The sequence below is a fragment of the Elgaria multicarinata genome, chromosome 1 (assembly GCF_023053635.1).
Source record: "Elgaria multicarinata webbii isolate HBS135686 ecotype San Diego chromosome 1, rElgMul1.1.pri, whole genome shotgun sequence".
NCBI classification, from domain to species: domain Eukaryota; kingdom Metazoa; phylum Chordata; class Lepidosauria; order Squamata; family Anguidae; genus Elgaria; species Elgaria multicarinata.
Window position 1 is genome coordinate 213135333 of NC_086171.1, and position 62639 is coordinate 213197971.

A 62639-nucleotide genomic window follows, 5' to 3' on the forward strand; every position below is an offset into this window, starting at 1 on the left:
TGTATTTTTTAGGTAGTACATTGTAGTAAAGGCCATAAAGAACCCTTTAACCATATCTGATAGTTGCAGCTTCAAATAGGTGAGGAGGGAAGACTGCTTAGAAAACGAGACAGAGGAGCAAACAGAACGGGTGCGTCCCTTTGGATTGTGAAATTGCACGGATAAAAATGCAAAAGTGTTGGATGTTTTGATTGCAGTAGTGCCTCCCCACCAAAGTAAGGTGTGTGGTTCTGTGTAACTGGTAGCAATGTCAGATATATTCCTAAATAGTTGAAGAGTCTGTTTGACGCTTCCATTTTTAAAAATTGGATCGGAAAAGTGCCCAAGATGTAAATGAGAAAATATATGAATGGCATTATCAACCGAGAATGTTTTCCTCCTATTTCCTATGTGCTCGTGTTTCAACTCACAGTATAAAATCAGTAAAAGAACGCAAGGGAGCAAAATACTGTTTGAATTGCTACAAAATCCAAAAATACTGCAGCCAGAGAAAACAAACTCGCCCAACCTCCCCCAAATGCTTGATGGAAGAAAAAGACTTTATCCTACTTTTCAAAAGTTAAATATGAAACAAATTTAAATTAAGTGTTTAACACCATATGCACATTTAAGTAGCCAGGTTCAGCCCAACTCCCAAGTATACAGAAGCAGCAATTGGGAAAAGATCTAGTTCCTACTTCTGTATTTAGTTCAGGAAAACTCAGCCATTCATATATATGTCTGCCATTCCTTGCTGAACTTTGCAGAGCATGTATTTTGACAATTAAACCCAGACACTTTTTTATTGGAGTTTAAAAAGTACCGTAGGCATCAGCTATTAGACTGGATCTGTGTTGGCCTGGTTGTGAGAAATCTGCTGTCAATTTCCCACTCTGCCAAGCAGTTCACTGAGTGGTCTTAGAGAGTTATTGTCTTGGTCTAAGCCAACCTTCCTCAACCTGGGGCACTCCAGATGTGTTGGACTGCATCTCCCAGAATGCCCCAGTGGCTGGGGCATTCTGGGAGTTGTAGTCCAACACATCTGGAGCGCCCCAGGTTGAGGAAGGCTGCTCTAAGCTATACCATGGTTGCTGTGAGGATAAATAAGAACTCTCAAACACTTTCGACACTGAACTGTGCTGTAGAAATGATAAATAATAATATAAGCTGCCTTGCATCACCGCACCTGAATGGATGGATGCTAGTTCCAATGCAAAACTAGGTCTGGCATGAGGAGATTTATCGCGGAAGTGGACAGAATTGCACGCTAAGGGAAGTCTTAATAGGGTGGTCGTCTTTTGTGCAGCTTGATTCCTTGCATGTTTACTTAAAAGTATTTCCTATTGAGTTCAATGGGGATTACTTTCTAGTATGTGTGAGTAAAATTGCAGCCTTTAGTGCCTATGGTTGGTGTACATTTTATGTGTATGTGGATTTTTTTTAATGCAAGTCTTTTTTGGCAAGTCAGGCGCTCAGATGCATGTTCCTGCAAATATGCCATTTCACAGATGGAAGCTGAGACCAAAAAGCGTAATTTATGGAGTCAGGAGGGTTTTTTTTGGCAGTGCCCTGTAGGGAGGAAAGAGACTGGCACAGATATGGGACAAAATCTGATGTCACTGTGTGGTTCATTGTGCATTAAGACCAAGGACACAGATTGGACTGATTATGGGTTCTTTGTCCTTCAGGCAAAGAACCACTTTGTAGGTATGTAAATCGTACTGTGAAGATTTGCCAGGGGTGTCACAAGAGTATGAATTCATATTTTCAGTGCCAGAAATGGCTTCATAGAATCATAGAATCATAGAATAGCAGAGTTGGAAGGGGCCTACAAGGCCATCGAGTCCAACCCCCTGCACAATGCAGGAATCCACCCTAAAGCATCCCCAACAGATGCTTGTCCAGCTGCTTGTCCAGATTTCTAGAGAACTAACCATGATAAATTTCTTCATCCATGTACAGAGGGGAGAAAGTATCTAAACTTCACTGTCAACAGCACAAAGGATTCAGGGTGTGCTACAGTGGCAAGAAAAAGTTTATGAACCCCTTAGGATTGTCACATATTTCCAACCTAAAATGTTATTAGATCTTATTCTAACCCCATAAGCCTAGTAAATGAACAATAGATAACCTGATTAAACAAATGACACACAAACATGATGTTTTTTCGACATTTATTTATCCAAAACTGATTCAACATTCAATATTTCATAGAATCATAGAGTTGGAAGGGGCCTAACAAGGCCATCGAGTCCAACCCCCTGCTCAATGCAGGAATCAATGTACATGGGGTTCCCTGGTAGTCACCCTTCCAGAAACTGACGAGGCCTAGACCTGCTTAGCTTTATCAAGTTTGCAGCATCCCATGCCATCACACCAAATGTCCAGGTGAACCTTTAGGTTTAGTACCTGGCAGTACTCCCTTGAGCAGCAATGACTTCAAGTAAGCATGTCCTGAAATTGTTGGTTAGTGTCTCATATTGGTTTGGGGGAATTTTGGCCCATTCCTCCTTACAGAACTACTTCAACTCAGTGACATTTGAGGGCTTTCTTGCATGAACAGCTGGCTTCAGGTCCTGCCACAACATTTCAATGGGGTTTAGGTCTGGACTTTGACTAGGACATTCTTAAACATGGAATTTCTTCTTCTGCAGCCATTCTTTTTATTTATTTATTTATTATTTATTTATTTCTTGCATTTCTATACCGCCCAATAGCCGGAGCTCTCTGGGCGGTTCACAAAAATTAAAAGCATTCAAAGTATAAAACAACAGTATAAAACCATAATATAAAACGCAATATAAAAGCTCAACCAGATAAAAACAGCAGCAATGCAAAATTACAAATTTAAAACACCAAATTAAAATTTATTTATAGACTATTTGACAGTCTTTTAGAATTTAAAAAAGCAATAAAGACTGATCTATTCTGGCAGGCCTATCCAGAGAAATTTTAGAATGTTTTAAGGATGTTTTAAAGATGTTTTAATCATGTATGGTATGTTTTAATCTGTTTTAATGTGTATGGGCGGTTCACAAAATTAAGACAATTCAAAACAACACAACAGTATAAAACTATAATATAAAATACAATATAAAAGCACAACCAAGATAAAAACAGCAGCAATGCAAAAATACAAATTTAAAATACAAATTTAAAACAGCAAGGTTAAAATTAATTTATAGACTGTTAATATACTGGGAGAATAAAAAGGTCTTCACCTGGCGTCTAAAGGCATATAATGTAGGAGCCAAGCAAACCTCCTTAGGGAGCTCATTCCACAGCCTTTTGTAGATCTGCTTGTATGTTTAGGATCATTGACTTGTTGCATGATCCACTTTCGGTTCAGCTTTAGCTCACGGATGGATGGCCTGACATTCTCCTCTAGAATCTTCTGATACACTGCAGAATTCATGGTTGTATCAGTGTTGGCAAGCTGTCCAAGTCCTGAGATAGCAAAGGTGGTCCAAACCACCACATTCCCACCACCATGCCTGATGGCTGGGATGAGGTTCTTCTGTTCAAATTCAGTGTTTCTTTTTCACCAAAAATATTTTTTCTCATTGAGCCCCAAAAGTTCTGCCTTTGACTCATCTGTCCAGAGAACAGTGTTCTAGAAGTCTTGTCGATCTTCTATGTGATCTTCAGTGAACTTCAGTCAAGCGGCGATGTTCTTTTTGTTCAGGCGGCAGTGATTTCCTCCTGGCTATCATCCCATGAACACCATTCTTGTTCAGTCTTTTTCAGATCATTGAGTCCTGAACATTAGTAAGGGCAAAACTGGCCTGCAGATCCTTGGATGTTACTTTGGGGTTCTTTTTGACTTCTTGGATGATGTGCCGGTTTGTTCTTGGAGAGATTTGGGTAGGACATTCACATCTGGGTAGAATAACTGTGGTTTTGAACTTTCTCCATTTGTAGACTATCTGTCTGACAGTGGTGCCTCAAATCCTTAGAAATGTTTTCTAGACTGATGAGCAATAACTGCTTTTTTGAAGTCCTCAGAGATGTCTTCTGATCATGACACAACGTGTTTCTATACCACCGTACGGTGAAGACCAATCTCACAAAATTTCAGATCCTTTTATAGGGTGGGGCCTCCCAAACACACCTGCAAAGATCTACCTAATTAATTAAACACCTGATTCTGATTATTCTCTTTGAGCTGACGCAACTTTTGCACATACCCTGACTCTTAAGGACTCGTTGTTTGCCTAATTTATACATCGTTTTATTTCACAAGACATGGAATTTATTAACATCAACCCTATTGGATATTAAAAAAAGGATTGGTTTTGATTCATGAAGGCTATCTTGGTAAAACTGTGGAATTTACATAATTATTGTTAGGGTTCACAAACTTTGTCTCACCACTGTAATTAGTGCAAAAGAGGGTTTTATTTTGATTTGTTCACTGCTTAACTGACACACCAGAAAAGGACTTGGGACTCTCCAGCAGTAAAATACTAGGCATAGCAACTTTTCCTTTCTTACAACTCTTTCAAACCTATTAATATGTCACCAAGTCCATCTGGAAAATTGGGAACTTTTCATTGATCCCATTATGACAATATTTAAGGAATATCTTCATGCCCCAGATGTCGTGTTTCTCAGAAAACTCCTGCTTTTGATGGGAGGCAAATGATGAGGCCTGCTAGGTAATCCACAAAGCTTTTATTAAGCAACAAACTTCTCTTCTACCTGAATAGAGTCTAACCTCTTGGAAACGTCCCCCTAGGCAAAACTATGCAAACTAAGCAAGACCATTGTCTGCTCAAGAAGAATAGGAAGCCACTTCCCAAACGCCCGTAACTTCAGAGAGCCTGGTGCGGAGGCAGGTTCTGGCGCAATCTCACAGACTTTCTCACGCCTTCCTTCCGCCCTGTGCGTTTGAGCTTCCGGCAGACCCTAGCATCAGCTAGCTTGTCGGGACACTCTTCTCCGGAAGAAGGCTCACTTCTCACCGGGTGCGTAGGATTTGGCCTTGAGGAAATAAGCTCTGGAGGGGGCTGACTCCCAGCTGGGGAATCGCCCGTGAGAGCTTCCTCCCCCACTGGTACAGGCTGGCTGGTGTCTGGTGCTGCGTCTTCTAGTTCTGAATCTGATTCTGATTGATTACCTGAAACATTGTCTCCCAAAACAGGGGCAGTAGGGTTAGACACGACACCAGAGGAGGCTGTGTTGTCGATTGAGACAGTCCTCAACAATACACCAAAGGCATGGAAAGCGAACCTCTTGTCTCTAGTAATACAACCTAGCACAGAATGCATTCCAGGACTTCACACCTGAAGATTTGCCTCTTGCCCGTTCCAGTGGAGTTCTTTTATTCAATGTCATGGTACCTGAGTAATGTAGGCTTGCTGTTGTGCTGGCTAGCAGAGAATGATCCTATCTGTATGCAAGGCTGTTGTCCTGGTTATTGTTGTTATTTATCTTGTGGCATGTTTAGTAAACAGAGCAATGCAGTGTAATGCTGTTCTCTCCCATAACAACTTTGTCGTAATTCCAATTTTTAAGATGGGAAACTAAGTCGGCGGGACAATGACTTGCCTAGTAAGTCCACACCTAAACTGGCATTTCAGCCTACATCAAACAGAGTTCAATTTATATTGGTCACAGATCAACAATGGCTCTGCTCGGTCACCATTGGGGAAAACGCTGGCCTGGTATCTCTCCCTCTCTGTTTCATACTGTTCTTTTTTTAAGTTCTCTTGGATCCACAATGATTCCAGTCTTTGTGGTTTCTGGCCAGGTCCCAGTTGTGCCTTTTTAGACATCCGGATAATGGGTTTAATGCGCCACCATGGTGCCATTTGGGGCCATCAATGTTGACGTTGACATAATCTTGTGTTTCTTCTCTGTGTTTTGCAGCCACTACTCCTTTAGTGGCAAGAGTTTTTATGCGAACTGCTACTCTTTGGAGTTCAGAAATGGGACAGGCAAGGCTGCTCCACATTGATCAGCCTGGGGTCACCGGGGCAGAAAAAGAAGCAGGCTCAATGAAATCATTTAAGAAAGGGAGTAGACACCGAGATCTAGAGTGCCACTCGGCAGTGCAACAAGTTGGATGGGTGAGATACAGCCATTCAGCAGGGCAGGGGCAGGTGAATACATAGCCAGCTGACCCGATCAAGGCACAGACCAAAATTGGCTGGAAGTCAGGTGGAACTGTGCACCTTCCCCAGCAGGCATCTGGTCCTCCGACTGGGAGTACCAGGGCATTAATGGAAAGCTATGTATCCAAAGAAAGGGGCCACTGCCATGCCACACAGAAATGTCTCTTGTATAAGAAGCAAGACAGAATTGTTAGAGACATCAGACAGGGTTGTGAAGGGGTGTGCTTTGGGTTACGAAAGAAGAACTGGGCTTGAATGCCCTTGCTAACGAATCGTTTCTAACTAACAGCTGCCCTAGACGAGCACCTGTTTATAATGCAGAATCATTTCATCCATACTATAGTGATGATACATTTTAAAATGTTTAAATAAAAGGAAATTTTAAGGGAAAATAAGATTTTATGTGGAAGAAGTGGGTACAGTCGTCGGTGTCCTGGTGGTCTAGTAGGACCTGTGAAAATGACTGCAAGGTGTTCGTGATGTTTTGCTTGCTGTGGTGCTGGGTGTTTGCTTGGTGTGCAATTCTGACTTGCTGTAAATTCTGGTTTTGGTACTATGGTTATGAAGGCTGATCGTGATTTATAATGCTGACGACAACCGAAAATGTCATAGTCATGAGCACAGACTTGAAAGCGGCATTCACTCTGGGAGTTAGCTACTTGGGTTCAGAAGCATTTTGTTTTGGGCATGGGTTGAGACAAAATGTCCAACACTTAGTTCTCACTGAGGTGGTAAAACTATGAGTTGTACTACTACAGGCTGCCAGTGGGGGCTCACATGTTTGAGTGCTCCTCTATGTAAAACCAGTCTTTGCACGTGGAAAACTACAATTTCAATCAGAGAGTTGGGTTATATCTACCGAACATCTACATTGGTGAGAAAAAGTTTATGAACCCCTTAGGATTGTCACATATTTCCAACCTAAAATGTTATTAGGTCGGTACGACAATGAAATTAGAGCAGTACGTCAATGGAATCAGTTACCTAGGGAGGTGGTGGGCTCTCCCACACTAGAAGCATTCAAGAGGCAGCTGGACAACCATCTGTCAGGGATGCTTTAGGGTGGATTCCTGCATTGAGCAGGGGGTTGGACTGGATGGCCTTATAGGCCCCTTCCAACTCTGCGATTCTATGCTTCTATGCTTCTATTACCTTAATCTAACCTCATAATCCTGGATAGAGAATGATAACCTGATGAAACAAATGACACACAAGCATGATGCTTTTTCAACATTTATCTATCCACAACTGATTCAGCATTCAATATCCATGTGAACCTTTAGATTCAGGACCTGGTGGCACCCCCTTGAGCAGCAATGGCTTGAAGTAACCATTTCCCGAAACTGTTGGTCAGTCCCTTACATCGGTTTTAAGGAATTTTGGCCCATTCTTCCTTACAGAACTTCTTCAGCTCCGTGACATTTGAGGGTTTCTTTGCATGAACAGCTCGCTTCAATTTCTGCCACAACATTTTGATAAGGTTTAGGTCCCGACTTTGACTAGGCCATTCTAAAACACGGAATTGCTTCTTCTGCAGCCATTCTTTTGTAGATCTGCTTGTATGTTTAGGATCATTGTCTTGTTGCATGACCCACTTTCGGTTCGGCTTCAATTCACGGTTGGATAGCATGACATTCTTCTCTAGAATCTTCTGATATACTACAGAATTCATGGTTGTGTCAGTGTAGGCAAGCTGTCCAAGTCCTGAGGCAATAACTACTTTTCTGAGGTCCTCAGAGATGTCTTTTGATTCCGGCATGACATGTTTGCACACAACCGTATGGTGAAGACCAAACTCACAAAGTTTCTGATCCTTTTATATGGTGTCCCCTAACTCACCTCCCCAAATCTACGTAAGTACTTAAACATCTGATTCTAATTATTCTCTTTAATTGAGCTGATTTCTCATTTAATTGGTTACTATCAACTAGGCTGTGCACGGACCCCCCGATCTGCTTCGCACCCAATCCACAAATTCCAGATCGGGTCCACTCCATCCTGCATCGATCCGCCTATGGTCCGCTCCACTGCGGAGCTCCGGATCCAATTGGAGCTCCGCAGTGGCGGTGGCAGCAGGCCCCCTCCCTCCTCCCCCCTTACCTGCATCCGTCGTAGTCCAGCGGCTACTTCAACTGAGCCCGAGGTCTCAAACAGGAAGACCAGGCAGCCACGGCCTGGTCTTCCGGTTTGAGTCCTCGGGCTTAGGTGAAGCTGCTGCCGGAACACGACAGACTCAGGTAAGACCCTTCCACCCTGCCCCCTTACCCGGCTCCGCTGCCATCACCGCAAGGACTGCGGTGGCGGCACTGGCGCTAGGTAAGGCCCCCCTCCCTCCTTACCTGCGTCTGTCACGTTCCAGCAGCGGTTTCACCTGAGGCCAAGGCTCAAAGCGGAAGGGCAGGCCGCGGTTGCGGCCTGGTCTTCCGGTTTGAGTCCTCGGGCTCAGGTGAAGCCACTGCCAGAACGCGACGGACTTAGGCAAAACCCTTCCCCTCTGCCCCCTTACCCGGCTCTGCCGCCGTCGCCACACAGGCTGCAGCAGTGCCAGGTAAACCCCCACTTACCTTGCTTTCGGAGCTCCGGATTGAGGCGAAGGATCCTCTTGGTCTCAATCCTCTTTGCCTCGATCCGCAGCCCTCCCCGACCCGCTTCGTCTTCACCTTTGTCGGAGGCAAATCAAGCCGCCTCGCTATCGCTTCTACGCTCCGAAGCGAAGCAGAGCACAGCCCTACTATCAACCCTGTTGGATAATTAGGAAAGGACTGGTTTTGATTCTTGGTAAAACTATGGCATTTGCATAATTCTTATCAGGGTTCACAAACTTTTTCTGATGACTGTAGTATTTTATATACAGGGATGTGTGCGTGTGTGTGTACAGCAGTATTCACTATGTGAGCCCCCACCAAGAACCTCAATTGGTATAGCTCTCAGCTACGTCTTGGTGAGAACAAGGCCATCTCTATAAGCCGAAAGAGCAAATACCAGTGCACTGCAGTCTTGTTTCTTACTCAAGCAGCTGGGGGCTTTCACATAGAAAGAAAGCCAGAGATTTGGGGGCACAACATACATCAAAACAAACAAAAAGCAGGGGAATTAAATAGTAGCTTGGGTAGGAGCTGGAAAAATCTGTTCAAAGGACGTTGAGAGGAAAAGGGTAACTGAAAAAAATTCCTCAAGGGGCTGACATTTTGAAAGGTCCACATCACATGTCCTCTGTTATGGCACTGAAGTCTAGGTGATCCAGTCTGTTTCTTAGTAACAGTATACAAGTTACCTAGGGAGGTTGTGGGCTCTCCCACACTAGAGGCCTTCAAGAAGCAGCTGGACAACCATCTGTCAGGGATGCTTTAGGGCGGATTCCTGCATTGAGCAGGGGGTTGGACTCGATGGCCTTGTAGGCCCCTTCCAACTCTGCTATTCTATGATTCTATGATTCTAAGGTACTGGTGAGCTTTCATTAGACAGCAGTATCCTCTTCTCTGCATTTTTTCCCCTTCAACTTCCTGACCCTACAATCCCCCAGCCTAACATCTTCTGTGGCTGTTTCACCTTAACTTTTTTGGGGGGGGTGTCTTTAGAATTCTTACAGCATTCCTAATCTACCTAGTAAATGATGCTTCACTGGTCTTGATTTTCTTGTGTAGGCTCAAAGAATATTTTGCCTTCTGAAGACCATTAATATATGTAATCACTGGAAGGCTTCGAGCACCAATCCTATATATGTCCATGCAAAAGGAAGTCCCATTAAGTTCAAGAGGGCTTACTTCCAAGGTATAGGATTGTAGCCTCAGGGCTGATTCAGATGTGTGTGCATCTTCTACACAATGACTAGCCCATTGTGAACTGGCCTCATCGAAAAGCATTGTTTTAGGTGACATGGACGTTCTGAGGTTTGGGATCCGAGATAGCCTATAAAAGTCATTGTGCCATGTTTCAATCAAGCAATGAACATGCCCCAGTCTTTAGCTAATGAAATCTACCTATGGCAGTCATTTAGATATGAAGAATTTCTTTCATCTATTTCCTTCATCTTAACTCATAGAATCATAGAATAGTAGAGTTGGAAGGGGCCTAAAAGGCCATCGAGCCCAACCCCCTGCTCAATGCAGGAATCCACCCTAAAGCATCCCTGACAGATGGTTGTCCAGCTGCCTCTTGAAGGCCTCTAGTGTGGGAGAGCCCACAACCTCCCTAGGTAACTGGTTCCATTGTCGTACTGCTCTAACAGTCAGGAAGTTTTTCCTGATGTCCAGCTGGAATCTGGCTTCCTTTAACTTGAGACCGTTATTCCGTGTCCTGCACTCTGGGAGGATCGAGGAGAGATCCTGGCCCTCCTCTGTGTGACAACCTTTGAAGTATTTGAAGAGTGCTATCATGTCTCCCCTCAATCTTCTCTTCTCCAGGCTAAACATGCCCAGTTCTTTCAGTCTCTCTTCATAGGGCTTTGTTTCCAGACACTTGAGCCCGTTATTCCGTGTCCTGCACTCTTTCAGTGCTGTGAAATATAGCAGGTGTGTCCAAGGATAGGTTAGTTGAGGTTATGCTGATGTTATAAAGAAAACCAGCATGTTATCAGGTGGATATTTGCACCAGTCATTATCATAATGATGTAATAAGCAGATGTATTATTATTATTATTATTATTATTTATTTATTTATTTATTTATTTATATAGCACCATCAATGTACATGGTGCTGTACAGAGTAAAACAGTAAATAGCAAGGCCCTGCCGCATAGGCTTACAATCTAATAAAATCATAGTAAAACAATAAGGAGGGGAAGAGAATGCCAACAGGCACAGGGTAGGGTAAGCAGGCACAGGGTAGGGTAAAACTAACAGTATAAAGTCCGCACAACATCAAGTTTTAAAAGCTTTAGGAAAAAGAAAAGTTTTTAGTTGAGCTTTAAAAGCTGCGATTGAACTTGTAGTTCTCAAATGTTCTGGAAGAGCGTTCCAGGCATAAGGGGCAGCAGAAGAAAATGGACGAAGCCGAGCAAGGGAAGTAGAGGCCCTTGGGCAGGCGAGAAACATGGCATCAGAGGAGTGAAGAGCACGAGCGGGGCAATAGTGAGATGAGAGAGGAGAGCTGTACAATTGAATGCATCAGGGAGGCCAAGGAATAAGTGTGCCCAGTATCAACATGTGTGTCAAAAGAAATGTTTTTTTTTAATATCACTGAATAGATTTTGAATTACGGTATATGCTTAAAAGGGCCTCTTACTGATGGTGCAAACACATCTGAAGAGGTGGCATAAATAAAATGAGCAAGCACCTGTTTGACGACAAAGAATTCTTACCTCTGCTACACAGATCCACAATTAAATTGGCTTCCATTTGCTTCCTAGGACTACTAAGGGTGAAGTGGTTTGTCTTAGAACAGGGACGTTTGCCTTTTCATCCGTTTTCTTTCTGTCTTAATGCTTTTTTTGCTGTCACTCCCATGTATCCCTGTTTGTTGCTAATATTCTACACTAAAAGCAAACTCAATTCTCTGAGCACCATTTCTTATGTAGCCAAAATAGCACCACCCACACGCAACAGGGATGTATCAGCAAGCTCAAAGGAACCCCAAAGTTTGCAGAAGTACAAAAAATATTTCATGGAGGGGGGGAGACGACTAAGGGCAAACCCCCAAAACAGACTATTGAGGATTGAACGCATTCAGCCGCTACAAAATGCAGACTTACTGCTGGGAGTGGGGGCAATGGAAAGCCGGGGCCCGTCCGCACTGCAACGACGTTTTGCAGGTCTCACTCGCAGTATTTCCAATTTTCTGGAAACAGAACTGGAATTTTTTCTCGTACAGCCCTGCCTAGATACAGTTCTACATCTTAACACAATATCTGGCGTGCTGCTGATGTGCGTGCTACTTTGGGAGATTATGAGCTGAATTACCTGTCACAGCAACCAAAATTAATGTGGGGGGGGCATCAGCAGTTTCTCTAGTTTATTTTAGGTACAAGAAAACAACAGAAACAACAATGCTTAGGAACTGGGAATACATTTTCAAAGTCTGGTTGCCACATTTCCATATGCAAACTGGGTGAGCCTGCCCCGTGGGAGAGAATAAATTGTGCAGTTAGGCATAAAAGTCTTTATTATGAGCAATTCCAAGAAAAAGGGCTACCGCAGTCTGTGTCATGTTCCAAGCACCAAATCTCCCACTTATTTTAAGAGAGCAACCGATCTGCCTTGTATATATATATAAAAGCAAACAAAAAAGAACTTCTCAAGCAGCAAGTTCTATGATCTGATAGTCTTTGTCCATTCAGTTTGGAAAATTTCATTTCAAGCATCATTTTGTTGCTGTATCAGCAAGCTTGAGGGAGGAGTGGTGGGCCCCAATTGTCACCTCTTAGGGCAAAGTGGCTGTTACCCGAGACAAGGCCGACTCCATTCCACAAGCCTACATTATTTATTTATTTATTTATTTTTTACATTTTTATACCGCCCAATAGCCGAAGCTCTCTGGGCGGTTCACAAAAATTAAAACCACAAAAAACATCCAACAGGTTAAAAACACAATTTTGAAATACAGTATAAAAAGCGCAACCAGGATAAAACCACACAGCAAAGTTGATTATAAGATTAAAATTCAGAGTTAAAACAGTAAAATTTAAATTTAAGTTAAAATTAAGTGTTAAAATACTGGGAGAATAAAAAGGTCTTCAGCTGGCGACGAAAGCAGTACAGTGTAGGCTCCAGGCGGACCTCTCTGGGGAGCTCGTTCCACAACCGGGGTGCCACAGTGGAGAAAGCCCTGCTCCTAGTAGCCACCTGCCTCACTTCCTTTGGCAGGGGCTCACGGAGAAGGGCCCCTGTAGATGATCTTAAGGTCCGGGCAGGCACATATGGGAGGAGGCGTTCCTTCAAATAACCTGGCCCCAAACCGTTTAGGTCTTTAAATGTCAATACCAGCACTTTGAATTGGGCCCTGACCTGGACTGGCAGCCAATGAAGTTGTAAAAGGTCTGGCGTAATGTGATCTCACTGGCCAGTCCCTGTTAGTAAATGGGCTGCCCTGTTTTGTACCAGCTGACGTTTCCGGACCATTTTCAAAGGCAGCCCCACGTATAACGCATTGCAGTAATCCAAGCGAGAGGTTATCAGAGCATGGATCACTGTAGCTAGGCTATCTCTGTCCAGATAAGGGCGTAGTTGGTATATCAACCTAAGCTGATAAAAGGTGCTCTTTGCCACTGAGTTCACCTGTGCCTCAAGTGACAGTTCTGGATCCAAGAGCACCCCCAAACTACGGACCCGATCCTTTAGGGAGAGTGCAACCCCGTCCAGGACATTACTGTTCTAAGGATCTTCCACTTCATGTGGTTGTGTGTCTATATGCATTCAAGTAAGCACATATAGTCAGCAAGTACTGCATCAGTAAGCGCGTGTAGCAAAAATCCACACACGCACAGACAAAAATCCTTGAAGAAGCAAGGAATGGCTGTTTATGGTGCTATTGATATTATTGTACATCAGATTTCATATTAAAGTCCACGAATGAACTACACCGTTGTGATCTAGTCTCTCTTGAACCATGTCAAACACAAGCACTGGTGAACATTTTGGCTTCTACCATCTGTAAGCTTACGTAGAGTGCAGTGAAAAGAGATTAGTGGCCACTGGATGCTAAAAATGAATATATACAAAGAAAGAAGGCAAGAATGCTGACAATCTTATTCTTACAGATATGCAGCCTTCGGTTACTAAGGCTACAATACTTGAAAGTATGTCCTATTAAAACCAAAGGGGGCAAAGAACAAATTTTTATTAGGATTGAGCTGCAAGTCTTGCAGCTTCTTCATATGTAATATGGAGGTACTTTCTTTCATGGTGGGTGTTTTAAGTGTTCCTGTATGAGAAGCACTATATAAGAGTTTTATTATTACTATAACCGTGGCCTCCTCCATGCGCAAATGGGGGCTCAGTTTACAGAAAGGCTTTCAAATATATGTGCAGCTGCCCAAACCTATGTGGTGTTTCAGTTCCCCTCGGGACTGCCCTCCTTCCCATTCTGGTTGAATTTTGTTGGCCTTGCACAAGATTCACTTGTTAGGATGCAGTGTGTGAAGTCTTAGTCCTTTCCAGACAGACAGAAGAAGGTGTCATGGTGTCATGAATGGACTTTTCACACTCTTAAGAGAGCCTTATCTGATTCCTTTAAATCTACCACTTGCATTTCATTGTCAACTTGAGGTTGTTGTTGTGCAAAAGAAGTGATTAATGAGGTAAAAAGAAATAAACTTGGTATGAAACCACAGCTCTCCATTTTTATTAATTCATCTAATAATATTGATCTTCTACTGCAGTGCTATGCCTGGGAAGTCCACAAAAGACCAGTCAAGTGCTTGAAAGATCTGGAGAAAGGGTGGGAGACGTTTTCCCTACTGGTGGAGCCCCTCTTCTTTATTATAAGGGTTCCCCAAAAAGAATTACAGTAGGCTGCCACCAATCAGGCTGAACCTCCTGACTCGCCCTAGTCCATCCCGTTAATGTAGACAATACATTGGTAGATGGACCAATGGTCTGACTTGTTAGAAGGCAGCTTCCTACGATTTCAGAACTGAGATTAGTCTAAATCCCTGAATCTACATGTTTGGACACCTTTCATACATACATGGTGGGGAGTAGATGGGCAGAACATAGATCTTTGGGGTTGCTGCCTGAGCATGACCAGTTGCCCACCGTATATTCCTTCAGTTATCTCACACCAAGCCTAAATCCACTTGAGTTGCTGCTTGTAACTTCTGTGCTGGCAAGATGCACAATATGGCAGGTGCATCAGATCATATAAGGAGCCACATTCACCCACTGTTGCTGGGCCCACCACGAGGCGTTGGCCATCTTTTTGAACATACAAAGATCTCTTGGCCAACTTGGTAAGCTGCAAGTGGACAGACATTGCAGCTTCCAGACTTTGAGCATTTGTGACTAAAGGAACTAGCAACCTCCTTAGATCTCACAAAGTCAACCTGAGCCACCTGCTAGTGCACATTCAAGTAACTTCTACCGATGCTCAACTAGCCATTAATAGAGCCGTGGACATCCCTTTTATTCCTTGAAAAAAATGCCTGCACCTGTAATCTCCATCACAGTGTATGGGGTGGGCCTGCCAGGCTTGATGACCACAAAGGGGAGAAAATCCTCTACTTTTGTCTTGCCCTGTTCCTTCAGTTGTCTTTGGATTAGAACGGGAGGTAGTTAATTAGGCACCCTTACTGCTACTCCACCCCAAGGGAAACTATACGCTACAGCTCACCCCATGGGAAAATCCTCCCTAGTTTTATTACAGACCAGATACTCCATTCTCTGTCTGGGCCACTTGGGAGACTTTGAAGAGATGCATCACTGTTGAGAAAAACTGCTTCCTGCCCGACATGCCAGTTTTATGCTCTGTACTTCCTATATTCCAGCAACTGCTGTGTTTCTCAGGACTGTTCAAGCCACCAGAGTCCCTTTCTCATGACTTCCATTTGCTCTACCAGCTTGGTTTGAACCCCTGCTGTTCCATTGCCTTCGGTGAGGCCTTCCCAGTGGGCAACAGTGAAACTAAAGGGTAAAAAAGATAGATATATCTGCAAGACTCTTGGACTGTGGCCTTTTAGCATGGGTATTCAGTAAAAAGGGACCTAGTTTGCAACACACACAAAGGCCGTATTCACACATGACAACCCACCTTGTGAAAAAGCTACCCAGGGTGGGTTACTTTTGGAACCCATGAGTTGTTCTCCTTCTTCCCTCTTAATCCCAGGAACGTGCGCCTGTCAGATATGGAATCAGTTCCCTAGGGAGGTTGTGGGCTCTCCCACACTAGAGGCCTTCAAGAGGCAGCTGGACAAGCATCTGTCAGGGATGCTTTAGGGTGGATTCCTGCATTGAGCAGGGGGTTGGACTCGATGGCCTTGTAGGCACCTTCCAACTCTGCTAGTCTATGATTCTATGTGCTTTGCCTTGGTAATACCCTTGTATGTTTCAGTTGTCAAAGAGAAGGAAGTGCAGTATGAAACATACAACAAAATTGACAAGTCTGCATATAGACTAATTTGTGCACCATTTGACAGTGACAGGTTGGGAAAAGGGGACAAGATGGCCCACTTTGCAAGGTGATCCTTAGGGTTCTAAAGTGTTGAATTGACAGTTGTGGGTACCCTGCTTCTATTGTACGCTTCCCCGAGTCTCCACCAAGTCCTTTTAAAAGAGATCTAGCCTTCCCTCCCCCCAACTTTTCATGGATCCCATTCGCAGTAACTACTGAAACTTTTTCATACTGCATTTAGTTCCCTTTGACAGCTGAATCACACAAGGATATTGTCAATGGAAGGCTACACGTATCTGGCAGCTAAAAGTGCACTCTTGTGCAACTGCGAAAAACCAACAAAAAGTAAAATGTCACAAAGTAACTCTCTTGTGAGCAGTACTGACTCCATTTTGAGGCAGCCAAAAAAGTCCAGGCGTCTTCATCCCCCACCTCCAGCAGAAGGCAAAAACACAGGATGGGACTGAGATTAATCACACAAGGCTAGGTCAAGAAATCATTGATAGACTTCTTCAAATGCATTCCTGAAACAAAGGCGGGGGTAAACTTGAGCAGAATATGAATGCTGAATAGCAGGAGTGATTTTATTTAATTTATAGCCTGCCTTTTTTCCTCCAAGGAACCCAAGGTGGTGTACATAATCCTCCTCCTCTCCATGTTATCCTCACAACAACAACCCTGTGAGGTGGGTTGGGCTGAGAGTCTGTGACTAATCCAAAGTCACCCAGTGGGTTTCCATGGCAGAGAACCCGGATCTCCTGACCCCCAGTCCAACACCTTAGCCACTACACCACTCTGGTAATATATCTGGTCATGCACATGCTAATATGTTCCCATTGTTAAATTCCAGCCTGGACACATGTCTTTAAAGCAGTCATTATTATGTAAAGACATCTTTTGTTAAAATAAAGTACAGCCATCATCCCCAAACCACCTCTTCTGTTATGTCTTTCTCCCATGGCAAATAGCATCACTTCCAGTGCTTATGAGCAGTGATGTCACTGCTTTTCTCTAGATTGTGTAAAAACGGTCAGATTTTGGGGAAGTTCTCTCTCTTTTACCAGAAGCACAGTGCCATACTGCTGAATTGTCTAAGGCCACAGCTAGACCTAAGGTTTATCCTGGGATCAGCCAGGGTTCGCCCCTGCCTGAGCACTGGATCCCCTGTGTGTCACCTAGATGAACAGGTGTGACCCCTGGACGATCCAGGGATAAACCTTAGGTCTAGCTGTGGCCTTAGACAATTCAGCAGTATGGCACTGTGCTTCTGGTAAAAGAGAGAGAGAGCTTCCCCAAAATCTGACCGTTTTTACACAATCTAGAGAAAAGCAGTGACATCACTGCTCATAAGCACTGGAAGTGATGCTATTTGCCATGGGAGACCTAAGACTCCTGCTTGCCAGAACAAGCTGCCTTGGAGAGTGCTTTGCCTCCCCTATCTAAGGCTCCCTGTATTCTTTTCCTTTTCACCTGAGACCAAGAGTTGCAACGCTCACCAGTTCATGTCTCCAGGAAAGGGCTTCAGCCCAGGGAAAGGTATATTGCTTTTAGAGGTTCCCTATACTCTTTCCACTGCTGTGTGTGTATGCTCTAAGTCTCAGAAAGTCTATTTTTCAGTCTTGAAACTACTTCTAAGCCTCCACTTGCTCAGTTAATTCCCCCAAAACAAGCTTGTGCATTTGTATCTGTTTGAACCTCAATAAATGTGCCATTGTGGTGCTATCTTATTCAATGGTGTAGGTTTCTTTGAGTAAGAATCACCTTACTTATCCACAGACGCTCTATTGCCAATGTCTAAAGATACACGGGTCTAATGAGAGCACATCACGTAACAAAAAATAAATTAAGAACACATTTGCTTATATTAATAAAGAGGTTGATTAATAAGTACAATCCCTCGAAAGACATTGTTGGAAGGGCTGTCAATGGTGCTGGAGGCTTGAAATGGCAAGGATGGTCACAATTAGGAAAAAAGGCAGGGGGGGGGGTTTGCCACTCTTGCCACGTGGCTCTGTACCTGGTCGTTGCAACCTGCAATGGTTTGGCTTTGCAGAGTTTGGCCAACATGCCAACCTATCATAGGTAAAACCCCTAGAACAGCCTTCCTCAACCTGGGGCGCTCCAGATGTGTTGGACTGCATGTGTTGGACTTTTCAGTGGTGGCCCCCCGACTGTGGAATGATCTCCCCGATGAGGCTCGCCTGGCGCCAACATTGTTATCTTTTCGGCGCCAGGTCAAGACTTTTCTCTTCTCCCAGGCATTTTTAACAGCATTTTAACAGCATTTAACAACGTTAAGTTTGTTTTTAATGGACCCCACAATTGTTGTTTTTAAATGGATACTGTTGTTTTTATACTGTTTTTATGTGTGTGTGTGTGTTTTTAAATTGTATACTTTTAATGTTTACTATTTTTAAATGTTGTAAACCGCCCAGAGAGCTTCGGCTGTGGGGTGGTATATAAATGTAATTAAATAAATAAATAAATAAATAAATCTCCCAGAATGCCCCAGCCTGGCTGGGGCATTCTGGAAGTTGTAGTCCAACGAAGGCTGCCCTAGAACAAGCCATGGTTTTCAAGAGTGGCTTGTTGGCCAAAAATAAGGCACCCTGAGGGACGCAGTCTGAGTTCATATGACACAACAATCCACCATGGCTTGTTATCCACAATGGGCTGGCATGTCATGTAAAGCAATGAACAACTAAGTGCTTCCATGGTCTATTTTATTTCCAAAGCCAATTTTTAAAATGTTGGGTAGTGCTGCTATGGGGCTGTACTTGAGGAATTCATTGTTCATCTGCATCCCATTATTAGGATAACATACACCAAGGCCTACTTTAGAGATCTCCATCTGGAGGAAAAAGGGATGTTACTGGCACTTCACTGATGAAGTGGCCAATAAGCTTTTTATTCCACCGTGCTTTTAGTTCCTATCTTCTTTGTTTTAATGCGCTGGTTTTTAATTCCACTGATATTTTAAGTCATAAACCACCTTGGCTGCCCTTTTCTTCATGCTGATGTCGTGAATACTCCAACCAGGAAACTTGCATTAAAATACCCTATGGAAGACATGACATTGGGTGAGATTGGCTATAATAGAGAGCTTCAGCTATTGGGTGGTATAAAGCTGTAAGAATTAAATAATGAGCAAACAATTTCCAGTCCTGTTGCTCTGCCACAGTTCTTGGCATTTCCCCAAAAACATCCACTTTAGTTTGAAGGTTTCATACAAGCCCTCTACCTATGTATTTCAGTTCTGGGCTGTAATCTTGCTCTCTGGATATGTGATCAATCTCCTGGATTACTGTTAAGATTTTCTGTGGGTATTAAAAGGAGCCATCCTAGACTGCACTATAGATGCAAACGTCATCAGTATATTCCACTGGACATCCTCGGTTCAGAATAGTTAACAAAGCCACACTGGATAGAAAACAACAACAGAATGATGAACAATAATGGAATATTCCACATTTTGAGGGAAAGGAGACACACAAATAGAATTATCACATCTACACAATGAATGACACATCTGATGTCTCACTTTCTTAACTTCAACTTTTAACAAATTAGATGTTTATTTGCAATGAAGTCAATGCCACTGATTCTTGTTAGCCTGGCTTCATCCTCAGAACCTTTGCATAGGCCCTCCACATTATTTGCGAAATTCTTTGTTTCGCACGAGATTAAGTTTTGTTTCTCATACATATTCCTTCTCACACCTCAAGAGCATAAATGCACAGTCTTTTCACAGCTCCTTTTCTTGGAACAAATACCACAGTATGATGACAGGGATCTCTTTTCACAAGAAGATGCAAGTGACTGACTGAAAGATGGTGGTGATCTGTTAACAACTGGAACCTCAGGATTTGAAGACTTGTCGGTTTAAGGTGTGAAGTCATCTGAGAAAGGATTTGTGCAATGAACAGTTTGTTGGCGTTCACTTAAAGTATGTAGAGCTTCTGGCAAATACACTACACTTTGATTTCATCTGAGACTTTTTGTTTTTTTAATGAAACGTGAGTCACCTTGACAGCCTCATATTGATGCAGAAGATAAGACACACGTTTAATAAAACAAAACAAAAATGCCACAATAAAATATGACAGCCTTTAAGATCCTGTTTTTCTGGAAATGTTGCAGCGCTCTCCAGTTAAGGCTGGTGATAAGCAAAATATGAAGGTTCTTTGGTGGGGGGTTTTAAACACATTTTATCAGGGTGTTTGTTTTTTTTCTATTTTGTGTATTGGTATGGAAGTTCCCTATTCTTGAGAAGATGCAAAGGGAAAACCAACCAACCAACCAACCAACCCTGAAATACGCAGCAAAAAGAAAATGTTAATAATGGGTGGTATGCATTGTTTTATATTGTATTGTTTGGATGTTTTAAAATAATAATAATAATAAGTGGTATATAAACAGCACTAATAAATGCATTAATTTTGGCGGAGGGGGGGGTAGCGTCTGCCAGCAGCAACTCCAGAACGAGACTTCATCGGGCGCGCTCCCGAGAGAAGGCGCGCGTGCTCGGGCTAACGCGTGCGAAGCCTGCTTCGCGAGCTCTCGGGCACGCGCGCACGCAGAGCGAGACAAACTCGGGTGCAGTTCCGATGGCGGCCACCGCCGCCGCGCAGGCGCGCTGGGCTCCCGGCGCGACTTATTTCACAAGGCCGCGTTAAAAACACCACCACCACTACCACGAGCCGTTGAGAGCGGCGGCCTGCTCGGCCCTCCCCTGTCAAATAAGTCCCGGCTAGGTTAGCTGCCATAGAGCACAGCTGTGGAGGCGGCGGCGTGCGCCTGCGCAGCAGACAACTGAGGCGGCGCGCGCTCCGGAGCCCAAGCTTCCCTCATAGCCAGCCAAGTAGTCCGACCTTTCCCCCTTCCCCTCACCCCCCTCCCTCCCTTCCCCTCAGCGGCTCCCCACCGCCCCTCCCCCGCCGTCGCTGGAACCTGAGCCCGGGCGTCGGACGGCAGCGGCTGAGGTAAGAGAGCGCCGGAGCCCCGCCGCCGTCGCCGCCTCCGCCTCCGCGGGGCCTCCGCACGCACCCTCCGTCCGGCCAGTCAGCCGGCGGGTCCCTGCGGAGCGTCAGGACGTTACGGCGGAGAGACGGCGGCGACGGCGCGACGGCAGCCGCGTTGCGCTGCGCTGCGTCGTCTTTTGCCCCCTCCCTCGCGCTGGCTTTGCGCCTCCGCCCCTCCCCCCGCAGTTCCCCTCACGATGTCAGGAGCGCTGCCGAGGCGCGTCCACGCTCGCACGCGCGCGCGCGCCACAGAAAGAGAGAGAGAGAGAGAGAACACACGCTGACTCACTCAATCTCTCTCTCTCTCTCTTCCACGGGCACGCGCCCCCTCCTCCCCCTCCGGCGCGCCCCCGTCTCCCTCTGCCCGCCAGAATGCCGCCTCAGCCTGGCAAGGTCCTGTGCCAGTTCCAATAAAAGCCTTTATATAGGGTGGCCCTATGAAAAGGAGGACAAGGCTCCTGCATCTTTATATATCTTTATATAGGGTGGCACTATGAAAAGGAGGACAAGGCTCCTGCATCTTTATATATCTTTATATAGGGTGGCCCTATGAAAAGGAGGACAAGGCTCCTGCATCTTTATATATCTCTATATAGGGTGGCCCTATGAAAAGGAGGACAAGGCTCCTGCATCTTTATATATCTTTATATAGGGTGGCCTATGAAAAGGAGGACAAGGCTCCTGCATCTTTATATATCTTTATATAGGGTGGCCCTATGAAAAGGAGGACAAGGCTCCTGCATCTTTATATATCTTTATATAGGGTGGCACTATGAAAAGGAGGACAAGGCTCCTGCATCTTTATATATCTTTATATAGGGTGGCCCTATGAAAAGGAGGACAAGGCTCCTGCATCTTTATATATCTTTATATAGGGTGGCACTATGAAAAGGAGGACAAGGCTCCTGCATCTTTATATATGTTTATATATCTTTATCTTTATATAGGGTGGCCCTATGAAAAGGAGGACAAGGCTCCTGCATCTTTATATTTCTTTATATAGCTTTATATAGGGTGGCCCTATGAAAAGGAGGACAAGGCTCCTGCATCTTTATATATCTTTATCTTTATATAGGGTGGCCCTATGAAAAGGAGGACAAGGCTCCTGCAGCTTTAACCGTTGATCTCTCCCCACGGCCTGAGTTCAATCCCAGTGGAAGCCGGTTCTCAGGCAGACGACTCAGGTCGTCTCAGCCTTCCTTCTGTCCTTCCAAGGTCGGTAAAATGAGTACCCAGCTTAGCTGGGGGGAAAGGGAGCTGCGACTGGGGAAGGCAATGGCAAACCACCCCGCTACAAAGTCTGCCAAGGAAACGTCAGCGAAAGCAGGCGTCCCTCTAGGAGTCAGCAGTGACTCTAGCGCTGGCACGAGAGGTTCCTTTCCTTTCCTATTTTATTTATTTATTTATTTATTTATTTATAACACTTATATGCTGCCCCCATAGCTAGAGCTCTCTGGGCGGTTTACAGAAATTCTAAAATTAAGATTAAAAACGTGTATACAAAAACGAGTATATCATTAGTATGCTGCAGCACCTGGTGAAATTCCCTCTTCGTCACGACAGTTAAAGCTGCAGGAGACCTGCCCTCTTTTGTATCTGGTCACTCGATGGCCTTGTAGGCCCCTTCCAACTCTGCTATTCTGTGATTCTATGAATTTTCCCTTTCAATACAACTTAAAGATACAGGAGCCCTGTCCTCCTTTTCATAGGGTCATCCTACCATATTCTCCTCCTGCACACATGCAAACCCCCCGCCCCGTTTTTCTTTATATTTCATTTGAATTGAGCAAGACTTAGCACAAAATGAGTCCCCTTGCAGAAGACGACTGCATGCCCGGCTGAAGGAGAACCTTTCAAGGTTATATATAAAAGCGTGTATTCTCTCTCTATTCACACACACACACACGCATGCATGGACATGCCTTACCCCCACCCCCAGCTTTTCCTTTATGGTTATGGTGATTATAAGAGGGCAATGTCCCCTGCCCCGAGGTGCATACACTCTCCGGGTTGCCCCCAACAGAGGAAAAGGATGCTTTGAGATGCTTTGAGTTTGTTTTTAAATCCTGGGCTGGATCTACACTATTTTGCTTTAAAGCGCTTTATAACAGTTTTATAGCGCTTTAAAGCAGTTAAAGCGCTTTGTAACTGTTATAAAGCGCTTTAAAGCAGTAGTGTAGATCCGGCCCTAGATGTAATAATAATAATAATGCAAAGCCATTTAGAACCATCATTTATAGAATCATAGAATAGTAGAGTTGAAAGGAGCCTATAAGGCCATCAAGTCCAACCCCTTGCTCAATGCAGGAATCCACCTTAAAGCATTCCTGGCAGATGGCTGTCCAGCTGCCTCTTGAAGGCCTCTAGTGTGGGAGAGCCCACAACCTCTCTAGGCCATTGGTTCCATTGCCGTACTGCTCTAACAGTCAGGAAATTTTTCCTGATGTCCAGGCTTCCTGTAACTTGAGCCCATTATCCCGTGTCCTGCATTCTGGGATGATCGAGAAGAGATCCTGGCCCTCCTTTGTGTGACAACCTTTCAAGTATTTGAAGAGTGCAATCATGTCTCCCCCTCAATCTTATCTTCTCCAGGCTAAACATGCCCAGTTCTTTCAGTCTCTCCTCTCACAGGGTTTTGTTTCCAGACTCCTTAATCTTCCTCATTGCCCTCCTCTGAACACCCTCCAGCAAACCTCAAAAGACTGGGCAAACAGGAAGATTTTTTTCCAGTGCTGCTGCTTCCTTTGCTCTGCTGACAGGTTTCTAGCATTTCTAGCAAGCATTCTAGGACGTGCAGCAGGAAGTATGGAGATGTGACTTTTTTTTTTGAAAATTCCAGACTATTCAGGCTCCTAAAATGTGACACTTGTTGCTAGTAGAAACCATAGTGTAGTGGTAAAGTACGTGCATGCGTAAAGACTGAGTTTCAATCCTTGGAATCTCCAGATTTCTAATTATCATGGCCTCAGAGAGCCATTTTAAATCGAAGTAGGCAATACTGGGCTATGTAGTCTGCTGGTCTGAGTCTCATGGTAAGGCAGGAGCCTGCTTCCTAAATATTTGATGTTTCCCCTTAGGCACTGGAGATATTTTTAGTTGCTTAGAAATTCTTTCTTATAGAGGTATCATTTCAGTCAACTTCCAACCTGTCTTGTACAGTCAAAGACTCTACACCAGGTACTTCATCAGCTGTGGGTGGCATGGAGGCTGTGTGCTGCTGCTTCATTTATGCACTTGAGTCTGGCGGTCTATGTGCACTGATGCACACTGAATATCCTGGAACAATGCTATGCCGTGATGGAGCATCGTTCCAGGTCATCTGGGGTATTAAAAATGGTGGAATGTCAGTCTTTGCCCCACTGATTCTGACTCAAAATTTGCTCTCAATGACTCTGGGAACACAAAAGAAAAGAGGCAGTTTCCTCACAACCCCCTTTCATCACTGAACACCCCCTCCCCAGTTCCTGCTAAGCCTTCACACAGTCAAAATTACTGGTGCTGGGCTGAACTTACAAGAAAGTTTCACTCATGAGAAAGCCAGTGTTTTTCTCCAGGTTGTTGATGGACTACTTTAAACTTCTGTCCAAGAGCATGTTCCATTTCCACCCCAACTGCATTCATTTGTTTAGGACTCTTGGAGGGAAAGAAGAGTGTAGTCATAGAATCATAGAATAGCAGAGTTGGAAGGGGCCTACAAGGCCATCGAGCCCAACCCCCTGCTCAATGCAGGAATCCACCCTAAAGTATCCCTGACAGATGGTTGTCCAGCTGCCTCTTGAAGGCCTCTAGTGTGGGAGAGCCCACAACCTCCCTAGGGAAGTGATTCCATTGTCGTACTGCTCTAACAGTCAGGAAGTTTTTCCTGATGTCCAGCTGGAATCTGGCTTCCTTTAACTTGAGCCCATTATTCCGTGTCCTGCACTCTGGGAGGATCGAGAAGAGATCCTGGCCCTCCTCTGTGTGACAACCTTTTAAGTATTGGAAGAGTGCTATCATGTCTCCCCTCCATCTTCTCTTCTCCAGGCTAAACATGCCCAGTTCTTTCAGTCTCTCTTCATAGGGCTTTGTTTCCAGACCCCTGATCATCCTGAAGATGCTACATGTATTATTATTATTTTTAAATGACTCCTTAAGATGCTGCAGCTTGTGCTAGCTGGAGTCGATGGCCTCTGCAGTATGTATGGGTTGCTTTGAGCAAAGCTTACACTTCACTGGGAACCTTAATGCATTCCCTTAACCATTTTGTGGTTAAGCAGCATGGTTTAGTGTGTTGTCTGAACCAGGCCACTGTGTCTTGCAGAGAACTTTGCTGTTCCCCCATCAAATGCCCAAGGAGTCCTCTGTTTAGGATCCAGGTTACCCGCATTTAAGTCTTCTAAGTTGTGGGTTGTAACAGATGCAGCCCATGTGTGCTTGTTCTAAGAGGCTGCCCTCCTCTTTAGCACCTTTTGCTTTTGAAATTCTGGCTCAGGAGATCTGGAACAGGGAGCTCTTTTTTGATTTTCTATTTCAGAATCCTATGCTTAAGTCTTGGTGGTGCTTGTGGTGAGAAGATTCTAGCGCATGCTCTGTTGCAGTTTGTGGTGTGTTTCTACTGTGACTAATCAACCCTATAAAACTGGTGAATCTTCTAACATTTTTCCACAATGTTGCACTGCTTTTTCTTTTCTTTATTTCCTCCCCCTGAATACTTACAACATGAAAACTCATCTGCAGTACTGAATAGTACAGTTATTCAACAAAGGGGTGCTAAATTCACAGGGCTACATATAAGTTATCTGAGGCATCTACTTACAAACCTTTCTCAAATATGATCTTATAGTCTGCAAATGGCTCCTCAGATGTCACTCCATGTCATGAGTTTCACTACTGTCTCTTAGGAAAGGAAAAGAACCTCTCATGCAAGCACTGAGTCATTACTGACCCTTGGAGGGACGCCAGCTTTCGCTGACGTTTTCTTGGCAGGCCTTATAGCGGGATGGTTTGCCATTGCCTTCCCCGGCCATTATTACCTTTCCCCCAGCTAACTGAGTACTCATTTTACCGACCTCGGGAGAGTGGAAGGCTGAGTCGACCCGAGCCGGCTGCCTGAAACCAGCTTCCGCTCGGATCGAACTCAGGCCGTGGGGAGAGTTTCAGCTGCAGTATCTTATTTGAAATGTATATTACTTTTTCAAATTCAGTTCAAAATTTCCTACCAACTAAATGGACATCTTTTTGCAACAACACTGCATCTGCTGCCTGGCTTTCGAGTGGGGAGAGTTATTCATAGTTTTCATGGGGCATAGGGAATTCCTTGATAGATATAAAATTAGCAGTACACCAATCAGTTTCAACAAAACAATGCAAAATAACAGCAAGTGGTAACTCCTTCAATCTGTGCTTCCTCAATAGGACGAAAGTTCCGGAAGGGGCCTTTCCCACATCATCGGTGCTTGCTGCACTCATCTTTCTGAGGATGGCGACCCCGGATGTGAGTGTTCACATGGAGGAGGTGGTGGTGGTAACGACTCCGGACAATGTGGTCGATGGCAGCGGCATGGAGGAGGTGAAAACCGTGCTCGTCACCACCAATCTGTCCCAGCATGGGTAAGCAGAAAGGATATCATGATCCTAGGATGGATAACTTTATGGTTGCAAGTGATTCTGGTGTACAGCCTCTGTTCATTTCACCATAGTTTGGATTGAGAGAACCCGATTCAGAACCCAAAAGTTCATTTAAAAAAAATACCCAGACAAGTTTCTATTAGAATAAACAGAACTGGCTGCACCTGCTTTATCACAGACTGAGGCCACAGTCCAACAACTCCCAGTGTTCCCCAGTCAGAATAGCTCAATTTTTCTGTCTAAACTTGCATAGGATTGCAGCCTAAGTTGCTTCTAATTAGAAGATACAGTTTGAGCAGTCTGTGTGCCTCTAATGTTAAAAATGGAGGCAAATTGAACCCTAGCCATTTCCGGCAAACTGAATTTATCTGAATGCAGTAGGAAGGAAAGCTCTAAGGTCAGAAGTATGTGTTTGAGCCAAGCTAGGGTTGATGACAACCATATCCAAATCTGGAAGTGGAGTAGTATGGTATGTGTTCTCCAACTCATCACACCCTGGGAATGTGAAGTGGAGGAGGTCAAATGTTCTACTTTTGTAGCCAGGATCCTAGTCCTTATGACTAAGCGTAGTCACTCCAGAGATTCCATACTGGCTGCCAATCATAGGGTTGTTGATGAATTCTTTGGGTTTTCCTCTTGTTTGAAGAGGGCTCTGAAGCCACGGTAGTTTACTGGGCTGAGCACTAAATTCGAGTTCGCTGTTCAAACTTCAGAGTCCCCAACAGCGTAGCAGTCATGATAATTTAACTCGTATTTCTTAGTACAATTCCTTCTACACTGTTCCATTGATTGGGATAGAAGCAGTCTCCCCAGTGATCAGTAAAAAACAGTTTTAGGAACAGAAGCAAGCCACCTGCTTCACTGGTTCTTGCTTCCATCTACTCTCTTGTCTGCTTGAATAATCCTCTTGGGAAGAAATTTCGCAGAGCGACCTCCTTGCAAAATCTTAGCAGTGCTGCCACCCACGGGTTTTGTCATGGAAACAGCCCATACAAGCAGCTTTTTTTACTTTGGACTAGGTGGATCTGGCTGAATAATTGCACTCACTTTTAAACTTCCTATGCTAGGGGAAGCTGCTGTTGCTGTTGTTTTTAGTTAAAGAAAAGGGGAGAGGGAGAGAAAAGCAATATCATAAAGATGGAGGCGTTCTGGACTTGACTTGTACCCTGGATATGTTACTACCGTATTTCTTCAATTCTAAGACACACTTTTTTCCCCATATAAACATCTCTAAAAACGGGGTGCGTCTTAGAATTGCGGGTGTGTCTTAGGTTTTTTTTTCTGTTGGTGGTACTGAAATTAGTGTGCGTCTTACAATCGATGGCGTCTTACAATCGAAGAAATACGGTATGTCTGTGTAGTATCTTTCAAATGTTCTGTTACCTGTGAAACAGTTTGGTGACCTCAGCAAACAGAGCTAGTTAGAGGCACATGCAGGCCTATCCACTGTATATCTGTTGTTAGCAGATGCTGATGGGGAAATGGAGCTACTGTGCTAATATAAGGCTCAGCAGTTTATGAAGCCAGCCAATTAAAGAAAACAGCTGCTTACCTTAACTATGGTGACCATATGAAAAGGAGGACAGGGCTCCGGTATCTTTAACAGTTGTATTGAAAAGGGAATTTCAGCAGGTGTCATTTGTAGGCATGTAGCACCTGGTGAAATTCTCTCTTCATTACACAGTTAAAGCTGTAGGTGCCCTGCCCTCTTTTAAATCTGGTCACTCTAGAATAGCTCCTGCACCTTTAACTGTTGTGATGAAGAGCAAATTTCACCAGGTTTTCTATATATGCAAATGAGACCTGCTGAAATTCCCTTTTCTATGCAACTGTTAAAGATACAGGAGCCCTGTCTTCCTTTTCATATGGTCACCCTACCTTAACAATTGCTCTTTTAAAGAGGTGGGTCGCTCATGAGAAGGAAGCCCTATAGTGCTAGTGTCTGGTTTTAAAAAAAGAATGTTCATAGAATCATAGAATAGTAGAGTTGGAAGGGGCCTATAAGGCCATCAAGTCCAACTTCCTGCTCAATGCAGGAATCCACCCAAAAGCATACCTGTCAGATGGTTGTCCAGCTGCCTCTTGAAGGCCTCTAGTGTGGGAGAGCCCACCACCTCCCTAGGTCACTGATTCCATTGTCGTACTGCTCTAACAGTCAGGAAGTTTTTCCTGATGTCCAGATGGAATCTGGCTTCCTGTAACTTGAGCCTATTATTCCGTGTCCTGCACTCTGGGAGGATCGAGAAGAGATCCTGGCCCTCCTCTGTGTGACAACCTTTTAAGTATTTGAAGAGTGCTCTCATGTCTCCCCCTCAATCTTCTCTTCTCCAGGCTAAACATGCCCAGTCCTTTCAGTCTCTCTTCATAGGGCTTTGTTTCCAGACCCCTGATCATCCTGGTTGCCCTCCTCTGAACACTCTCCAGCTTGTCTGCGTCCTTCTTGAATTGTGGAGAATGTTATGTAGGGTGACCATATGAAAAGGAAGACAGGGCTTCTGTATCTTTAACAGATGTAGAGAAAAGGGATTTTCAGCAGGTGTCATCTGTATGCATACGGCATCTGGTGCCCTCTTCATCGCAATATTTAAAGCTGCAGGTGCCCTCCTTTCTTTTGTATCTGGTCAAGAGGGCAAGACTCCTGTAGCTTTAACTGTTATGATGAAGACAAATTTTCACCAGGTACTACATGCATTCAAATGACACTTGCTGAGATACAGGAGCCCTGTCCTCCTTTTCATATGGTCACCCTATGTTATGCAAAATTCATTGAATGCTTGCATATGAAACTGCCTTGTTATAAGATGTGCATTCAAATGTGGATGCCATCTATCCACATTACATTGCTTTCAATGGGGTGCATCTCTGAAAGCACCTCATCATCCACATTCTGGCACAATTAGTCTCGTCTAAGTGTCTTTTTTAAAGTAGGATTAGAGCTGGAGTATGAATCGAATAGTCCATTCCCTGCTGTCTAGTTTGACCTCAGATTTAAGAGCGTCACAATAGATTTCAATCCATATTACAACTAGCAAGAACTTCCAGTGTGACTTTACATCTGCTGAAAACCCAGGCGCTATGGCCCTTTCCCTGGGACCCCTTAGCTTTCTGCTGCAACCTCTTCCCATATCTTGATAATGTGACCATAACATACAGTTCCTTCCTAGAATCGTGCAATAAAGGAATGGACAATTTCGAGGCAAAATTCTCTGGCCAGCTTCCCTGCCAAGTCCAGGTTTTGTTTAGTTTTTTTCCTGTGTGTTTTCCCTTGAATATAGTAGAGGCAACTTTATAACCCACTCCTCAAGAATCTTCTTTTTGTTTTGCTCTGACAGGCTTAACATGGATACCTCTCTGGAAATTGTCATTCTGAACGAAGACAGCTAACAGAGGGAAACAGCCTTGCTTCCTATGAACTTTCTGGGAAGCTGTAATGTAAAGTCAAGGAACTGTAGATTTTTTATGCTAAAAAGCATGTGCACTAATTTGCACAAATTATTAATTATTTTATTCTGGAGCTATACCTTGGTTTGGTAGGGTATCGTTGTATTTGAGATAAAGCAATATGGAAATAAAGCCCTATGAGGAGAGACGGAAAGAACTGGGCATGTTAGGCCTCATCTAGAGTATTGTGTCCAGTTCTGGGCTCCACAATTCAAGAAGGACGCAGACAAGCTGGAGCATGTTCAGAGGAGGGCAACCAGGATGATCAGGGGTCTGGAAACAAAGCCCTATGAGGAGAGACTGAAAGAACTGGGCATGTTTAGCCTGGAGAAGAGAAGATGGAGGGGAGACATGAGAGCACTCTTCAAATACTGAAAAGGTTGTCACACAGAGGAGGATCTTTTCTCGATTGTCCCACACCGCAGGACACGGAATAATGGGCTCAAGTTAAAGGAAGCCAGATTCCAGCTGGACAGCAGGAAAAACTTCCTGACTGTTAGAGCAGTACGAAAATGGAACCCATGACCTAGGGAGGTCATGGGCTCTCCCACCCTAGAGGCATTCAAGAGGCAGCTGGACAGCCATCTGTCAGGTATGCTTTGAGGTGGATTCCTGGACTTGATGGCCTTATAGGCCCCTTCCAACTCTACTGTTCTATGATCTCCAAGGCAAGTCATCCCCTCTCCCACAGTTGGGAAAACTAGGTTGGGATTAAACATTGGTTTGCAGGTCATTTTTGGTGTCATGTGGAGAGACTGAGAGGTACTAAATGAAGACACATTATTCCTCCACTTGAAACACAGTAAGCTCTGACCAGATGTCTCTAGATTATAGAGCTCTATGCAGGCTTTTGCCTGCAACGTGGATAGGACTGTGGATTGGATGTGATGCGTGCATGCGTGTCCTGCCTTGTAATGTCCTCATATGCTTGACTGTTTAAAGAACTTTGCATGTTAAGCACAAAAATCTGACAAGGGGCTTGTAAGCATGTTCGGGTGAATGCATTTTCGAAGCTCCTGTGATTTGGATCTCTGGCATAATTACTGTGCCAAACATGATTCTAATCCTCATTTCAGATCTTCACGCTGAACATGTGAAGATGTTTAATGCAACTGGGCACAAAGGGACATTTGGTGGCAGAGTCTGTATACTTGCTCACATTCCATCCCCAGTTTAGTCCTACCCAAGTTGCAGATGAACACTGCACTGGTCTTAGAGGTTTAGCAGAAACAAACCATACATTTCCCAGAAAAAATCAGAACAGCAAGGACAAAAGGTCAGATTCTCAGGCTGCCAATTCTGCATTGCTGATCTCGGTAGCTCTCCTCTCCTTCGTAAATATTGTTGGGACCATGTGTCCGTCAGCAGTCTTCATTATTAAAATTGCTTAGGGCGCGATCCTATGCATGTTTAGACAGAAAACATGTCCTACAACTTCCAGCTTTGCCCAGCCAGTATGGCCAGCTGGGGAATGCTAACATTTGTAGAACATTTTTCTATCTCAAAGTGCATAGGATTGCGCCCTTAGCTGAGCAACTTTTGGCTTTTCCAGTGGAGAACTTTCTGCATTTCGGTGTATTTTAGTACAAAGAGCCGAGGAGTAAGTTCTCAGATCAAGATTTATTTATTTATTTATTTATTTATTACATTTTTATACCGCCCAATAGCCGAAGCACTCTGGGCAGTTCACAAAAATTTAAACCATGAGGAGCATAAAAACGACCAACAACTGAAAATTTGAAAAATAATGAAAAATTGTTCATTATTATAAAATGAACAGCTTCCCTATTTTTTATTTTTTTTGATAAACTGGTCATCTTCATCTCTCTCACTAGCAGTGACCTAAATGAAGACACCCTGGAGACAGAAAATGCAGCTGCTGCAGCTGCTGCTGCTTTTACAGCCTCTGCTCATCTGAAAGAAGCCCTTTTAGGTAAGTGCGGAGAATGACATGGGCTGGGTCTCTCCTTCGAATCACAGTCACTTGCATCAACAAGTTGCACTGTGTGGGTCAGGCACAAAGCACTCTGCTGAATTTACAGCTCTGCTACCAACTCCTGGAATCAGCATTCTACAAAGTTGGGTTTACTGTAAGTAATTGCCAAGAGAAAGTGGAGTTCAGTAGCTCAAGATACAAGACAACAGGAAGGGATTTATCAAGGAGGTAATAATAATTGCCATCCACCAACCTTTGTCCTGTGGTCCTACGCATGCCCTGCTGAAACTTTAAGGGTAGAACCCTCCCAAGGTGGTGTGCAAGATAAAAACCATACAGAACAGGTACATTAAAAACAGTGATTACCAATCAATCAATAACAATAGATACTGCCATTAAAAGCCAGCGGTCCAAAACACTACAGAAAGTCCACGGAAAACAGGTGATTCTTTAGAGTTTTCCTGAAAACCTGCAATGAATAGGAGACTTTACTGTGGGGCTTACTTAGGAGAAGCTCGCAAAAGATCATGCTCGTTATTGTAACCTGTCCCATACAGACTACTTATGATGCAGACAATCAGATTGTCCACTGGCAACATGTTTCCAGCTTTAAGGCAAGGAGAAGGTCAATTACATCCTTAAATTGTTCTATGATTCTAGAACATCTCTATCAGTTATGCCACAATAATATTAGCAGAAGAAGACAAGGATCTTTGATTTGTCATCTGCCTCAGTATATCAGTACCTCTGTTCTATGCGTTGTTGAAGACAAAATCGTTTTTAATCCAGAAACTGGCTCCTTGCAAAATCATAGAATCATAGAAATCAAAGACTTTGCTATTGTATTTCCACTACACTTGACTTTAACATCTCACTACTCCCAAGGGGGAAAAGAATCAACCAATGGATATTTAACAGATTCTTGAACCAGTTTCATAGAATCATAGAATAGCAGAGTTGGAAGAGGCCTACGAGACCATCGAGTCAAACCCCCTGCTCAATGCAGGAATCCACCCTAAAGCATACTTGACAAGATGGTTGTCCAGCTGCCTCTTGAAGGCCTCTAATGTGGGAGAGCCCACCACCTCCCTAGGTAACTGATTCCATTGTTGTACTGCTCTAACAGTCAGGAAGTTTTTCCTGATGTCCAGATGGAATCTGGCTTTCTTTAACTTGAGCCCATTATTCTGTGTCGTGCACTCTGGGAGGATCGAGAAGAGATCCTGGCCCTCCTCTGTGTGACGACCTTTTAAGTATTTGAAGAGTGCTATCATGTCTCCCCTCAATCTTCTCTTCTCCAGGCTGAACATGCCCCGTTGTTTCAGTCTCTCTTCATAGGGCTTTGTTTCCAGACCCCTGATCACATGGTTCTTGGGGCAGAAAGCCAAAGCGATGGCTAGTTTTCATCTGGCCTAGGCAGTTTTTGTCACTTCCCTTCCTGTGAGTCTGAGCCAAAATGGAATTTGAGGTTTCTCAGTTAGCAAAGAAGAATGAGGCCTGCCGCTTGGAAAACTGCCTCCTAGAAACTGCAAGAAGCACTGCTTTGGGGGAGAGAAGCCGATTCCCTGCAGCTGGGTACATGTATAACCGGTGGAAATTCTCTCTTTATATTTGCATGAGAAGCCAATATATATTCTTCCTGGTGAGAAGTGAGAGGGACGATGGAACTATATGCATCAATGTGGGAGGAAAAAGTCGGCACAGGTATAGAAAGAGAAACAAATGGTGAAGATAACTAGTCAGGGGACTCCCATTGTTACCCCCATGCTTGCAAAGCTATAAAACAGATAAAAGTAATTTGTAGCAGAGAACAGGGAGGCCCCTTTGGGGAAAAGCCAATATGTGCTTTAAATTCAGGCATTGGTATACTGTGTGCCGCCCTTCCTTAAATTAGATATTGCATTATTGAAGTTTCTAATTTCTCCTTATAATGCTATTGCCTCTCGGAGAGGCGGGTAAGAAATAAATTACTCTTCAAATACTTAAAAGGTTGTCACACAGAGGAGGGCCAGGATCTCTTCTCGATCCTCCCAGAGTGCAGGACACGGAATAACGGGCTCAAGTTGAAGGAAGCCAGATTCCAGCTGGATGTCAGGAAAAACTTCCTGACTGTTAGAGCAGTACGACAATGGAACCAGTTACCTAGGGAGGTTGTGGGCTCTCCCACACTAGAGGCCTTCAAGAGGCAGCTGGACAGCCATCTGTCAGGGGTGCTTTAGGGTGGATTCCTGCATTGAGCAGAGGTTGGACTCGATGGCCTTGTAGGCCCCTTCCAACTCTGCTAGTCTATGATTCTATGATGATTATTGTTGTTGTTGTTGTCGTCGTCTACCACATTTGGTGAAATTTAGGCCTCAGTGCAGGTGCTTTTGCGTCTGTTACTCTGCAAAGCATCATATACACTGATAAATAGTGCAATAATATTATTGCTTGTGTTCTATGGAAGCAGCTAATGAGCTGGTAGCTCAGTGTTAAAGATTGGCTGGTATAGCTTTCTGGCCTGGCTGCAGGCTTTCGTTTCTGATCTGAGCCTTTTAAAAATTGCATTCCAAAATGTCTTCATTTGACAATCTGTAGTCCATGGTTCTAACCTTTTTTTTTTTTTAATCACTTCTGATTCCTCTCCCTGAAGTGAAGATGGCTGAAGGAGATGACTGTGTGGAAGCTGAGATTGTTTATCCCATCACGTGTGGTGATAGCAAAGCCAACCTAATATGGCGGAAGTTCGTTTGCCCTGGCATCAATGTGAAATGTGTCCAGGTGAGATGGCTGCAGAATCATAGAAAATAAAATGTTTTGTATTCAGGGCTGCACCTCTTCAGCCACCCCAGTTTCTTGGAATCTGATATTCAACACATTCCTGAAATTCTCATGCATTCATTTCACTGTAAAAGACACATTTATTAGCTATCATGCTTGCTCAACAGCAGGCTGGAGGCATCTCTTCCCAAAACTCTCTGTCCCTCTTTTGGCTTTTGATTCAGGTTCTCCCTCCATGTACAACTCAGCCAACACACACCTGCTTGTCTTTTACCAAAAAATAGTCATTCCTGCAAGAAGTAGCAATATAAAGAACGCAGACCGAAGAACTGTGATTTACATAAGATCTCCCTTCTTTAATCACATGATGCATTATCTGTAAAAGCACCTGATATATAAATAAAAATACCCAGGTCCCAGCCTGCAAGGTTTACCTAGCACAAGCAACTTGTATTCGCAACACAGTGGTCCATTCCCACTCTCTGTCTACTGGACCGTTGGGCTGTCTGTTTCTCCAGCTATTGAGGTGAGAGTTTTGTCAGACGGTGCCTTGTTTCAAGCTTCTGTTCTGACTTGTAAGGTGCATAACATGACTAGTGGGGGTGAGCAGTAAGGGAGGCCTTGTTGTGACCACTGCTCACCCCACACTGAGGACATCTGTGGAGCTATCACTGATGCAGAAAGAGGGCAGAGGGAATTACTTTCTCTGTCTGCTCTTTTCCTTTTGGATCTTAGACAGGACCATGAAGCTGGGCAGGCTGGAAGCAGCTTAGGCCATTGCCTCTGCATCCTCTAAGCTTCCCTCATGATTGCAACCTGGTCAGTGACAGAGATGTCCTAGAGCAAGGAGAGGGTGGTGAGGATGACCTCAAACCCTTTCCAGCTCCGTAGTTATTCAGATGTTGTGGCGAGGGGTTGGATGGAGCACTGCAGGAGGGGGGAGGCAAGAGGACATATTCTCTTCCCTCCTCTCTCTCTCCCCACCCATCTGAGGTCATGCAAACCCTCCTCTCCGTAGTGTGAGTGAACCTCCCACCACCACCACCACCAGCATCATGACATTGGCAATATCAAGCGCAAGACTCTTTCCCTTTGCCTCCTCCATTCCATGAGAAGCAGCAGAGCCTGCAGGGGCCAAGACCTGGAAGCCATGACGTTGCCTCTTTCAGAATGGAAGTTCTGCTCTACTGCTGGGGCTGATCATGCTGTTCCTTTTAATCCCACATCCTGTCTCTCTCCCTTGCAGTATGACAACCACTTGATTAGCCCCAAGGAATTTGTCCATCTGGCTGGCAAGTCCACCTTGAAGGACTGGAAGAGGGCAATCCGGATGAATGGGATCATGCTAAGGTTAGACTGTACTAAAACATGAACGGACTGTTATCCGTTTTCAGGGTGCTAAGTTTCTATAACCGCTGTATATGGGCATTCACATTCACTCTCCGTGTTTTGTGCTCTATATAATACCTCCAGTATTGGAGACAGTATGCTTCTCAATACCTGTGGATGGGGAACGTGGGCCGGAAAGTGCTATTGTAATCACGTCCTGCTGGTGGACTTCCCATAAGCATCTGGTTGGCTACTCTTGGAACAGAAAGCTGGTCTTGATAGACCTTTGGTCTGATCCAGCACAGAACTCCTTATGTCCTTATGTCCTTAGGAAGATCATGGATTCAGGCAAACTGGATTTCTACGAGCACACAAAAGTTTGTTCCAATACCTGCCGAAGCACTAAAATTGACCTGACTGGAGCCAGAGTGCCTCTAACCAGCCAGACTTCAACAGAATACATCCCTCTCACCCCTGCCTCTGCAGATGGTATGTGAACTGCGTTGTGCAGCTTTCAGGAGTTAGCCCTACTTTTTTCAGGTGCTATAATACTGGCATATTATTGTTGAGAGCTTTTATTTTAACTGCTTTTGACACAATGCCCTCCAGATGTGTTGGACTGCAACTCCTATCATTCCCAGGCTGAGAATGATGGGAGTTGCTGTCAGGCACATCTGGAAGACACCAGTTTGGGGAAGGCTGAAGTAGACTATTCTAGACAGACCAATGGAAATTGCAGGTTATCTTTCAGTTCTGTTTTGAACCCATTGAGATATTTTGCTTCCTTAACTGTTTGATTTCTTCAACTGAAATTGACGCCTTTAACTGGAAACCCTTTTGTATCCCATGTTGCAGCTGCCTGCCACATTCATGGTGCTCTGAGAGAATTGGCAGGTACGATTTCTTCTAACCTGTCTGCACCATTCTGATAACCCCAAAAGACAGTGCTGGGTGTCTACTCTGGGAAATTCTGCATTCTGCTCTTAGTCTCAAAGAGGATTTCTTCTGGAACCTGTGTTTCAGAAATGCTCTGCCTTGGTTCCTATTGTCCCAAGTATAGCATGAGCATATTCTGTGCACTCCAGAAGCAGGTTCACAAGGAGTTCCTTGGATCCTGTTCCTGCCCTTCAACTCTTGCTGTGTGTAAAAGATTAACATAATGGATTTGAGTTAAATTTGTGTTCTCCTTGAGCTTTCATTTCTGCTGACGTTTTGTCTCTCCTATCAGCAATTCATCCCAATCTTCAAATTCCATTTTGGCTGAGACTCACAGGAAGGGAAGTGAGAAAACTACCAAGGCTAGATGAAAACTAGCCATTGCGGTGGCTTTTTGCCCTAAGAACCATGTGGATTTTGCAAGGAGCCAGTTTCTGAATTAAAAATGATTTTGTCTCCAACAACGCATAGAACAGAGGGACTGAAATACTTTGACAAATCAAAGATCCTTGTCTTCCTCTGCTAATATTATTGTGGCTGGATTCTGTGGCAGAACACCAGGATTTAGACTCCTCTTTAATTCGGCTTCCTTTCAAAACCAGCCACTGGCTACCAGCTAAATAATTTAGATAGTTTCATTTAAGGCCTCTCTGCTGAATTATTTATCATTTTTGACAGATGAGAATTTAAATGCAGCCAGGAAGACCTGAAGTCTTCCTGGCTTTGGTTCGCACCATATTTTTAGCCAAAATATAGCGTTTAAAAAGACATTTTAATTGCTTACAGTGAGTCCAGTTTCCAAGCCTAGGGAGAGCGTCTCTGGTTCCAATCTCCACTCAGCCACGAAACTCACTGAGTGATCTGATGCCAGTTATGATGTCTCAGTCTCACATGCATCTTGAAGTTGTTGGGATGGTGAAACGGAATAGCCCCCCTAACAGAACAATACTTTGTTATTCCAAGATCATATAAATAAGCTGCAAATATAATGCTAAGATTTTGAAGTTCGTTATTGCCTCGTGTGGCGCAGAGCGGTAAAGCAGCAGTTTCTGTAGCTGAAACTCTCCCCACGGCCTGAGTTTATTTTATTTATTTATTTATTTATTTAGAGTTTTTTTATCCCGCACCTCAGCCAAAAGGCTCTCGGAGCAGCTTACAATATATCAATAAAAAAGACAGTCCCTACCCTCAGGCTTACATTCCGAAAAAAGACATGACACACAAGGAAAAGTGTATGGGGAGGGAAGAGGGAGAAAATAAAAAGACATTAAGGAGACTGCTTAGGCTGGTGGGAAGGCCCTGCTCCGTCCCCTCATCTCCCAATGGAGGGGCAAACCAACAGCTCCTTCTTCCCCACAAGGTGAAGATGGCAGTTAGCCCTGGGGAGGGGGGGTCCAACTGAAGCAGGCTCTGATGGTGCCTGCCTGCTCCAGTCTGGTTTCAGGCAGCCGGCTCGGGTCGACTCAGCCTTCCATCCTCCCGAGGTCGGTAAAATGAGTACCCAGTTAGCTGGGGGAAAGGTAATAATGGCTGGGGAAGGCAACGGCAAACCACCCTGCTATAAGGCCTGCCAAGAAAACGTCAGCTCCCTCCAAGAGTCAGTAATGACTCAGTGCTTGCACGAGAGGTTCCTTTCCTTTCCTTTCCTTTCCTTTCCTATTGAAACCAGCGTTAGTTTTAGAAATGTTGTGAGAAGTGAGGACAGGCTTCTGGCATTTATCTGGAGAGAACGACAGATATGTAGAAAACCGAGAACATCTAAATAAAAAGAGCATGCCGTAAAAGTGTCGCTATAGCTTTTGTTGGCAAAAATGGTGATTTTTGTTTGCTTTTAATCGCAGTGAACGGGTCTCCTGCCACTATCACCATAGAAACATGTGAGGACTCCACCGATTGGACCACCACTATTGGAGGTGATACTTGGACAGAGTGCCTGTGGGTCTGCCCTCAGCCCACCACGTAGCCTATGTCTCCAATTCTATTCCGTATTGGCTGCCTAAACCTGAAGGGCTTGTGAGAAAAAAAGATGCATGTATGTTGCAAGCTGCTTGGCACTGTGGTCTTTGTGTGCATGGCCAGGGCCCCGTTGTAGAGCACGTGTCTGGAAACCTGGAGAGCCTCTGCTAGTCAGGTTAGCCCAGAGGTGGGGAACCTCAGGCCCAGGGGCCAAATCTGGACCTCCTGAGATAGCCCCAGATAGCCACGCCCCTTCCTCTGGCCACACCCCCTTTCTCCCAACCACTGAGTGTTCCCGGCTTTTGTGCAGCTCCCCCTCAAGCTGAAAGAGGTTCAACACCCCTCGTTTAGATAATACTGAACTAGATGGAACAATTTCCTGATTCCAGTGCTCTTGACAACCACTGTTTTTCACCCCCCCCTTTCGGAATGTTGGTTGTAACATACATAGCAAAACCAATCTGTTTTTATCGGTCCGGTTCTTGTGATGAGGAAAGCTGTGTAGCATGAAAGCTTGCATTTTCTTGCCTTAATAGAAGTTGGTTTAATAAAATTTACTTCTTTACCCTTTTTTTAAAATTAGTGTTGAGGTTTTTTTTGTTAATTGTTTTAACTTTTGTATGTTTAAGTTCAGTTGTAAGTCACGTCCAGACCTTTTTTGTGTGAAAGGCATCTAAGAAATTTAATTACTTCTAATAATATACTAGCTTGACTTGTGGAGAGCATCTGCATGCCAGTACTTTATTTTTCAGTATCATAAATTTCTTTATACACTCACAGGTGGCCTCTGCAGTTTTCCAGGCACACAGGAAAGCCAGGTGCAAGGTTGACTGAGGGTCTATTGGAATCCCCAGCTGCTCCACCACGCTCCACCCTGTTCATTCCCAGCTGCTGCCCCCGCCATGCTTGTCAATCTGCACAAACTCCCTGCGTGTAGAAGTCAGGAAGAACGTTTCTGGTTTAACCTTCTCCTTGACATCTAAGGATTTGAGGGAGAAATTCGAACATTGATACTCCCATCTTTTAAGGTGCTACCAGATGGAGTGCTCCTAGCACTACTTATGAGAAAGCACTGTGCAGCTAGTCCATCTTTAATAGATTTTGTGATGTGGAAAAGATGGGTGGGGGAGATGGAAGAAGTGGTGTTGAAAACAAAGTGGGGGGAGATTACGACTAGAAGACAACATTTGGACACCTTGGATAATTCCATGGACGAAGCAGGGCAGCTGGACCATATAAGCCTCGTCTGAAAGCACCCAATTTAATCTGAATAGGTATAGTCCAAAAACAGTTACACTACACAAACAGCAGGTCACGTGGTAGAACTGTGAGGCTGCCCTTTGGCAAATATACGCCCCTGTATCTAGAGTGGTCGTCTAGGGTATCTCAGGCAGGGAGTCAACTTACCGTATTTCTTCAATTCTAAGGTGCACTTTTCTCCCCCATATAAACATCTCTAAAAACGGGGTGCGTCTTAGAATCGCGGGTGTGTCTTAGGGTGTGTTTTTTCTGTCGGTGGTACTGAAATTAGTGTGTGTCTTACAATCGATGACGTCTTACAATCGAAGAAATACGGTAATTCCACCTGCATTCTTACAGAATTTTTAGGGTTCTCTCATTTCCCTATAGATGATACGTTTACATTTTGGCGAAGTCTGAAGGAAGCAGGCTTGTTGGAGGAAGTGATCCAGGAGTTCCATGTGGAGTTCATGGAGACCATGAAGGGCCTGCAGCAAAGGAGCCAGGATCCCCCGCTGCAGCTCGGCGGTAAGAACTGGATGGCACAGTGACCATCTTCACCATCGAATGGCTCCGTATCTTCCTTTTTAAAAGAGAAAATGGCTCAGTTGAGCCAACACGTTAGTCAACGCAGTGTGAAAACTTCACTCAACGGTTGAGGTTTAAGGGGGGACTTCCCCACTCAGCATGTTCTAACTCCACCATCCATCATGACGTTTGATTGACAGTTCCTCTCTATTCGGCCCTGGTTAGGCCTCATCTAGAGTATTGCGTCCAGTTCTGGGCTCCACAATTCAAGAAGGACGCAGACAAGCTGGAGCGTGTCCAGAGGAGGGCAACCAGGAGGATCAGGGGTCTGGAAACAAAGCCCTATGAAGAGAGACTGAAAGAACTGGGCATGTTTAGCCTGGAGAAGAGAAGATTGAGGGGAAACATGATAGCACTCTTCAAATACTTAAAAGGTTGTCACACAGAGGAGGGCCAGGATCTCTTCTCGATCCTTCCAGAGTGCAGGACACGGAATAACGGGAAGCCAGATTCCAGCTGGACATCAGGAAAAACTTCCTGACTGTTAGAGCAGTACGACAATGGAATCAGTTACCTATGGAGGTTGTGGGCTCTCCCACACTAGAGGCCTTCAAGAGGCAACTAGACAACCATCTGTCAGGGATGCTTTAGGGTGGATTCCTGCAATGAGCAGGGGGTTGGACTCGATGGCCTTGTAGGCCCCTTCCAACTCTGCTATTCTATGATTCTATGATATGGTGGAGTTTTCCCGCCACACAACACATTTTTCAACAGTGGAGTTCTAAAACCACCATTGATAAACGTGTTGTCCAAACTGAGCCAAATAGTTAATAGTGATTATATTTCACTTGCATTGCTAGTGCATCTTCTAAAAATAAAAAGGAATAAAAGCCAGTGCTGGTAATGTTTGGAAGCAAAACTAGCAACATTTTTTGTGATCAGGCTACGCTGAATTTGCTGTGCACTTTCTGACTTTTAATAATATAGTATCAGGAAGCTGATGAATGAGGACACTGCCCATAGTGATTGTGGCTTTGTGTATTCTCTGCATCTGTAACTCGTGGCTTGTGCAGGATTTAGGATCCTGGTATTTTTAGTTTTCACTTAAAAATAAATAGAGCTTCTAGTCCTCATGGGTCCAAAACACTCCTATCCTCCATCCATGCCCTTTCATCTGTTTGCCTTCTTACTTGTCATCTAGCCATTTCCCCAAACAATTCCAAATTCTTTCATAACATGGTTCTGGGATGCAACAATGATGTAATTATGCAGATTTAGTTAGTGCAACTTATTCTGAGTCCAGAATCGGACAATTCCTTTTCTTTGATAATATGTTCCTGCTGACTGTGGAAGAAATAGCTTAAAATGACAAATGCATCATCTGAAATTATTTATATCATGCTTTCAGTGCACATGGGACTTTACAAAATATCAAAAATAAACCAGGTCTGTGCTCCCAAAGAGCTTACAGTCTTAAGAGGAAATTCAGTTACACTTAACTCAGGTTGCAATCCTATGCTGACTTACCTGGGAATTAACCCCACTGGCTACAGTGGTACATACTTCTGTATAGGATCGCAGCCTCAGTCTTCATTTGAGCTAAAGGTGGGGAATTGGTGTGTGGGGTGTGTTAAGTAATGATAAATAAAAAATCCAGCATTGTGAACTACATCTTCCCTCCTTCCCCTGCCACTAGTAAGAGAAGTGATTAAGAAAAGAAAAGAAAAAGTTGTGATTTCTCCAATGTCAACAATTCAGATTCCACCCGTTCCATTTTTTTTTTAGATGCTGTTTTGCTCAACAATACAGTTCAGACGTTTGGCATGCTGGACCTGGTGAAGAAAGTGTTGGCCAGCCACAAGTGCCAAATGGACCGTTCCAGAGAGCAATATACACGAGACTTAGCAGGTACCGCGCCTTTAGTCCTATTGTCACAGAGGTGTCAAACTTCTTTCGGTCTAAGAAGCGAATCCAATTTCAAAGAAGCTCTCAGGGGGCGCATTCCAGAAATACCAGAATATTTAAGTTTACAGTTCTTATTCACAGTAAATATTTTATTTATTTATTAAAACATTTGTATCCCGCTCTATTATCACTAGGATCTCAGGGCGGCGTACAGATAAAATCAGAACAACATAAACATAAATAATTTACACAGCTAAAAATGAATTAAATCATTAACAAATTAAAACTGGTCAACATTTTTAAAAAGCAATAAAACAATTAAAACTAGGTGTAACCATGGAGAATTTAGCCCTCGAAGGCTTTGATAAAAAGGCGTGTTTTAACTTGGCGCCGAAATGAAGCCAGTGCCGGTGCCAGTCTGGCCTCCAAGGGGAGGGCATTCCACAACCAGGGTGCCAGAAAGAAATAAGGGTCAGGAGAGCCATTTCCATTTTTTAGAATGGGGAAAAAACTGCAAAAGCTGGAAAGCCACCAAACAATTGGGGAGGGGCATCTGGGGAATTCTGGAGGCCTGGATTTAGCCCTCAGGCCTGAGGTTCAGCACCCCTGAATGTCAGTCCCCCTTCATAAGTGACTCTCTAGTCATTTTCAGGGAGTGTTTCTCAGCTGATCAGTTGATAGTACAGTGGGCCTGTTCAGACAACACGCTAAGTCATGGTTAGGCTGCTAACCCTCTTGCAGCAAGTGGTTAGTTAGGGTGACCCTATGAAAAGGAGGACAGGGCTTCTGTATCTTTAACAGTTGTAGAGAAAAGGGATTTTCAGCAGGTGTCATCTGTATGCATACAGATGACACCTGGTGAAATTCTGGTGAAATTCCCTCTTCCTCGCAATAGTTAAAGCTGCAGGAGCCCTCCTTTCTTTTTTATCTGGTCAAGAGGGCAGGACTCCTGCAGCTTTAACTGTTATGACGAAGACAAAATTTTCACCAGCTGCTACATGCATTCAAATGACACTTGCTGAAATTCCCTTTTCTCTACAACTTTAAAGATACAGGAGCCCCGTCCTCCTTTTCATAGGGTCACCCTAGGTTAGTGAGCATGTTTAAACTGTGGTTATGTTGCCACCCTGGTTAGGAATGGTTCACATGGCACGCTGAGCTATAACGTTTCGCTCAAAATGCTTAACCGTTATGGTTTAGCGTGTCTTCTGAACAGGGCCAGTGTGTAGTTGTTGCTCATTTAATGGCTCTGCAGATAGAGGGGCATTTCTTCTCTGTAGCTGCATGTTCTATTTAAATGTTTAATTCCCCCCCCCCACAACAAAACTACTTTGTACACTGTATTTTGAATGGCTATGCAGTTTAAGAGGAAGTGGCCAACGCCCTCACCCCTCTGGCTAATTTGAACCTACTGTTGGCTTATCTACCCCATTGTAACCCTTGTTTTTTTTTAAATTTTTATTTACATTATCACAAAAAAAACATAACATACTACATAATATTGAAATGTTGAATACATAATATCTTATCTAAATAACATAATCAAACATAACATAGAAGTGCACCCCCCCACCTCGGGATCTCATTCCTGATTCCAGAATCTCATACTTTCTTCTGCTGGTGGTTTCCCACTTCCCTTAGAAAACACAAATATTAGGAACTGTTTCCAGATTCCTTCAAAATCATTCGTTTTTGCTATACCTCTTCTCACATTAATATTACATGTCAATTTATCATTAATAGCAATATCCCATACTTCTTTATACCATTCTTCAATAGAATATTCCCCTTGAATCTTCCAGTTCCTAGCTACAATCAATCTTGCTGCAGTCAGCAAATTCATCATCAATTCCTTGATTTCCTTTTTACATTTTAAATCTTCAAATAGTGACAGTAATGCAACTTTTGGTGTTCGTTCTATCTTCAATTCCACAATTTCTTCAATCTCCAAAAACACCATCTTCCACAATTTTTGTACATAGTTGCATTCCCACCACATATGTAAATACGTTCCTTTTCCCCCACATCCTCTCCAACAGTTTGCTGATTGCTGATTATTTATCTTATTCAATCTAACCGGAGTTAGGTACCACCTCCATATAATTTTAAAATAATTCTCTTTTATTCTTACTGACATATTTCTCAACGCTCTTTGTTTCCATAGTCCCTCCCAGCCCTGTTGTCCTATTTGTACATTCAAATCTGTCTCCCAAACCATTTTACCTTACTTTAAAAAAAAAAATACATTGTAACCCTTGTAACGCCCACTTCCTCCTTTCTTTCAGCTCTGGAGCAACAGTGTGACGAGCACCGGAAGAGAGCAAAGGAGCTAAAGCACAAATCCCAGCATCTCAACAACGTGCTGATGACCTTGACCCCGGTCTCCATCCCGTCCCCTCTGAAACGGCCCAGGCTGACCAGAGCCACGTCGGGGCCTCCTGCCATCACCTCCCAACTCCTGACTCAGTCGGCACAGTTCACCCTCGCTCCGGGGATGCCCGTCACACAACTGGCCAACCTGCCTATTGGCAAAGTGGTCTCTGCTCTCCCAGCATCGACTCTCGGGAAGTCCACAATGCAAGCTGCTTCTGCCGGCAACCCAGCCTCCCCGCTGCTGGGTGGCTACACCGTCCTGGCATCGGCGGGTTCCACTTTTCCTAATGCTCTTGAAATACACCCGGACGCCTCCAACCTCACAGTGCTGAGCACTGCGGCCATACAGGATGGCAGCACCGTGGTGAAAGTGGTGAGCCCTTTCCAGCTGCTCACCCTCCCGGGACTGGGCACTGCCATCCAGAATGTAACGCAGCTGTCTCCCAGTGGGAGCACCATCATGACTGTGCCATCCAGCATGGTTGAGGGTGCCACAGCGACTGAAGAACATACTACCATTGAGGTAACGACAGTAGCAGAAGAGCCCGAGCAGAAGTGAAGCACTGACTTTGGCCCGCTTTCCGGGGTGTGCGCTGGGCATATGCAGCCATCCCTCTGATGAGAAGAAGAGGGCAGTGGGAAAAGAGAAAGGCAGACAGGTTGGCTAATGGGAGAATAGTGAGGCTGGAGAGGGGAGAGAGGCAGAGAGAGCAAAGGGAGAACGTCATCGAAAAGGCAGGGGAAAGTTCACTATTCCACAGGAACCATTAAAAGCTACAATCTTTCTATCCTTGGCTTGTTCCCTATCTCTAGCCGCCTCCACTAGCACAAAGAGTGTGTAGAGAGATGGAGGCAGGCAAAACAAGTTGCCAGGAATAAAATAATAATAAAAAGAACAAGGAAAAGCAAACGATGAGACAGCAAGCTGGGTGTAGCTCTAGAGATTACTGGGCAAGCAGCCAGAGGGGCATTTTCTGGGTTCAGGCTTGGCTCGTTGCTCAGTGTACATGGTGTGTCATGTGCGTGGTCGGTGGCTTCCCTGCCACGTAGGAAAGCAGGTGCGAAGAGCGGCCACGCTCTGGCAGCTGGGCCTAGATGGAACGCATAGGAAGGGTGGCAGAGGCTCATTGGCGTAATGCACATGGGAGAAGCCTAGGGAAGTCCTCTGACTGGGCGGGGGGGTGGGGTGTGCTTGGAAGAGGGACTGAGTCTCACTCAGTTCCAAATGCAGTAGTGAGCAGACATGATCTGTTCATATTGTGAACTGTGGCATCAACTCGTGGTGAACTGATGACCTGAGCCTCGGGGGGAGCTGGAAGTGAAGGGTTTTTATGCAGGGCTGTCAGAAACACGTTTGGAGAAATGCCCATCACTTCTGATGATTAAGGTCCTCTTTTTTTACTTCATTCACACACACACACACACACACACACACACACACCCCTACCTACCTACCTACCTACCTTCTAGCCCTTCCCATTCTGCTAAATGTTGAATGCCTGAGCTTCTCCCATGTTTACTAAGGGCCGCTTCTAACTCCGGCTGTGCTACCATCTGCTGTAGCCAGTGGGCCTTATTGGCTGTGCACCAGCACCTCAGGCTTCCGTATCATGTTTGAAAAGGATGTTTTGCTGTAACGTTAAAAGGGAGAGAGAATATCTTTGGATTGTTCAACTGGCTTGAAGGACTTGATAACTGATTATTTAAAAACAAACAGAAGAGGTGCTTGTGAGAGGGCAAGCAACTGCTGTCAGCGGCTGCAAGGTCTCCGAAATCTGCAGCGTGTGTTTCTCAATAGCAGCGAAAGCAGGTCTCTTGAATAACCTATTAAAATATTTTTTGAAAGCATGCCTCATGGCTCAGTGGGTGTCTTTCTCTTGCGCTTGCAGCTGGGATTCTTCTAGACAGACGGATCCTCGTGCTACCAGTCAAAGGGTGCTGTGCAGCTGTCCTGTCTTGACCTCATTAACAGATTCTTTTTTTTCCCTGCTAAGCAAAAAGACAGAAGAAGTGGTGGGAAAATGTGGGAGGGTTACAAATCGAACACGGTGTCATCCAGACCCCATGGAAAATTCCGTAAATGAGGCAAAGGGATTGTGCAATAAAAGCCTCATCTGGAAGTAAGCCTTACTCATTTCACTGGAGCCCCAGGTAAAAGGGTTTGAAATTAAGCTTCCAAGGTTTTTTGGTCACGTCTAAATATTTGGACCCTGTGTGTTGGAGAGTAGTTCCGTGGTAGAGCGCAGGCTTTGTATACGGAAGGGCTCAGATTTATTCCCTGGTATTTCCAGGGGGTTGTCTGTATGGCTGTTTACACCGCTATAAATGAGCACTTTAGAATTTTTGGACAGATGATGCAGCCGCAAATGCGAAGCCATCCAGCGTGTTCAGAGGAGGGCGACCAGGATGATCAGGGGTCTGGAAACAAAGCACTATTATTATTTATTATTATTATTATTATTTATTTATATAGCACCATCAATGTACATGGTGCTGTACAGAGTAAAACAGTAAATAGCAAGACCCTGCCGCATAGGCTTACAATCTAATAAAATCATAGTAAAACAATAAGGAGGGGAAGAGAATGCAAACAGGTACAGGGTAGGGTAAGCAGGCACAGGGTAGGGTAAAACTAACAGTAGAAAGTAACAGTAGAAGTCTGCATAACATCAAGTTTTAAAAGCTTTAGGAAAAAGAAAAGTTTTTAGTTGAGCTTTAAAAGCTGCGGTTGAACTTGTAGTTCTCAAATGTTCTGGAAGAGCGTTCCAGGCGTAAGGGGCAGCAGACGAAAATGGACGAAGCCGAGCAAGGGAAGTAGAGGCCCTTGGGCAGGCGAGAAACATGGCATCAGAGGAGCGAAGAGCACGAGCGGGGCAATAGTGTGAGATGAGAGAGGAGAGATAGGAAGGAGCTAGACCGTGAAAAGCTTTGAAGGTTAACAGGAGAAGTTTATATTGGATTCTGAAGTGAATTGGAAGCCAATGAAGAGATTTCAGAAGCGGAGTAACATGGTCGGAGCGGCGAGCCAAGAAGATGATCTTTGCGGCAGAGTGGTGAACAGAAACCAACGGACTGATGTGAGAAGAAGGAAGGCCAGAGAGAAGAAGGTTGCAGTAGTCCAACCGTGAAATAACCAGTGCATGAACAAGCGTCTTGGCAGAAGACGCTTGTTCATGCACTATATATGAAATATATAGTGAAAAGAGACTGAAAGAACTGGACATGTTTAGCCTGGAGAAGAGAAGATTGAGGGGAGACATGAGAGCACTCTTCAAATACTTGAAAGGTTGTCACACAGAGGAGGGCCAGGATCTCTTCTCGATCCTCCCAGAGTTCAGGACACGGAATAACGGGCTCAAGTTAAAGGAAGCCAGATTCCAGCTGGACATCAGGAAAAACTTCCTGACTATTAGAGCAGTATGACAATGGAATCAGTTGCCTAGGGAGGTTGTGGGCTCTCCCACACTAGAGGCCTTCAAGAGGCAGCTGGACAACCCTCTGTCAGGGATGCTTTAGGGTGGATTCCTGCATTGAGCAGGGGGTTGGACTCTTTGGCCTTGTAGACCCCTTCCAACTCTGCTATTCTATGATTCTATGAAACCCTGGAAAATCCTCTCCAAAAAGGCTGGACATTTACTGGAGCTGTAAAAAAGCCAAAACAACAACAACAAAAAACCCTATAAAAACGGGGGGGGAGGAAGGAGAGGAACAGTGCCGTTTCTCCCCCCTTTTTTATTTTATGCTCTAAATCTGCGGAGCTCCGCAGAAACAAATATAAATTTGGGAGGATCAGGCAACTCCCAATCTGTTTGGGAGCACCGGACAACCCCATATCTGAATATGCGGAGCTCCGCAGATTGGGCTGTTTAAATTAAAAGAAAAAAAGGGGAAGAGACGGCCCCATTCCTTTCCTCCCCCCCCCCCCCGTTTCTTTTTTTTAAAAAACTTTTCAGAGGCGCCGGGCAGGAAAATTCGCACTTGCCTTCATTCCTGTGCAGATGCTGGAGGAGAAAGGCAAACGCGGGTGCAAGGCACCTCCTGATGCCAAAGTGCCTACGTATAGACAGGGGGGGGGGAGTAGGGCTGGAAAAATGGGTCTGAAATCCTGGAGCGCTGCTGCCCACCAGTGTTGACAGTACTGGGATTAGAAAGACCAGCGCTCTGACTCAGCAGAAGGCAGCTTCGTGTGTTGTTCATCAGTGTTCAGCTGCTTCTTTTTCCCAAGGCCTTAGTTATAGTAACCCTATTCATATATTCAGATTGGGATTGTGCTTCATTAGCACGGTGGAAGAGCATTCTGGCCCCCAAAAGCAAATATGACTCTGGAGGAAAATCACGAAACCCAGGCCTTCGGACAATCAGGCGTTCACATGGAGGACCCAATCCTTGCATAGGTTAGGGTGACCCTATGGAAAGAAGGACAGGGCTCCTGTATCTTTAACATTTGTATTGAAAAAGAAATTTCAGCAGGTGTCATTTGTATATATAGGGAACCTGGTGAAATTTCCTCTTCATCACAACAGTGAAAGCTGCAGGCGCTCTGCCCTCTTTTAAATCTGGTCTTTAGTATAGCTCCTGCAGCTTTAACTGTTGTGATGAAGAGGGAATTTCACCAGATGCTGTATGTATACAGATGAGACCTGCTGAAATTCCCTTTTCTATGCAGCTGTTAAAGATACAGGAGCCCTGTCCTCCTTTTCATAGGGTCACCCTAACCTATGCAAGGATTGGGTCCTCCATGTGAATGTCTGATTGTCCGAAGGCCTGGGTTTCGTGATTTTCCTCTAGAGTCATATTTGCTTTTGGGGGCCAGAATGCTCTTCCACCGTGCTAATGAAGCACAATAATATTATTGCATTTGTAGCTTGTTTCATGCTGGATGTACATACATCTAGCATTACAACAGACTCCCACACTAGAGGCATTCAAGAGGCAGCTGGACAACCATCTGTCAGGGATGCTTTAGGGTGGATTCCTGCAATGAGCAGGGGATTGGACTGGATGGCCTTGTAGGCCCCTTCCAACTCTGCTATTCTATGATTCTATGAGGGTTGTGCTAGACTTCCCACAAAATTATGCCCCAAAGCTGCATGGTTTGGTACTTCTACTGTATCTGAGGCTACATGTGTTTAAAGTGAATGTTGGTCCTTTACAGAAAGCTGCTTTTGAAATTTCTAGCTTTGCAACTACATGTAAAGTAGGCATGAAATGAAAATGTTTTCCTTTTTGCAACCACTAGTTGTAGCTAGAGAGAAGCACTTCGAAGATTGCTGGCCAAAAGAACTGAGATTAGAGTCAGAATATGTTGAGGGGAAAAGTTCTGGGCAATGCCACTATTACGACCCACTTACAATGCTTCAAAGCAGTGACCCAGCTTCTGAGTTCCACAGAATGCATGCCCCCTTGAATGTCACTTTTTTTTCCTTTTAGAAGCAAGGCAGGACAATAAAATCCAACTACTAGGTAGCTCTTCCCAACCTGGCTTCTATTGTTTCTTCCTACCTACTGTGCCCAGTTGTGTGAACAGCTTCATTGTCATGTTGAGAGCAGGTCCACAGCTCAGTGGCTGCGCAGGAAAGGACCTGGATGAGGAACAGCCACCAGCGCTGCTTCAAGGAAATCATCGAATCATAGAATAGTAGAGTTGGAGGGACCTACAAGGCCATCGAGTCCAACCCCCGCTCAATGCAGGAATCTACCTTAAAGCATCCCTGACAGATGCTTGTCCAGCTGCCTCTTGAAGGCCTCTAGTGTGGGAGAGCCCGCAACCTCCCTAGGTAATTGGTTCCATTGTCATACTGCTCTAACAGTCAGGAAGTTTTTCCTGATGTCCAGCCGGGATCTGGCTTCCTTTAACTTGAGCCCGTTATTCCATGTCCTGCACTCTGGCAGGAACGAGAAGCGATCCTGGCCTTCCTCCCTGTGACAACTTTTCAAGTATTTGAAGAGTGCTCTCATGTCTCCCCTTCCTCTTCTCTTCTCCAGGCTAAACCTGCCCAGTTCTTTCAGTCTCTCCTCACAGGGCTTTGTTTCCAGACACCTAAACATCCTCATTGCCTTCCTCTGAATGCCGTCCAGCAAACCTCAAAAGACTGGGCAAACAGGAAGATTTTTTTCCGGTGGTGCTACTTCCTTTGCTCTGCCAACAGTTGTTTCTCTGCAGGCATTCAAGTATTTGAAGAGTGCTATCATGTCTCCCCTCAATCTTCTCTTCTCCTGGCTAAATATGTCCCATTCTTTCAGTCTCTCTTGACAGGGCTTTGTTTCCAGACCCCTGATCAACTTCCTGCCCTCCGCCCCACTGAGTGCAAGGAAACTGTACACTTTTAAAGTGCCCCACATCACTCTGGATATTTTGAGAGTTTTGGGGTGGGTGGGGGAGTGCCTTAACGAAACAGAAACGAAGGACTCACCCTGATTTGTCTGTAGCGCTTGGTTTGTTTAGCTAAGGAGGAAAGCAAAACCTAAGGAGTTGCCAGAGCTTTCTCATATCTGCCACAGAAAACTAAGGACATCTTGCGTATAAATCATTAAAATACGAGTACAAGAGTTCCTTGAACTATATGGTGCTGCTGTTACACTGACCCCCAATATGCACGGTTAGATGTTAAATCTTTCTGCATCTATGGCAACTGTACGCTTAATTCCATCCGTGCCATATCAACATTTATTATTATTATTATTATTATTATTATTATTATTATTATTATTTATATAGCACCATCAATGTACATGGTGCTGTACAGAGTAAAACAGTAAATAGCAAGACTCTGCCGCATAGGCTTACAATCTAATAAAATCATAGTAAAACAATAAGGAGGGGAAGAGAATGCAAACAGGCACAGGGTAGGGTAAAACTAACATATGCTGAAGTTGTGTTATATATTGTCCTAGGAGTACAGAGATAACGGGGAGATGGGGATTAAAACCAGAATTGGCATTTTTGGTAGTGGCCACATGTTTAAGGTAAGGTGAGCATTTATTTGTCAATAAATGAGCATGCATCATAAATGTATTGAATGTAATGTAATGTTCAGCTATGACTTTAGTAAAACTGGACCATTTGGGGGTATGGGAGAGGCCGCACAGGCTAAGGATTCTTTATAGCAATTGATAGTGACCCATAATATGCATCTTGAAAACTGTAGCCTAATTCTCACCAAGGTAGTAAACCAGTTTCTCTACAAAGGAAAAAGCTAGCAGGTCAGGGAGAAGATTGAGCTGTAACTCTTTGTCAGGCACGCTATTTTTCTATAGCTAAGGGGATGTATATTAGTTCATAGAATCATAGAATAGCAGAGTTGGAAGGAGCCTACAAGGCCATCGAGTCCAACCCCCTGCTCAATGCAGGAATCCACCCTAAAGCATCCCTGACAGATGGTTGTCCAGCTGCCTCTTGAAGGCCTCTAGTGTGGGAGAGCCCACAACCTCCCTAGGTAGCTGATTCCACCGTAGCACTGCTCTAACAGTCAGGACGTTTTTCCTGATGCCCAGCCGGAATCTGGCTTCCTTTAACTTGAGCCCGTTATTCCGTGTCCTGCACTCTGGGAGGATCGAGAAGAGATCCTGGCCCTCCTCTGTGTGACAACCTTTTAAGTATTTGAAGAGTGCTATCATGTCTCCCCTCAATCATGTCTCCCTTCATATTTTGCATGCAGGAGCATTGCAGGATTTGATCATTTTTGTCTGACTCTTCTGCCAAAATTTTTCTTTTTTTCTACAGGTTTTAGAACTTGACTTTACTCCTACTTTCACACTGTTAGTTTTACTCTACCCTGTGCCTATTTGGTGCATTCTTTCCCCTCCCTTATAGTTTTATTATGATTTTATTAGAACGTAAGCCTATGTGGCAGGGTGTCGCTGTTTTATTCTTTTACTATGTACAGCACCATGTACATTGATGGTGCTAAATAAATTAATAATAATAATAATGTTTATTTATTTATTTATTATTTATTACATTTCTATACCGCCCAATAGCCGGAGCTCTCTGGACGGTTCACAAAGATTAAAAACATTCAAAGTATAAAACAACAGTATAAAACCATAATATAAAATACAATATAAAAGCTCAACCAGATCAAAACAGCAGCAATGCGAAATTACAAATTTAAAACACCAAGTTAAAATTTATTTATAGACTGCTAAAATGCTGGGAGAATAAAAAGGTCTTCACCTGGCGTCTAAAAGCATATAATGTAGGTCCCAAGCGAACCTCCTTAGGGAGTTCATTCCACAGCCAGGGTGCCACAACAGAGAAGGCCCTCCTCCTTGTAGCCACCTGCCTCACTTCCTTTGGCAGGGGCTCACGGAGAAGGACCCCTGAGGATGACCTTAGGGTCCGGGCAGGTACATATGGGAGAAGGCATTCCTTCAGATAGCTTGGCCCCAAGCCGTTTAGGGCTTTAAATGTTAATACCAGCACTTTGAATTGGTCCCGGATCTGGACTGGCAGCCAATGAAGCTGGAAAAGGACTGGCGTAATGTGGTCTCGTCGGCCAGTCCCTGTTAGTAACCGTGCTGCCCTGTTTTGTTCCAGTTTAAGTTTCCGGACTATTTTCAAAGGCAGCCCCACGTATAATGCATTGCAGTAATCCAAACGAAAGGTGATCAGAGCATGGATCACTGTAGCTAGGCTATCTCCATCCAGATAAGGGCGCAGTTGGTATCTCAGCCTAAGCTGATAAATAATTACATTATAGAAGCCCCCCTCTGCAGTCTGAAGTGGTGAACAGCCCAGATACAAGCTGATCAACATGAGAACTATGCCTGACGACAGGGGACAGGACACTTGCTCACATCCATTAAATTGCTTCTTCCAGGATCTCTCCTTCAGATTAGATACGGTTGCTAGTCCTGTAAGGTTACCACGTCAACACAGAAACATTGGACTGAATGAATAGACCACTAAAAATAAATAGGAATCTGAGCATTAAAGGAATGAACATGTAGAAACCCCACCAGCTCCAGGTTTTTGAGGGTCCTTGAAGAAGACCCCCACAGGGAGCCCCCTCCTCCTCCTCCCCCTTGCTACTACTAGCTTACTTGACAGGCAGAGAGCCTATGAGGCCTTGGGGCATCTGCTGCCCCTCCTTCTCCCCCCCCCTGTCTGGGCCAGAGCAAGAGGCAGGTGAACAGCAGCTTACAATCTTGAGGAAGAAAAGCAAGTCCAGGTAGTTCTTGTCAGTGAGCCCCTGATGGGGTGTGGACCCTCAGTGGGTGCCCAACTAGGCCGACCCTGAACCCTGGCTATTCTGATGTTACATCATACAACAGTCATGTTCGTCCCAGTTCAAACTTTACCCCCCCCCAAAAAAAAATGGGGGTAAAGGCCAAAAAAATGTATTCCTTGTATCACTTGCGAAAGGACCCCTAGACTCGAGACCTGATCTCAACTTCTTGCTCAACCCTATATTACGCAAGACCATGAGTAAGTCGCTCTCCCACGCCTCAGTTCCGCATTTGCTGAAGACTTAATGTTTTTTTTAGTGTGCAGTCGGGGGGGGGGGGAATGTGCAGTTGGAAATCTGATCATGTGCAGTTGAAAAAAGTGATGGAAAAAATAAGACATGTGTTATGTGTTTATTAACAATAGACCAAGTCAGGGATGAAAGGTAACACAAATTATAGAAGGATGCAGGTGAAAGAGCCCGTGATGGTGTGACTGATGTTGTTGGGTCCTGTGACAGTGTGGCCTGAATAGAAGTGGGGGCAGAGTTGGCCCTTGGGTCTATTGCATGGTCTGGTCCCTCTGTTTCTGTCCTGTGTACTATTGCTGGTTAGCATCCGCTTCATGTTGGGAGGTTGTCTGGAGGCTGGGAGGGACCAGTCTGCCTCCCAAGGCTTGCGAGAGAGAAGTGTCTGTGCTGATGATGGGTTGGAGTTCACTGAAGATCTGTTGCAGTGGTTTCACTTGGGGGTTGTAGGTGACCACCAGGGGTGTCCTTCTCTTGATCTGTCGTCCTTCCTGGGTGTCCGCCTGGCCCTGTCAATCTGTCTTTAAGTTTAAGGTGCTACTAGTGTGGGTGAGAATCTGTCCAGTCGTGAAAGAGAAATAATGTGTTTGGCTTGGGTGGGGGCAACGGGGTGGGGGTGGGGTTGTCTGACAGGGCATTTGTGCTGTTGGAAAATTTGCTTTTAAAAAAAACCCTGCAGCTCTCTTCGTAAATTAACTCAGTCTCTCTCTCTCTCTCTGCCCCTGCCCCCCCTCCTCTGGATTGCAACAGACAGGCAAAGAGAGAAAAATCAGCCTGGCAGGGAAAAGCTGCAGAGACGATGATTATTACGTCAGTGGAAATATGTGACAAGCTGAACAGAAATGGAAACCGAAACTTAAAGTGGTTTTGCAGCTCCATCTGCCTTTGCTTTTTCAGGACTGACTGACCTCGGTCTCTCGATCTCTCTCCCATCCTTGCTTCTCCCTAATAAAATGATCCCAATCAGCGTGGCCTGGCTCCAAATTCTTGCAAAATTGTACACAGCTGCCGCGTACTAGGTCAAGTTATTCATCCTCCCAGTCTGGACTGGCTTTCCAAGGGTCACGGGCAGAGGATTTATTGGGATCCCCTGCTGCTTGGCCCCCTTAGCTGGAGATTCTGAGATGGAACTGGGGGCAGGGGGGCGGGGGGGGGGGGGCTTCTGCATGCAAAGTTTGTACTCATGAAAAGGAGGACCGGGCTCCTGTATCTTTAACAGTTGCATAGAAAAGGGAATTTCAGCAGCTGTCGTTTGTATATATGGGGAACATGGTGAAATTCCCTTTTCATCACAACAATGAAAGCTGCAGGAGCTATACTAGAGTGACCAGATTTAAAAGAGGGCAGGGCTCCTGCAGCTTTCACTGTTGTGATGAAGAGGGAATTTCACCAGGTTCCCCATATATACAAATGACAGCTGCTGAAATCCCCTTTTCTATGCAACTGTTAAAGATACAGGAGCCCTGTCCTCCTTTTCATATGGTCACCCTACTCTAGCACAAGAGTTGTGATCTGTCCACCCCCCTCCACCCCTTCTTCGCTACAAATGAAGGACACGAGCAAATGGGGGTGGGCGTCTTTCCATGGGCATCAATGGAAGCCCCTCCCCCATTGCCATGCGGCGGGGGAATTTTGTTGCGGACACAGGAAATTCATGTATTTATTTATTTAGTTATTACATTTTTATACCGCCCAATAGCGGAAGCTCTCTGGGCGGTTCACAAAAATTTAAACCATGAAAAGCACAACAAAACAACCAACAGTCTAAAAGCACAAATGCAAAATATACAATAAAAAAGCACAACCAGGATAAAACCACAAAACAGAAATTGATGTAGGTTAAAGTGCGGAATTAAAATGGCAAGTTTAAATTTAAGTTAAATTCGGTGTTAAAATACTGAGAAAATGAAAAGGTTATTTAAAAAAAGGACAAACCATGGTTTGTGCTGACGGTCCCTGCTACTGGTGATCTGACGGTTGAGCAATTAGGAAAGAAAAGCAGACCAGCAGGCCTAAACCGTTTGTTGATGGTGCTATATAAATAAATAAATAAATAAATAAATAATAATAATAATAGAACCCAGAGTCATGATTTGAGCATCCTCTTAATTCTGCCTTCCTAGTTAGCAAATTTAATTACTCGTCTCCATTTGGTCTAACCCATAGTGCTTTCTCGTAAACTTTTGTAACCCGCCCAGAGAGCTTCGGCTATGGGGCGGTATATAAATGTAATAAATAAATAAATAAATAAATAAAATTTAGGAAAGGGAGAGTTCACAATTCTCTCCCCAACTGTGATACCCTTGGAAATCCGCCCTGCATGGCAGCTTTGGGGAAAAACCTCCCGTTGGCCCCATAGGGGAAGGTTGGGTTGTGTATTGCAGCAAGTGGGGAGATGTGGGGAGAGTTAATCTTTCTCTCCCCAGCTGCAATCCCCCTTGAAAATCCCCCCCCCCAAATATGGCATTTAAGATTGGGGGGGGGGAATCCATGGGACCAAAGGACAGGTAGGGCTCTGGGGAAAGGATTCAGAGGACTGGGAAATAAATCTGGGTGTAGGGCCCCATGAGCCAAGGGGCAGCGACATTCCTGGACTCAAGGAAGGTCAAAGGAACAAAAAAAGGTGGAATAAGGATGAGCCTTGACCAGGGCCGGTGCCAGACTATTTTGCGCCCTAGGCAAGGTGAGCTACTTTCACCACCACCACCCAAAAAATGCCAACTTTGATTTTTAAGAACATTTGTTTCTTGGAAAAAATAAGAAGCACAAAACTTGAAACTGCTAAATTTATTTTAAAGTGCAAGAAATACGTCATGCCAATTATAGCAAACAAATTGGAAAGGAACGTCTATGGGTCTAAAATACATTATTTAATAGGAAGATCACCTCCAAATCATCCCCCCCCCCAACTCACACACACAGGCACACTCAGCATCACTCACTCCAAACAAACACATGCGTGAACACATGCATTCACTCAAAGACCCCCTGCACCCCATTCACCCATACATTCTCTCTCTCTCTCTTCTGGGCGCGTTCCAGAAGTCCGAATGTGGACCACCCCACCCCCACCCCAGCGTCCCTGGTTTTGCTTCGGCTGGGCGGGCGCCGGGCGCCATCTCGCTCGCCTAGGCCCAGCTGAATCCTCAGGCTGAGCCGGCTCACAGTCAACGCTCTAGGCGGCCGCCTGAGTGGCCTCTATGGTAGCACCAGCCCTGGCCTTGACATGAGCAAGGTTCACCAGGCCGTAATCGTGAAAGCTCTTTTAAATGCCAGGGCTCAGGACATCATCAATGCAGAATTGCTTTGAGCGTGTGCAGCAGAGGACTGCAACTACTCCGGGTGAGTGGTACGCATCTGGAATTTTTAGAGAGGGTTGTGGGCACTCCCGCAAAATGGCTGCCGGCGGGGAGGCGAGCTTGCCCGTTCATAAATGGCTGCCATGGTGGGCAAACGTCCCAGAAAGCAAACTGATGAGACCAAAAGTGAAATAACTTGCTTGAGAGGTCTCTGCTCCAAAACACAAGACCACTCTTTTGAACCCCAGTAAAGATGGCGACGTAGGGCAGCACTTTGCTTTGCAATTTTATTTTATTTTTTTAGTTTTAAACTTGTTAAGAAATAAAGTAAAAAATCAGTTGGGGCAAGGACATGGGTGTTCACAGTAAGTTTTTCATGGTGGGGGGCGGGGAAGGACTTCCTGCAAGAGCTAAAAATAGCAGGTTCTTTCTATCACTTGCAAAAGGACCCCTGGACTCCAGACCTCATGCCAACTTCTTGCTCAACCCTATATTCTGCAAGGGCATGAGTAAGTCGCTCTCCCACGCCGTGCCTCAGTTCCACATTTATTTATTTATTTTATTTATATCCCGCCGCATAGCTGAAGCTCTCTGGGCGGTTTACAAAAGTTAAAAACAGTGAACATTAAACAAGTATACAAAATTTTAAACCACCAAAAATATAAAAACAACAGTATAAAACAGTATCCATTTTAAACAACAACAGTTCTGGGGTCCATTAAAAAACAAACTTAGCATATGATGTTAAATGCGGTTCAATGCCTGGGAGAAAAGAAAGGTCTTGACCTGGCGCCAAAAAGATAACAATGTTAGCGCCAGGCGAGCCTCATTGGGGAGATCATTCCACAGTCGGGGGGCCACCACCGAGAAGGCCCTCTCCCTTGTTGCCATCCTCTGAGCTTCCCTCGGAGTAGGCACTCGGAGGAGGACCTTAGATGTTGAGCGCAGTGTACGGGTAGGTTCATGTTGGGAGAGGCGTTCCATCAGGTATTTCCTGAAAACTTAAGTCCTGCAGCTGTCCAGGGTCAACCCCCCTCTAGCCCTTAGCAAATTGCATTGCTGCTACTATCAGTTTTTCCCTAAAGAGACCAACGCACAGGGAGACAGGATAACAACACTAGAGTACACGGCAGAGTTGTCTTGCACTACTCTATCCTCCACCTCACCCCCAAATCGGAATAACACTGGCTTACTTTGCAGGACTGGTGTAACTCACACTTTCTCACTCACAGCCCTGTCTCCTGCAATATGGACATGATAGTCATGAACTTTATCTACACACATTGTCATTTATTTATTTATTTATTACATTTTTATACTGCGCAATAGCTGAAGCTCTCTGGGCGGTTCACAAAAATTAAAACCATAATAAAACAACCAACAGGTTAAAAGCACAAATACAAAATACAGTATAAAAAGCACAACCAGGATAAAACCATGCAGCAAAAATTGATATAAGATTAAAATACAGAGTTAGAACAGTAAAATTTAAATTTAAGTTAAAATTAAGTGTTAAAATACAGAGAGAATCAAAAGGTCTTCAGCTGGCGACGAAAGCAGTACAGTGTAGGCGCCAGGCGGACCTCTCTGGGGAGCTCATTCCACAACCGGGGTGCCACAGCGGAGAAAGCCCTCCTCCTAGTAGCCACCTGCCTCACTTCCTTTGGCAGGGGCTCACGGAGAAGGGCCCCTGTAGATGATCTTAAGGTCCGGGCAGGTACATACGGGAGGAGGCGTTCCTTCAAATAACCTGGCCCCAAACTGTTTAGGGCTTTAAATGTCAATACCAGCACTTTGAATCGGGCCCGGACCTGGACTGGCAGCCAATGAAGTTGTAAAAGGACTGGCGTAATGTGATCTCGCCGCCCAGTCCCTGTTAGTAAACGGGCTGCCCGGTTTTGTACCAGTTGAAGTTTCCGGACCGTTTTCAAAGGCAGCCCCACGTATAACGCATTGTTGAAATGGACTGGAATGGGCCACTTCACATCAGATCACCACCAGATCTACTACCTTGGGGGAGCTGGGGGTGGCAACAGCTGACAGAAAGCTCTGGCGTGGGCTGGTCCATGAAATCACGAAGAGTCGGAAGCGACTGAACGAATAAACAACAACAATCCAAACGAGAGGTTATCAGAGCATGGATAACTGTAGTTCGGCTATCTCTGTCCAGATAAGGGCGTAGTTGGTATATCATCCTAAGCTGATAAAATACATTTTTTAAAATGCTTATAGACTCAAGGAAAAATATATATTAACAAGACCTGGGTTAGAAAGATCATTAACCCCTGGCTTTGCTGGCATCCCCCCTTTTTTGGGTGGGGGTATACACACCACTGCCCAATCTCAGATACACTAAACACCTGGATTTCTAAATTGCTTGTTATTAATAATGAGGTTGCAATTCCTTCCTAACAGGGAAGACCCCCCCCCAAAAAAAGTTTAACACACCCATAAAGGGTTAATACACCCAAGCAGTGGGTGTGTTAAGCATTGCTATGGCTTCATTCATTGTCATGTCTAACCGTACTGCCCCTGTTTTGGGAGAAGGTGTTTCAGGTAATCAATCAGAATCAGATTCAGAACTAGAGGAGGCAGCGCCAGATACCAGCCAGCCCATACTAGTGGGAGAGGAAGCTCTCACAGGCAATTCCCCAGCTGGGAGTCAGCCCTCTCCAGAGCTTATCTCCTCAAGGCCAAATCCTACACACTCAGTGGGAAGTGAGCTTTCTTCTGGAGGAGAGCACCCCGACAAGCTAGCTGATGCTAGGGTCCGCCGGAAGCTAAAACGCACAGAGTGGAAGGAAGGTGTGAGAAAGTCGGTCAGACTAGGATTGCACCAGAACCTGCCTCCACACCAGGCTCTCTGAAGTTACTGGCGGTTGGGAAAGGGCTTACTGTTCTCCTTGATCAGACAATTGTCTCACTTAGTTTGCATAGTTTTGCCTAGGGGGAAGTTTCCTAGAGATTAGACTCTCTTCAGATAGAAGAGATGTTTGCTGCTTAATAAAAGCTTTGTGGATTACCTAGCAGGCCTCTTCATTTGCCTCCCATCAAAAGCAGGAGTTTTTTGAGAAACACAACATTCATTAGCTAAAAACACTTAAAGGCAGGAGCAGGCCATTTTTTTCACAAAACACATAGGCAGGATAGTGGCTGTACATCTTGCCTCATCCCTCGGGTTCTACAAGGGCTAAAGACTTGCGTTCTTTTTTTAAATGAAAACCTGGCTCATTCACGGGAGGAGCAACACCCCTGTTGCCCCTTCCTGTGGACGGCCATGGGGAGGGAACCTGACAGGTGCCATGAGAGAAATCCGTGGGGACTCTGGTGTCCCTGGGTGTCATGTCAGCTACCCTCAAATGTACAGAGTGACTCTTGATCACTGCTGAGGGTTTGTCCGTGCCTGGGTGCCTCCATTACAATTCTCAGCATTTGTGTCTTAACATTGTGCTTCCTGGTCCCTGAGCAACACAACGGTGTGTTGCAATTTGTGTGTGTGTTGAAACGTGGAGCTTCCTTTTCTCATCATAAAGAGGTAGTTCTTTCTGGGTTGTTTTTTTCCCCTCCTCTTTGTCTAGAGGGGTGGTAGGTGTGTCTCTTAGACACGTTATCTCTGTGCTTTTGAGCTAGGCATTTATTCTATTTGTCTGAACGGACTCCTGCTTTGGCTGTGTTTTGCATACATGGAGTGCTGCCTTGGCAACCCCCTCAACCTTACTTTCCTCTACACACACCTGTGCTACAAAGAGGGCAGGAGGGAACAATGATCTTGGTCTACATTACTGGTTATTGAAAGGATTTCATTTATTTATTTATACTTTAAAACTTGAGGCGGCATTTCAGTGTCCAAAGCAGAATGCAAGAAAAAGGCCAAGCCACGGGATAGAAACAACGGCAAGCCATATCGCAGTGTTCAGATCCATGGTTGTAATCAAATCTTTTGGTCTGTCTGTCTAATATTTAGAACCAATGGGGAGAACATTTCAGCCCCCCCGCCCCCTCCCCGGACTTTGCCACTGATCTGAAAGTTTATTTATTTATTAGATTTCTATACCGCCCAATAGCCGGAGCTCTCTGGGTGGTTCACAAAAATTAAAAACATTCAAAGTATAAAACAACAGTATAAAACCATAATATAAAATACAATATAAAAGCTCAACCAGATCAAAACAGCAGCAATGCAAAATTACAAATTTAAAACACCAAGTTAAAATTTATAGACATGCTGGGAGAATAAAAAGGTCTTCACCTGGCATCTAAAAGCATATAATGTAGGTGCCAAGCAAACCTCCTTAGGGAGCTCATTCCACAGCCAGGGTGCCACAGCAGAGAAGGCCCTCCTCCTGGTAGCCACCTGCCTCACTTCCTTTGGCAGGGGCTCACGGAGAAGGACCCCTGAGGATGACCTTAGGGTCCAGGCAGGTACATACGGGAGGAGGTGTTCCTTCAGATAGCCTGGTCCCAAGCCGTTTAGGGCTTTAAATGTTAATACCAGCACTTTGAATCGGGCCCGGACCTGGACTCCACTGTGGAGCAGCAAAAAAAGATTGGAGCGAGGGAATGTTGTCTCTCCAAGCAGGGAGAGCAGGCGTCCAAATGGCAGATGTGGTTCCACGTAAGCAAGTGTAAGGTGATGTACGTTGGAGGCAAAAAAACCCAACTTCAAGTATAACCTAATGGGATCTGAGCTGGCGGTG

The 62639-nt window shown here is 44.7% G+C and overlaps 1 protein-coding gene across 4 annotated transcripts; it reads left to right on the plus strand.

The window, feature by feature from the left end:
* The first annotated feature begins 21040 nt into the window (after positions 1-21040).
* Positions 21041-46352, plus strand: GMEB2 (glucocorticoid modulatory element binding protein 2). Of its 4 annotated transcripts, none has more exons than XM_063147239.1 (11): positions 21041-21118; positions 26552-26746; positions 32041-32138; positions 34774-34901; positions 36148-36251; positions 36562-36719; positions 37086-37124; positions 39008-39079; positions 40752-40889; positions 42675-42797; positions 45080-46352. In XM_063147239.1, the coding sequence occupies exons 2-11, from the start codon at positions 26616-26618 to the stop codon at positions 45724-45726; spliced, it is 1638 nt and encodes a 545-aa protein (XP_063003309.1). In that variant the 5' UTR covers positions 21041-21118; positions 26552-26615; the 3' UTR covers positions 45727-46352. The 4 variants fall into 4 exon arrangements, with proteins under 4 accessions (XP_063003309.1, XP_063003319.1, XP_063003327.1 ...); XM_063147249.1 differs by having other exon boundaries at positions 32044-32138; XM_063147257.1 differs by lacking the exon at positions 37086-37124.
* The last annotated feature ends 16287 nt before the right edge of the window (positions 46353-62639 follow it).

What these genes read in the sequence shown, in the direction of transcription:
- GMEB2 (XM_063147239.1), top strand. Translation starts at nt 26,616, where the DNA reads ATGGCGACCCCGGATGTGAGTGTTCACATGGAGGAGGTGGTGGTGGTA. An exon ending in TCTGAAAGAAGCCCTTTTAG is followed by an intron (nt 32,139 to 34,773) that starts GTAAGTGCGGAG and finishes CTCTCCCTGAAG; the next exon opens with TGAAGATGGCTGAAGGAGAT. An exon ending in ATATACACGAGACTTAGCAG is followed by an intron (nt 42,798 to 45,079) that starts GTACCGCGCCTT and finishes CCTTTCTTTCAG; the next exon opens with CTCTGGAGCAACAGTGTGAC.